The following is a 72,089-nucleotide window of genomic DNA, read 5'->3' as shown; positions in this document are numbered from 1 at the left end:
AGCGCTTCGGACTTGTAACTGGAGGGTTGCCGGTTTGAACCCCCACCAGTAGGAATGGCTGAAGTGCCCCTGAGCAAGGCACCTAACCTCTCACTGCTCCCTGAGCGCCGCTGTTGTTGCAGGCAGCTCACTGCGCCTGGATTAGTGTGTGCTTCACCTCACTGTATGTTCACTGTGTGCTGAGTATGTTTCACTAATTCACGGATTGGGATAAATGCAGAGACCAAATTTCCCTCACGGGATCAAAAGACCATTGCATTTGAATTGGTTTATATAACCTTTCATATTATAGTTGGTTGGAAATGCTAAAAACAAATTCAAGAAGGAGAAAATCCCACCGAGCCTTCCTGAAATTGGATACCAACGAGCAAAGCATGGGAAAAGGCAAAATTCATCACAGGCAAGTCACCTTTTCCTCACAAAGCAAAATGCATCTGTATCTCAAGCAGAAGCTTTCAGAATTACACTTCACTGTGATCCTTATTGAGGTTTACTTTGATTCCAGGACAAAACTCAATCTAATGTGAGGGAAACCACACTTTTTTTTTCTATTCACACAGATACTGTACCTGCTACCCAGGATGCAAACACTGTAGTTTAGGTATGGTGTGTGTGTGCGTGCATGTGCATATTTCACTGATGATCTTTTCACACTGACAGGTTGTAGATGTTCTCGGTGATGAAACCGTATCCAAATCCAATGCAAGTTTTCAGATGATGATTAAACACCATATATTACTTATTACATTTCTTTAACCAATTTGACCTTTACTTTAAATTGAATGTAACATTTACAGGGCAATGAGACAAAAATGAAGGGGTGTTGAAAAGTAAACCCTGATCTAAATACGAGTGAAAACAGAATGAGGAGAACAATCAGTGACAGAGTGGCATTTATTCAATGCCACTCCACACAGGAAATCCTTACCGAATACCCAGCTTTACACCACATTTGAACTGTGAGTTAACATTTGGCATTTAGTTCACTGCAAATTAAGCTTATTTTTCAGATGTTCTTCTGCCAAGCAAACATCTAATTTGTTCTCATCTTTTTAAAGGTTTTTTATCTGAAATTCAGCACCTGCATAACACCTAAGTACCAGGCCTGTGAGGAGACAACCTACAAATACAATTAAGAAGTTTGATTTACACTTCCTGTCATTACTGCTATGAAACTGTATGGAATTACAAGTATGTTATCACTGCTATAAGACTTATCCAGTGTATTGTTCAAATTCAGGACTCTGTGCAGCAGAGTAGCCATATGTGTTTGGGGACAATCCTGACAAGCTCATACTTTGTGGATAAGGTAAGAGTACCAGTCATTTGACACTGTTAGAAACTTCTCCTGCCAATGGGCTTGAATATCACCAATCACCATTCTAAATACTGTTATTCTGCACTTTCAGATATCCAAGACACCCACACCTACCCTATGCATGAGAGGCAACCCCTTCGAGGAAGACACCACCATTACACTTTGCATGGACAGACAAGACGTGGTAACACCAGAAGATGTGTCAATGGGCATTGGAGCATTGCTAGCAGTTTATTTATTTATTTTCTGCAGTGCATGGCAGGCTGTAATTAGAATGTCCAACATTCTCCTGAAAAATATTTAATGTAAACATGTGTAAATATTGATGAGTGTCATGTATTATTATGTATGAATGTATCTATCTATTAATGTATGTATATATTTTTTCTATTCCTTCCTTTACTTTTTGTATTGTTCTATTTTCTGTAACTTGCTGTGTAATAAATTCTTGAAACAATGTCATTATGGCCTATTTATGATAGCATTATACAAGTTAGCAAGTAAATAGCCTAAGTAAATTAATAAATAACCTAAGTAAATAAATAAATAATAAAGGTTAAAGTAAATAAATAAGTAAATAAATAAATAACCTAAGTAAATAAATAAATCCATAAAGGTTCTCCAGAACCTCAAAAGGTTCCTCAAGTAACCTTGAGGAAGGGTTCTTTGAAGAACCTTTTCTTGAAGGTTCCTCAGAGTACCTGTAGAGGTTCCCCCACAGTGGCAAACTGAAGAACCTCCAAAGGTTCTTCGAGGATCTCATAATTTTTACTGTGTATACTGAGAAGGTGAACCCCACATTCTGATTGGATTGGTGTATATAGGAAATAGGTGGACCTTTGACCCCTTTGTGAGGATAAAGGATGGAGCACAGCTGCTCCAGCCTCAGATTTTGCGCAGATCTCAAATTGGGTTAAATATTCTGCAGAATATACATTCACTCTCAGTGTTGCATTGGCTTAGACTTAGTCAGGCTGTGTCACTTTGTAGTATTGTGACTTTTCGCCTCAGCGTGTTTCCTTGGATCGAGGTTTTCCAGAGTGCTAATTTGGTCTTGAATGGAATAGGTAGGTGTGAGTTTTCATTTTTATTTTCAGTGCTCCACGACACTTAGTTGTAAATATATGCATATTTAAGGGTAATGCAAGGGTTTTGTATTTAATTAGGTGTGCCTGACCGATTTGAGGGCCGCTTTGGCCAAATATGCCAGGGACGTTTTTTTGTCCCAGTCCGTCCCTGGACCCTGATAGTGACCCTGAAGGTGATGGAAACTCCTTAAAACAACACCATGATATTTATAATGGAAATCAATAGTGACAGATGAGTTCAAAAACTTGATGACTAATACAAAGTCTTTCATTTGAATATGGATGATGTGATATTTTCTCCAACTGTCCAAGCTGACCCAGGATCTTTTCAGAATCTTTCCAGGAACATTAGATAAATGCTGCAGATTGGCCATCTGTTTCACTGCACATTCCTGTTTTTCTTTCGAGCCTTTCCTATGACACATAAAAGCAGTGACTCAAGATCTTTCTAGGGATTATAGATAATGATAGTAGCAATGATATTTGATACCTTTGGGGTTATTTAGTTAGTTCAATTTAAAAAATGGGACTTAAATCAATGGATTCCTGGTGAGCTCATCTATACTGAGAACTAAACTACTGTTTATCGTCAATGCCATCCAGGGGCTAACAGCTATAAATTTACCTTCAGCCACTGTAGTATAAGGGTCACTGAAAAGCACAGCCTAGATTCGAACCACTCAGAACCCCCATTCTATTTCTGTGATATGCAGTTCACTGGAACACCTCCTGTGGCGGTTAAATAGGGTAATGTGGGTGGTCAATACTTTGCCCAGAGAGGACTGCAAGTCTGTGTTGGCTATTGAATCCTTCTCATCTAATAAAAAGCCACACACACATGGTGGCTTAGGGCAACAATCCATTTTGTAATGCTGAAATGGAACCAGACACACTGGGAAATTCCGATAACCTCTAGGGAGGCATAGGGTCTTCGGAATCAATAGAAAAAAATGAATGCGTGCCCAAATAGGGCTTTCCGAATCCCTTTAAGACGGAATATTGCTCAGCGAAACGAGTGTTCTGAAATGACCCTCACCGTTTACTGGAACCTCTGCTTAGCTATGCATGTGCACAGTCAGAATATATACATCTATAGGGAAACTATCATAGACCTTGTTTTTCCAAACAAAACTTTATTTATTCCTAGATTGTTGGTAACACTGCAAATTATAGTGTTCCATCATTGTCCATTTAAGGGAATTTAAAAGTGCTTATATCCCTTAAGTAATTAAACCCATCCACTAATGAAAGATCAAGCACCCTCTGCTACCTCAGTCCTCTTAAGGCTATGAGAGTCACGTCATCATTTATGTGCAGGGCAATTCCATTAAAGCTGGATGATAATTACAAGGTGCAATTATTCCCAACCAGAAATAAAGAACTCCGGGATATTGTGATGCCACCAGCATCAGATGTTTCTGGCCCTTAGTGAGGCTGGTGATTGCGATCACATTACCCAGTGCAACTGAGTCAGGTAGAATGGCACAGCTGGAACATGATCATGTACCACCCTTGCTCTCGGAGAGCTATAAGGTGCCAAATAACACCACAGATGGAAAGAGACTTATCATGCCCATAGAGAAAAAGACCCACCATTTTAGATACTGGTTTTTTTTAGATTCATTGCTGACCTTGACCATGAGCTTTCAGAGTGCAGTAAATGTGTTATCTTTAGTTTCATACAGAAGTAAAGACATTGTGGAGTATTTTCTCAAATCAAAAGAGTCATGGGATTAAAGGTGCTATCTGTGCTATCCATTTCTAATCCCATACACTTTTTGTTCAATTCAGCAAATTGTTTCTTACAAAAAGTCTAACCCTGTTTGTTTAATCCTGGCTCTGTAAACAGGAAACAATCGGCTTGGACTGAGCCATAAACAATCCTGACCAATCAACACAGGGCTTCAGGAACAGAGAGGGAGTGTCACTTGAATGGCTATTGAGCTCATATATCTATAACTGTTATATTATTAATGGGTTCTTGAATAAACACAAGTTACTTGAATGATCATCTTTATCTAATTATGACCGTCGCGCAGCGAAGCGGCGTTTAGTTTAGTCAGATTTTTTCTTTTTTTTTTTCTTTTTCGCATGTCCAAATTTCCGTCAATTCCCGGGACACTGAAAGACCGGGGTAGACGAAACTTGGTGGGCATGTAACCCCATATGGATAGCATGGAACCATCGTTTTTCGTTTTGATCTGTAGCCTCCCCGCTGGACTGCACCCCCCGAAAGGAGGGTAGGGCAGACACAGTTTTCTGTGAATATCTCGAGAACCGTAGGGTTTAGGAGGACCATTTTTTTGGTATGTTGATCTCAAAGGGCCATGTCAACCCATTCCATAACCACTCATTTCATGTATAGCGCCACCTAGTTAAACACAAAAAAGTAAAAATGAGGTGTTGTAATCGCAGGTATCTGTGACCTAACATAGTCAAAACTGCACAAAATTGGACGTGTAGGATCATTATGACACCCTCTGAATGCACGCCAAGTTTCGTGGAATTCCGTTCATGGGGGGCCACACAATAAATTAATTTATGTTACTATACACCAACTGGCCTGTAGGTGGCCGGAGACAGTTTTCTGTAAATATCTCGAGAACCGTAGGGCCTAGGAGGTCCACCTTTTTTATGTATGTTGGTCTTAAGGGGGCATGTCCATTACCACTTATTTCATGTATAGCGCCACGTAGTTAAAAATTAAAAAGCAAAACATTTCATCACAATATCTCTGGCACATTATGACACCCTCCGAATGCATGCAAAGTTTTGTGTACTTTCGTTCATGGGGGGCCTTACGATAAAATAATTTATGTGTACATTTAAGGAATGTCCAATAAGGATTCCCGGGACACTGAAAGACAATACTTAGTGGGCATGTAACCCCACATGGATAGCATGGAACCGTCGTTTTTTGTTTTGATCTGTAGCCCCCCCGCTGGACTGGACCCCCCGAAAGGAGGGTAGGGCAGACACAGTTCTCTGTGAATATCTTGAGAAATGTAGGGCCTAGGATGACCAATTTTTTCCGTATGTTTGCCTCCAGGGGTCATGTTAACCCATTTCATGTGCACACATGTGCACAAACAGATAAACACGCACACACATACATTCACAGTAATCATACGTATGACACATACTCACACAGTAGACATATGTACGCATGCATGCACAGACACATACGCAGGCACACACACAAGCACGCACACACACACACACACACACACGCACATAACATAAACATGTACATGCACACATGCACACAATTCAAGAATTTCTCAGAATTATGAACAGGCAAGATGGAGGTGGGGTTGTATAAAATGAATTTTACATGTGAAATCTATGAACTAATCATGTTTTGGTACTTGTTGTCTAGCAGATACCAGTGAGAATTGAGTGTGGATAATGCAATTTAGTGAGACAGTTAGAATCATATAGGCCTTTCAGCGTGATTTATTTTTGTGGAAAAAATGTGCTGGACTGGGCGGCGGTCATATTTTGTACCGCTCTGCGGTACATCTAGTTACAATAACCTTTCACAAAACTATATCATGGGCTGCATCTTTAAGTACTAGGAATGAGGCAGACAGGTCCACATTCCAGTCATGGTCACTTACTATGCCAGTGGTGTTTCAAGATTTACAGCACATTTGGGTGATCAGTTCAAAAACTATTGGGATAGACATGACTGAACCACCAAAGTTAATGTGTATTAAATGCCTGTGATGACGGTCTCTGCAGGCCTTTCACTCTCATTTCAGCTTAAAGAGTGAGCCAAATTGCAGAGCTGAATTGCAATGAAGTAATGCTAATGGAAAAAATGAATCTCATTTCACCATCCGCGGACGTTTATAGGCTTCCTTAAAGTTAGCTCTTCAGCTAGAGGGTCAAACCTCACAGACCAGAGGTGTGTGTAAGTAAGAGTGTGGTTGATATGCATCTTACATCTATGGTAGAACCCCTGGGATGAGCATATGCATCTCAAAGTTGCTCTGACTATTACATTGAATGGGAACAATGTAAACATATTTTTTTCAAAGCAATCAAGAAGTCTCAGAGCTCACAGTATGTGCAGATCAGGCCATAAAATTATGATTATGTAAAATCTGACATAATCAAAATTATGTTCCACTAGTGAATACATGAGTTATCTGCTCAGTTATCAACTATTTACACCCATAGGAATTGATCATGACTATCAATTATGACATGTCAGGTATCTTTTAATTATGTTCTGTTAAAGCTAAATCCTCAGGTGTCAAACATCATGTTCATCAAGTTCAACAGTGCTGGGAATATTAACCGTTGTAGGAACTTGTAACGATCGCTTAATATAAAGGAACCACATTAGCTGATGTGTCATGGCCATCAGAACAGGTATGTGAGTCACCATGGGGCTCAAATGGCTTCGACTTGACAGCACAGTTGATCTGAATTCACTGTCACTGGTGCGGTTTCTTTTGTTGTGAAGACAATGACAAAACGACACATACAGTATGTGACGCCCCGCAGAGACAGCGGCATGTTTCACAGGGATGAATGGAGTCGTGGCCAGGGGGGGCTCCCTCCGGTTTGGACTCGGGAGGGGGGGCGGGGATCTGGATGGAGTCCATCTCTTCCCCCAAGAAAGCCAGGTGAATAGGAATTCACCGAGGGGAAAATGACGGGAAATTATCAACTGTGCACCTGCTAAAGTTAGTGTCTCATTCTTGTGTTTGAATATACCAGGTGTGTTATCATCACTGAGCCATTACTCGTTAATGGCATAATTGTGCAAGTGGGCAGAGAGAGAGAGAGAGAGAGGTGCAGGAGAGACAGACAATCATAAAAAGAGAGAGAGTGAGAGAGGAATGAAAGGCACTTACAGAGGTGGTGACTAATGTTGGAGAAAGTGACTAATGGCAGCAACTAAAAGGCAACATTTCTCACTAATACATCTTACAGAAGTGCAACAAAAGACAAGCATTATAAGGAATAATAAGTGTTGCCTGACTGTGGCCATTTTGCCTCTCTGTTGGTTCCACAGCCAGAGGGCACATAATTAAAGAAGGGTCATTAACCAACAATCAGTGTTTATTTTTAGTTGAGCAAGTCATACAACAAAAGGCGATTATTATTATTGCCAAAGTGGGAATCAGGTACCCTGGAAATCCAGAGTTCTCGCAAGAACACAATGGAATTGTCTCTGCGAGACACTCTGGCAAAGAGCAATGATGCACATTACTTTTACCCCAACATTCCGGGGAACCAGCTAAACTGATGAAGACAGCGCTGCAACAACAGTACACATTGGTCATAGTGTTATCCGATTGTGTCGAAGTCCGAAATCATTCAGAGTAAACATGGTCTAGTGTTATCCAATTGTGTGCAGTGAGATTTTTAAATGCATGCTTGTTGCCGCCCCTCGAGTTGGGCCATTACATTGTTTTTTGCCAGACCCTTAATCTTTCTAGATTATCAGGGTCTGGATTTTCCAGGCTAGGAATCGGGTGCTAAATAATAAAATTGACTTCTACTACTGCGTTGAAGAATAGCCATCTTGTCTGGGATAGTTTCTGCTAACTGAACAAATGTAAACTTCCTGTTAATCAGATATACTCTGTGTCTTTTCATTATTCTATTTTATCTACTTTACTTTTTAAATTATTTTTGAAGTACCCTTTATGCTTTTATTTACTCTTATTTACTATTATTTGTTTTTGTTTATGTAAAACACATTGATTTACAGCACATTGAAATGTGCTACAGTGTATAAATAAACTTGCCTTGCCTTGTCTCTGGATTTCATAATATTATACAATAGTTCTAATTTTAACTAGAGCTACCTCTACTTCAAAAAATCAAAACATTCAGAGTTGTCCGCCTACAAAGACCAAGTCACAAATATGCTTGGAGATATTTGTTTTTACTATGTAAAAAAGTTGCCTCCATAGCATCATCTGTCACCATGGTTTTCAGATTTTCTGTCTCATCTGCCTATCTACCACTGACAAACTCAATGAAATTGAACTTTTTGACCAATATAGTAGTCATCGTAAGAGAATATTTCAGTTTATGTTTACCTTAATAATTGAGACTTTCTGCTTTCACTGTGAGCGAGATTATATACACATATACATATATATAGTACAGTGAGAGGATACCTACATCTAAATATATTTCCATGTTGGGTTTGAGTTTAATTTACTCAAAGTACTTAGTTACTTAGTTATAAATAACTGAGACTTTGATAATGACTTCACATCAGAATAGATACGTTTCTGAAGCCCCACCTCTTGGAAATCCTGATATCTACTTAAATCGCATCCATTAAATAATGAATAGAAAATAGGACTGTCACAAATCTCCAAACAAATATTTTTAAAAACATTTTGTGTAACTCCAGATTCATTCAATTTCATTTGCATGGAGGAACATTTTTATCCATATTCTCATGCTCCAGTAAAACAATATAACTGCTTCTGCTTTTCATCTACTGTATGTAGCAAACCTTGTTGTGAGAAAGGACTACTGTTTATGCTGGAATTTGGTACAAAATGTAAATGTAATGTTCTATGTGACCAAAACTAATTAATTTTATCTTAATTCCCCCCTGGACGGATGAAAAAAAGTTAAATTAAATCATAGTCTCCGAGGCTGCTATGCTATAGAGTCTTTTAATTAGAAGCTTTCTATCAACTTATGTATCTATTGACCCACCTAGCTCCACCTCCCCCCACTCACAGGCCGTACGTTAATGACTCCATTGCAGCTTCAGCCCCTTCTTTAGCTTGACTCAATTTCTAACCGATTATATTGATGATTAAAGCTTCACTAAGAAGGAGAGGAAGAAAAAGGGGAAAAAAGAGACAGTCAGTGGCACGGATGTGAGACGAGGCATCACCAGACTTCTCTTTGGCTGTCAAGTGAACCACGCTCCAGGCCACCCTTGGACGAGAGCAATCTGTGTGTAATGCACATCTCTTTGTGTCAGCCAGAGCCGATCGAGAAGGAAGGGAAACGATGGACGAGACAAAGCAATCAGATGGAGCAAGCAGGTTTGCTGCCATTAGAGCATTGGGTAATATTAGATGAAACCCTTTGGGGAGCGTCTGGCCTATGTGAAAGAGGGGTGTATGAACATGGGGTTCATTTTTAGAAGTGAAGGCCTGGGAACTAAAAAAGAACACTGATGTGAACTTCAAAATGACTGCCTTGGAGGAGAAGCCAGTCTGCAGTGAAGACGTCCACAGACGGCCACTGTTCTCACTGATTATTGCCTGTGAGTTTTCTCCTTTGTAAGCTTTGGATGATAAACCTGTTGAACTGGAGTAAGTGAATGGCAAACTATTCACAATCCATAAACCTTTACAAAGTATATAAATCGTATGTGTTTTGAATTATGTAGTGTACTGAAATATTGACTGTGAAGCCCACATCTCTTGTTTAGGACTGACAGATAGCATACTCTCACAACATGTGACACTCATTAAATACAGACACCACACCAGCTGTCTGTAAATGGTGAGTGGGGTGGGGTCCAAGTGGGGTGTATCGCTGCACCGAGTGGGTAATGCCATTATAGAGACAATATAGAACATTGCCATTTTATGTAATCAAAGGCACTGGTACCTCACAGAGAGAACAGAGAGAGAGAAAGAAAGAGAGAGAGAGAGTGAAAGAGAGAGAGTGAGAGAGAGAAAGCAAGAGAACACTGTGTAGATGTAGGTACCATATGGCATATCTCTTCCTTGATGTGAAGAGAATACCTTCCCATGCAGCCACCAGAGAAAATTAAATGGTTGTCATTATGGTTAGTACATGAAAAATAATGTTTGATTGTGATTTTCTGAGCGAGAGGAGAGTAGAGGTGAGAGTAAGACTATGTGCCTTACATGCTGTGAGGGGGAGTAAATTGCCAGTAGGCTGCAGACAGTCTCTTTTTAGATATTCTCTTTGTCAGTAAAGACAGCCATTTCAGCAATGCACTGAATGTACATTAAACTGATTTCCTGGGCTTTGCATTTCAAGACAAGTTGCTCTCATCCCATTATTGACAAACAAATGTTTGTTGTTGCAGAAGAACACATGGCACATCACACCATTACCTATTCCCTCTGGTATGAGATGAACATTTAGTGTACTATTTAAATCTGTCTCATTACCTTATCAGAACATAGCATACTATGTTTGGACAACAGTGTGCTTTTACATAGAACTGTTAAAATGGAAGTTAATCAGAGGTCACTTCAAATAGGAGACCTATTCTAATTATATTAAAATAAAAAATATTCAGAAATCAGCACAAACAGCTAAATTCAATTATGACTCATTCCTGCAACCTTTAAAAAAAACTAAAAAAAAAACAAAAAACTTTTAAATGAACAAACTGCTTGTTGACAGCGAGCTAATGCAGCTTTGTTAGAGGAATTCGCCACAGAATACATACACTAGTACATGTGCATTATATAGGACAGGACAGCTCAGATTTGCTACTGGAAAAATTCTGTCAGATTGGCGGCTGCTCACGTATGAGAAATGGGGCTGAGTGGTGGTGACACATCAAAAGGTTGCATGTACTTTCCCCCTGTGCTTTTAAATAAACCTTTGTTTCTGCAGATGACAAGGTCAGCGCTTTCAGCTGCCTGTAAAGTGGGATTCGGGTGATGACAGGCTGTGGTGACACATTGTCTAAACACATGGACTTGCCACGTCTCTTATCGTTTCTGAAGAATAACCTTGTCAGTCAGTGTATATGGAGGTTTCGTTTTTCTTTTTTCCCCCCTGATATACTCGCTAAATACCAACAAACAAGACACATTCCTGAAAAGATGTGTCTCTATTCACCAGCTCCCTAAGGAATACTTGAGAGGTATGTGTGTGAACCCACACACATATATTCACACATGCAAAAACAGACTACAGTACAAATGAATGAGGAAAGCCCTGTTCAGTGGAGAGACACTAGCATAAAACATCAAATGTAGCTCCATGGTCTTTTGTGAAATGCTATTTCAATGGAGTAGTAGGCTAATGTGGGTTTTACTTTTTTGGTTGTGTCAGCATAATCCTAAAATATAGTTTCTGGAACTTCAGCAGTAATGTGTTAATGGAGCATGTGCCCTGCGTTAATAAACAAAGAGCTCTACTTTCTGGCAAAAATGTAGATTTTCCATGTGTCAAATCACAGAAAACACACGGTTACACTTTACTTGACAGTATTGACATAAGAGTGACATGACACTGTCATGAATGTGTCATAAACAAGTCATAAACGTTTATGACATAACGCTTCTGTTATTAAGTGACATTTGTTTTTTGTCAAAACAAGTTAGGATTAGGGTTAGGTTTAGGGTTAGAGTTGTTTCTTAGTGTTTTATGCCCCCAACATTGTCTTCAAGGCAGTGCTGCCTGGAAGGCACTAGGGTTAGGCATGGGTTAAGGTTAGGTTAGGTGCCTTTAAGTCAGCGGTGGCAGGTTAGGTGCCTTTAAGTCAGCGGTGGCAGCGCTGCCTGGAAGACAACGTTGGGGGCATAAAACACTATTGAGCGTTAGAGTTAGGGTTAGAGTTAGGGTTAGGATTAGGGTTAGGGATAAGTTTTGGGTTAGGGTTCATGTGTCATGACAGTGTCATGTGTTCATGACAGTGTCATGTCACTCTTATGTTGATACTGTCAAGTAAAGTGTTACCAAACACACTATTCAGTTCAGACACAAACAATACTTCACCATTCATTTCCAATGAAAAGTGGATAACTGACAATTACACCAGGTACCAGGTACACCAGTTTAAAGGAACGCGCCACAGTTTTATGAAATTGGGTTATTCACCATCTCCCCTAGAGTTAGATAAGTGAGCAAAAGCATTTTTGTCTCCGTGCATGCATTGTCTTAGTCTGCCAGCACCATCGCTAGCTTAGTTTAGCATATTGAATGGAATCTCTCGTCACCGGATAGCATAAAAATGAGCCAACAAAAAAAAAAAATCCCTAATTACTTCTTGTGGCCTGCATATTCACAATGAGTACAAATGGCAATGTAGATTAAGACGAGGCGATTTCTTAGGCAGGTATTGGCTTGGGACTATTTTGGGCCTAAGCACCGCTACTTGGGTGCAGAGATTGTTTGTTCTGTGGCGAGTGAGACAAGGTACTCATGGGTTGCGTGATATCTCTGCACCCAAGTAGCCGTGCTTTGCCCCAATATAGTCCCAAGTCAATATCTGCCTAGGGGAGACAGTGAATAACCCAATTTCATAAAACTGTGCCATGTTCCTTTAAAGGGGAACTATGCAGTTTGTTTAGCTTAATTTACCTTAACTTCACAGCTTCTGAGTCATTGGAATGTTTATATGAGTTTTTCTGGGGCGGATGGTGGCCTTCTCACTTCCCCCTAGCCCCTGTGAGCAGAAAAAACATCCTTGCAACTTTGGGCCGGCGGGCTGACGGACTCAGAGACAGAAAGTCTTGCAGCCTCTCGATGTAACAAATTGTTTTACTGCACTACACACATACAGCAGACACCAGGCACCGGCTAGAACAAGGTAGCGATGGAGTTTCTCAGACATTCGTCATGGCCGAGCCATCGAAAAGAAGGGAGTAAACAGTTGTCGGACGAACAGGGAAAGAGAAAATGGCAGACTGACTGATTGAGGAGTGTCGTAAAGTATATACTCTGAAGCTGTAGGGAGAGCTCTGCAGAGAAACCTGTGAGTAAAAATCAAGCAAAAAAATTGCCAAAACTGCATAGTTTCTCTTTTAAGTTGAATACCGTTGCTGTTATGGTTCAGGTAAAAATAAACATAAAACTTTTTAGAACTTACTTTTAGTGTATAGGTTGTATCAGTCACCCAAGGTATTATCTTTTTAAAGGAGAATTCAGGCGATTTTCCACATAGATCTCTGTTTCTCAAGGTCACCAAGTAGGCTACTGTCGGTATGAAATAAACAACAAAAGAAATTCTTATGTTCATGCCCCCAGAGTGTAGCACTGTAGCTGCCTTGCAGCACTAGCTGTTGGCTGCAGCAACTCGAGCTAGGTAGCACCAATTTGATTTTACTTGGTGACCTCGAAAAACAGAAATCTTTGGAGGTCTATCTTCTCCTTTACAGTCCTACAAAGCCCTCCTCACTACTGCTTTTGATGGTGTGGAAATGTGTATTCCTGGTATCTTAGACCATCCAAATGTAGTGCTGTGTGTTTCAAGTTACTGGATTATTTTGTTTTGTGATTGGAAATGTGGTCTTTCTCTGCTGGCCTTTTGCCTTTGCTCTATTTGGATATTGAGGTGGTACATCTTCAGCTTGTGAGTGCCCTGTCTGAAATGGTGTGTGTCACCATTTGCCTTCTGGTGAAGAGTATTTATTTGATTAGTAACTGTTTTGTCTTTCAATATTTATATCTTGAGCTCTTGAAAATTAAATGAATAAATTGTGAATTCTTTATTGGTCTCGTTTTAGAGGCCGGCTATTATAAGCTGCTTAAGTTATTGAATCAATAGAATGTTTCCATCGTATCAGCATTGATATGTGTGCCATCTTCAGCAAAATTCCAGTTTCATATGGTATAGACTTTGTCAGTGACAACCCGTGACCACTTCTAGCTGTAGGCCACAAATGTACAGCAAGTTATGAAATGTGCAAAATAAGGGGAGATTTGTTTGACCTGGGGCCATGCATGAAATCACAGCCGATTGCTCGATGGTGTTTTAAGCCCCCACCGTCGACTTCAAGGCAGCGCTGCGACCTTTGACTTCAAGGCACCTAACCCTAACCTTAACCCTAACCCTTGCCTGACCCTTGTGCCTTCCATGCAGCGCTGCCTGGAAGATGACGTTGGGGGCTTAAAACACCATAAAATCTGCTGCTCCACTGCACCACCCATGAGGGGCATAAACACAGATGTTATAAATACAGCATGGCTATTGAGAAATCAAACAGAAGAATCCTGTGCATGTAATCACAGTCTGAAAGCACTTACCCAACCGATTGTGGACGAGAAGGACTGCTAAGACAACTCATTTACGGCAAAAATAAAGCGACTGCAATATTTGTTGCAAGTGGGTACACCACATGAAAAGTGATACAAGCAAATGTGATCCCCCTTCTGAGCATTTAAGGGGTAAACAGACCAGGAGAGGATGTATGTTACAGATGGATGCGTTCGATAAGTGCCGCGCATGCCTCGGTTTTTCAGGGTATGATTTTGACGATTGTAAAAGCTTGAACGCGATAAGAGGACGACAATTATTTTCTCTCCCATAATTGGCTTGTCAAGGGCAGCTTTCACACCCATTAAAGGCTCACACACTTCTCCTTTTTTACAGTGATGTTCAAGAGCAGCTTTGTTGACCATCCTTTAATTGCTGGGGATCTGAGAAAGCCAGGCACTGGCTTGTTGACACAGGCACATTTTTAACAGGCCTTAGTGAACTGGCCTTCGACAAACAGTGCAGTTGCTTCATATTAAGATTACCTGTCACCACTCTATTGACACTGCACATGGTTTTCAATGCTCCTCTCTGGCTTAAACTGGCTTGTTACAGAGACGTGTGTGCCCCTGAGGAGACACTGTCTGGGAAAATCTTCAAATATATTAATTCCACAGAATTTATGGCTAACTTCTAAATGAGCAAACTGCACAGATGCACTGCTGTCAGTCAATCAAGCACAAATGAGCTCCATCTCTTCTACTTTATTCTGTGTTATTTGCTCTCTGTGTGCATTAAAGGATTTGCTATTTGTGCATGTGTGTGTGGACTGAAGATGTTGTGCATGAAGATTTGATGTGGGGTGAGGGACGTATTATTCTGAGTGACTGGTTTACACAGTGCCAGGCAAGCCCATTAATTCAGACAGCATATCAAAATAATGACCCATCTAAAGCAGTTACATTATCTAAGGTAAGAGGTTAAAATAAGCAACACAAAGCAAGTCACCTGACAAGAACTTAAAAGGCATTCTGTGTGCTGCCACATAACTGTCTAATGGGCAGACCAGGGGGACAGAATGTTTCAGGAAGGTTAGGTGTGTGTGAAAATCAACAGAGAGGAGGAAGGATCTATGAAACCATTAAAAAAGCTCTTGAATATCCCTTTGTGAAAGCTTTCCTCAGATATCAAGTGGCTATTGACTTTTCCTCATACAATATGTCTTTCTTAGCCTTATCTCCTGTTCCTTCATCTGTCACCTACCTTTCTGTTCCTCCTTACTGAATGCCTTGGAAACTGAGCCACCATCAGTCTTAAATGGATCTGATCATTGGTAAGTAGAGTGAATTCTAGAGGGAGACACAAAATTGAATGCAACTATCAGGGTTTTTTTTTACGTGTAACACGGAAAACCTGTTGAATTTTGTGGAACTTTAAAAAGGAGCACTGTTTACATACTGTGCATAATAGTATTTCAGCTACTTAGATTGTAACCTGATACAAGTTGTCTAGAATCATCAAAATAATTGCTGGCACTGGCATTTATTTGTAGTTTTTCTTCAGTTCATTTTGGTAAAGGTCATTGGGACATGCCATTGATTTTTGACTGTCAGCTATCACCAGAGTCCAAAATAAAGGAGCGACAGGGCCAGAGGTCATTGCTGACTCTAAATTAAACTCAGTAACCAATCTTGGGCGGTACTTATTATTCCAATAATTGCCTAACTGGAAACCTCCACATCTGCTGAGAGGATGACATGATGGAGAGAGCATGCTGAGCTTTTAATTGGTTATAGCCAATAAGCCAGATGTTTAATGTAGCCATTACATCAATTCATGAGCAGTCTAGCTTTATGTCAAGGCTGTCATCATCTTGGATTATGATGTGTCTGCACTGGTGTTGAATTGAGATAATTATTCAGTTAATGTATCTGAATTATATTCTCACTCCATAGAATATCAACTCTCCCATTGTTCACTACCTACACAGTGTGAGGATATCAACTCATGCCATGCAAAAGGACCATGAGCATGATCAAAAATACACCATAACACCATATTCAGAAGCTACTTCTACATAACCTTGTTGCAAATGCAATTAGTAAATTCAATGAACTGACAGCATCCATTCATATTGCCAGGTCCAAAGAGCAGTAGTTGACAGATGACCTAAGCTGTGGACGTCCGTCACACTTTTGTGTGGTTGTTGTTTGCGCGCTGATAGTCATTTCGTTTTAGAAGTGTTCTAATCACCGTTACAATGTGGAACACTTGCGTCCGCTCTGACGTGTGGCGTGGCGACTGCACAAGGCTCATAGGCGCAACTTCAACTCACGGGAGAGACGCGGTGAAATGGAATAGCGGAGGCTAGAACGCGGTTTCAGACCCCTCCGCCAACTGGACCGAGACAGCTGACTGTTCGGACAACGATAAAAGAGCAGGCACGTGAATAAACATAAGTAAATTACTTCGATTAAATTCGATATTAACTGGAGAGGACAATCGCCTAACTTCAGAGAGGAGGATCATTGCTATTCAGCCCTAAACCAGCGCTGCATCCACTTCTCTCTCAATGCCTGTACATATGTGGTTAGAACGAAAACAACGCAAGGATAGCTTGACGGATGCTGCTTAGTTTATTGAACATTTCAAAAGTATGAGCGGTCAACGAGCATAATCATTTTTTTAATTCCTACTTTTAGTGTTAAATGATCGTGTTTTATTCCGTGTTGCGTAGGAACATATTTGAATGAGTGCAGAATTCAATCATTTTGTTTGAAAGTGGAATTCCGGGCAAAGACGGGAGTATGAGGATGGATTTCTAACTATTGTTAAGCATACTAACGGAGTCATCGGCGTTGGACATGAACCTGTGGTGTGAAAATTGTGTCGACACTAGAACCACGTTGGACTTTTAACCGGGCAGTGCAGGAAATTACTCTACTGATTCAGCAGTGAACGACATCAGGGATTCCTTTCCCTAGCTCGGAGTACGCATGGGAATTATCATGTTTTTACTTCATACTTTCACTGTCCTCTTTGTACTGGGTGAGTAGCCTCCACATGCGACTGAGCAAATTCAACACGATTTGTAAAAATAGCTAGATTTAATGTAGCCTATCCAAACTGTGTTTGACATAATTTACTTAAGACCATAGTGTAATTATTGATACCTCAGCGAGGGGCATGCTTGGCTAAAGTATATTTGAAATTGGAATGTAGATATAAAATGTGTTATATTACCTCCTCTAAGAGTTTTTGTCGAATTCAGAAAGCTACCTGCTACCTGCAAGTCACACTTGCCGTCAAAGAGACACGACGCAACGGAAGAAATGTTCGGAGAAAAGAAATCTGTCAAGACAATTTCGAACCAACCACATTTTGTACACGAGGTTTAAAATAATTATTTGAGTAACTACTGTGCATGCCATTCGTTTAAGCTCTCTGTGGTTCAGAATAAAATACAAAGGCATGCTGTAGTATTAGTGATATCCTCACTTGGATACATTGTCTGAGTTACCTTGCAACCTAACTTTGTATTAAAACGGTTGGATAAGAACATTCTCATAATCTCCGATGAGCATACATAGTCTGTAGAAAATGCGACAGACAGAGGGAGTGACACAACATTGTGTATGCACGATACCAGTTGTACATTTTCGTGAGACACAAATGAAAAAACATTTTAACAATCGAGCTACCTTATAACAGGATGGTGAGTCGATAACTGTGACCAAAGTGTTCAGTTCTTGTCCCTGAAGATAGGTGTCGCTCTGGTTAAAACAGTGGTAGGCTATAATACCATCAGATTTACAGAAAATGGCACCAAAAGATTAATTTGACTTAGCCTAATGGACAAATAAAATATGCTTTTGTTGTCAGTTTGTGAATTAGAGACAATTTGAGATAAAAGATAGATTGAAAGCTACAACAAGATACTCAAACACTATCATGGTCTTTACCCAGATGAACTTGTACATTCCGTGGCAAGCTCCTCTGCCTTGTCGGGGCTGGGGACACACGACTGGCGGACCCCGGTGGACTGTGTGCGGGCCAGCGAGATGTGCAACCAGAACTCTCAGTGCAGCTCGCGCTACCGCATCATGCGCCAGTGCCTGGTGGGAAAGGACCGGACCACCATGTTGGCCAACCGCGAGTGCCAGGCTGCTCTGGAGGTGCTGCAGGACAATCCCCTGTACGACTGCCGCTGCAAGCGTGGCATGAAGAAAGAGCTGCAGTGCCTACAGAACTATTGGAGCATCCACATGGGCCTGACCGAAGGTAAGAGGAAAAAGGGGCCATGAGGACTCAGAAGGGCACAGAAGGGGTGGATGTGTTTGTCCTCCATGTCAGAGGAGCATCTTGCTGGCTTGTTGTGTGATCAGTGCTTGAAGGTTGATGGGGTCATATGTATCATACATCGGGGTGGTGTGTGTGTGTGTGTGTGTGAGGGGGGCAACAGATGGAGGGTTTTTCATAGCAGCCATGTAGATGTGAGCTAAGAATTAAGGGGTGGACGTGATTGTCCATGTTGGAGGAGCATCTTCTGTTTGTGCTGTGGTCAGTGATTGTCCATGTTGGAGGAGCATCTTCTGTTTGTGCTGTGGTCAGTGCTTGAAGGTTGATGGGATCATATGCAGCATAAATAGGGGTAAAAACAACAGATGGAGGGCTCTTCACAGCCGTGTAGATGTGAGCTAAAAAATCTTTTTATATGAGGAGGAAGGGGGTTAAGGGTTTAACCCATATTAAGGCAAACGGTTTGAAGAACATTCTGCCCCGGATAAGGGGCATTATTGTGCAGTGGTGTGGTAAAACTCCCTACTGTTGCCTTTCATGGCTCAGTCTTGAGGGCTTGCAAAATGGAAGCAGTCTAACAAATTGAGTGCATCATCACATGGCTTCACTTTCTGCTGAGATCAGTTGCCTTCTCGGCTGGACTCTGGCCCTTTAGCGAAGGTGTGTGTGTGTGTGTGTGTGTGTGTGTGTGGTGTGTGGTGCGTGTGTGTTTGGGGGAGGGCAACTTGTTTGCTCTGCACGAGATTGCAGTGTGTCAGAGGCCTGAGTGTGAGTGCGTATTGCATCTGCTTCATGGAGGCAGTTCATCATGGAGGGCTTTCACTTCTGGGACAGCATAACTGCTAGTGCTTTGCCTTCAGGGAGAGTAGGACAGAGAACCATTACAGGATTTAGGCACTGCAAGGCAGGCTGAATTTCTTCCCCATACGCTTTAGCTTTTGACTAGGAAATCTAACAAAAAGGCCTTTTGATGCAAGCATTCACAGAAAGAGAGAGCAGGAGACAGAAAAAGGGAGAGTTTGTCAGGCCTGGCATTTCAATGAGGCCTCTTGACTTCTTAGGTCTGCCTGAGGCCTGTTAAGGTGAAAATTACATTTTGATGATAAGCTGGGTACCCTTTGATGATAAGCTGTGTACTAAAAGAGCAAGCAATGCAGACAGTTCACGGCATAACACGCAAGGGCATTATACAACTTATTATGAGAAGCAACATTGAAAACTCTGTTCATTAAAACAATGACAAACTGGTGACACTTTTATAAAAATATTTCAGATCATATTAGTGAGATAGCGATGCATACTTCAAACAAATACATTAATGAACTGCAATGGTTTCTAATATGTGTGGTTCAAAGCACTTTAGAATTTTCCTCTGCTGCAGCTCTTGGTTGGAGTCATGTTTGTGGTCTACTTTGAGCCAAGCCATCAGACCATCAAATGAAGTTTTTTTTGGCTTTCTCTGTTTCTCCATTCTGCAAATAAACATTTGTTGTGTCAACAATGCCCCCCCAAAACACCCAAATTACTATAACTGTGGGATGCACTTAAGTGCTTCAAAGCAACAACACAGCCAATATTAGAAATCAATCAAACCAGCAAAAAACACACCGTTGCAAGGCTACACTGTTCAACTGAAGAGCAACTAATGGCCATTGAGTGCCTTCCATCTCACAAAAATAGGAGGGTGAAAAAAGCCAAACAACATGAAAGATTTGGTGCACACAGTATACCAAAAGAGCAGTTCTCAGGACCACCCGGGGTGGGGGGTGTAGGGACTGAAAAATTACTAGTCAGTGGAGTCAGCCAGTGGCTGGAGTGAGTGTGGTTCAGGGGCTAGCCACGCTGTGCCAAGAGAGAAGCTCCAGGCAAGAGCTGTCCCTCTCCATGGTGCTGAAACGGCACAATGCCCCCTCCCCAACATAGCCTCCCCCGATTCTCCTCCCCTCCCCTCCGCTCCGCATCTTACTGCCTCAATGCCTTGTCAGTGTAGACTACACCTCATCTGATCCTTAACACATAGACAACCATAGTCGAAGAAGAATGTAGACAAAGCAGGACTGAAATAATAGCACATAGAGTCTGTCTCCGTATAGTGCACCTAGATAGCCGTGTCTGAGTATTTGTTTTTTTTAATCCACATTCAGTGGAAAGAAGCTCTACTACCAGAGTCCCCTGTCGGCTATTGCATGTGTACACAGACTCAGGGGGGTACTGGGCACCTTTTGAGGCGAGCTGGAGAGGGTAAAATGGAAGAGGGGAGAAATGGCAACAGCCCCCTAGTTATCCTCTCTGAACATAAATGTATCTTTGGCACTAAATTGAACTAGAAAAGTAAAAGGCAAATGACCTCTCTGATCCGCAAAGAATAGTGTGCTGTTTGTGCACATGTTTCCTCCCTAACACAAAGACAAACAAAAGCACCCATTAACTGAGGAGGATTTTGATTGTGTTGACTTTGGAGAGTGCTCTGTGGTAACTGCACGACAGACAACCATGGACCTCATTAGCTTTCTGATGGCTTGTGTTAATGGAGTCATAATGGATGGAAACACTTGCAAAACATTTTATTTCCAGTAATAATTCCAACGCTGCTTTCCCCTAAAGACGTACGCCATCTTCGCTGATATGTGTGGTAGATCTGCCTGTAACAGGTGTACACAGAGGTTGCAGCAATTATCTCGCTCTATGGTTTACATGCATATGAATGACAATATTACATGTTAAGCCTCTAAATGTCATGTTCCTTTCCTAACTCCAGTAACAGTATGTATTGCCTTAATATTGCAATCACAGAACAGGCACATTGTTCTCATCTGTCTTACTATTATAAGTGAAAATGGATGTTAATCTATTGCTCAGTTCTTAAATCATTTAGTTTAAGTATCTGCAGCTCAGGCCTCTACATCCTCTTACATCATTAGAGCTGGGGAAAGCCCAGGGCTTCTCCTTAAGCACTAACCCTGCCACATCTAATTATAAAAGCATACCTAATCACAGTCAGTGTCCCATCAGTGTTCTGTGGAGCTGTACACAAAATGTGATGTATAAAATTAATGTTTGTGTCATCAGAATGACACTGATTTTCTCTTCATTCATTGAAAATTAGCTAAATATTATGTGTACAAGGATCAACAGTTTTAAAAAGTACGGCAGTTTTTTGTTTGTTAACTCTGTATATGAACATTGCAGGTGGATTGCAACATTTACCTTGGCTGAAAAATGTGTTCTTTTGTGTGTGAACACAAGCGAAACCAGGGCATTTTACCTAGAGAAGCCCAGTCGTCTTGTTTGGAGAAATTAGTTTTGCATTATACAGCGTGCAGTATCTCCTTCAATGGACACTGAGGCCAATTATGCAATTATTAACAAGCACTGCAGCCCCCACAGCCATGTCCATGGCTTTGTAAATCTTTATTTCTGAGCTGTCTATGTTAATTAGGAGATTACATTTTACTTTTTGCACTGCTGGAAGATGTGCAGAGGCAACTTGCAAGGCTCTGGGCACAGCTGCTCTGTGTTTTCCATTCTTCGGTGAAAGAATGTGATTTATGTTTTGCACAACAAGCCATTGGTCGATGCTCTTATTGTGATGTCTCATGGCTAGAACACGGCGTGAGCAGAGGAACATCTAATTTGGCGTGTTGAAGGGATAGTTCAATCCAAAACAAACCTATTTACTTTCCTTTTTTTCTACACAGTTGTTTGCTTCTTAATGGAAGGATATTGATAAGAAAGTAATGGTGGAAATGGCCAAAGCTTTGGATTTTTAAACAATCGAAATCAGTCTGGTATAGGGTTAGACATGCTCTAATTAGCAACTGTAAAAATACTATAAATTGGAATCCTTTGGAACAAGAGTGCACATCAAAGTACTTGTTTTGTTTTGCAAGGAAAAATGAAAAGCTTTGTTTTTCTTTATCTTTTTCTAAATTTGGTCATTTTTGCTGAGCCATAAATTATGTGGATATGGATGTGTATTTTTTTTTGGAATTGAGTAAACAACTGCATTTAAAACCTTTGTTTTCAAGAAATATTAGATTGCTGCACTACTCAAATGTTTTGGAAAGAGTTTAATGTAACAATTTAAGTTTCACTGCTGGTTATGGCCCTGGAAGTCATAAGTCAGTGAAGCCTCTCCAGACCCACTCTCAACCTGCGGTCTGGTGTCAATGAGGCTAAGTTATTAGAGTATGGTATGTAGCCTAAATGCTGTTGCTGTACTTGCTGATCCAGTGCAAATGCTGTGAAGAACTGGATGTTCTGGATCACCACACTGTCACAGTACCCTAATTAACAGAAAAACATATTTGTTGTTCTGTCATGATGTCTAGCTGACTAAACCAAACTGTTGTGTAATGGTGTAATTTGTAAGTTGTAACAGCAAACACCTCTGTCTCCATGCTGTTTTTCATCCTCTTGCAAGGGCTAAAAAAATCTGTCATTTAATTATGTACTGCCATTGTCTCTATCTAACCCCTCTGTGTTTATGCTCTAATGATGTCGCTATGGCATCCCCATTATAAGAATCTAATTTGTGATTAGCTCAGGACCATGGTCTCCTTTTTTTTTCTTTAAACCTGATCTAATGGGCAACAGAACAAAATATCTCTGTTATTCTGTAAAGCATGTCATATAATGAGCTACAGTACAGCAGTCTAAACTAGTTTGCGTTGGTATGTAGGATCTCAAATGTAAAATATAACACAATGAGGTTTCCAGGTTCCAGGTTTCTGGTTTCTGGGGATATGTATGATGTAAAACACCCCTGAACACTGTAACAAGTTGCTGCTGGCGGCTTGAGGTTTCACAGCATTAACAGAACAGGCTTTGCAGATTTAACATAACATTTCACTTTTACATCAAAATGTTTACCAAGGTCAGTATGACATATAATGTGAACAGCTCAATAAAAATCACTAAGAAATATAACAGTGTGCGGTGGCCACCTCTTTTTATATATAATGTGAACAGGTTGGACATGACAAAACATTCAAAAATCCAGTTTGTTCTCTTAGTAAATATGTCATCTATCTATCTCATCTGTCTGTCATCTTCTCTTAGTAAATATATCTTAATCTATCTATGAAATAAAATAAGCGCAGCAACAGCAGACAAAAATATATAAACATGCTCTTAAAATTGCCCTGCCAATTCAAAATTACTGCAAATGAGAAAATAAAATGTCAGTAATTTCAGTTACGTTTCAACATTACGGAGAAATTGACCCACTTGGTCATGTGACATGAATACACCGTGTATACTGGTCATGCCCTCATTCGCACAGCATAAACCACCTGTGCTGGCGTGGGACTACTGCTTCATATTGATCACTAGTTTCCAAGTTACCCATGGGTGGAGAGATAGCCTCCTAACTCAGAGAACAAAGGTTATAACGTAATCATACTGTACATTCTCTATATCATATCAAGATGTATCAGTCCACCCTTATTACATATTTCATATGAATGAGGAGCCTCTGTAAGACACACAGTGAACAGACTGTGCAGACTAAGCACAGAGGTATACCGGTAGGTAGATAGATGGACGACTACACCCTGCACCCTGTATACCCTCAGAGCTGTGGTGACTGCCCAAAGGAGGGCTGTCTTCAATACAGGAGGAAGGGCTGAAATAGGGAGCCTTATGCTTGTCATTGTCTCTTTCAAGGATCCCCCTTCAGGACTGGCAGTCTATGAGACCCACACTGCGTGGGGCCAATTTAGACAAATCCTTCAGCCCCCCTGGGGCTTCACTATGAAGTAAAAGTGAGAGATAGGCCCATAAGGATTCCTTTTTCACTATGGTCGGGGCCATGGTGGCCATTCAAGGATACAGCCAGGAACTGCCCGCACAGACACATGATGGTTGCACATCTGGGTACACAACAGCCAATTGCCCAGATGGTTTGTTGCCAAAGAAGCCCAATAGTGTGTGTGCATTGTATGAATGTGCACAGGGTTGGAAGAATTGTAAGATCCTGCTGAGTGTCATTAAGATCAACATTCACAACCCAGTCAGCTTTGGTTATTGCTATTCATACTGTTGGAATAGAAAGCATTCTGCTGCAAAAGTCGGAGATACAGCTTGGCGCTCTGAGGTCCAGTGCTGTGCTAAAGGCCTCTAACTTTAATGAGGACTGGAGAGTGGCATGAAAGATATTATGTTTGACTTTCTCCATGATGGTGCCTTTGTCGAGGAACATGCATTGCTCTGACTCGACTGTCTGCTGTGATTGCTGCACTGAGGGTGGGGATGTTGAGATATGTTTCCAGGGTCATGCTTGATCAACTCCACTGGGTAGCTCCTTAGGCTTCATGGACCTTGACTGGCAACCTGTGCCTCTGCATACCCTCAGGGTAGGATGGAGGCCACTGGAGCTCCAGACTCCAGGCGGCCACTTTTGGCCGGCCACTGGACCACACTTAGGCTAAGTTTGGGGATTTTGTGACTCACTTGCAGTCATCACCGTGGAAGAGGGAGGAGGCCAGGCGGATTTCCCTTTGCGCATGATCTCTATTTCCCAGGAGATTTGTGACCCAGGTACTGTAAGAGGAGAGCTCTGCCGTTTGTCTGCTGTTCATAAAGCTTCATCTGAACTACCAGTACAAAGGCAGTAAAAGCAGGCCATCCCTGATCCTGCAGAACCTGTCGGGGCAGTGGATCAATGCCGGGTAGCAGTGGAAGTGCGAACAGTTTGCATCACCTCCTCAGAAGATGCCATAGGAGCCATGACCATTCCTGAGGGTACAGGAGCAGGCTCCCGGTTCCTGCCTTACATGCTTGTACATGTTATTCTTTGGTGGAGAGTGGAGGGGTCATTTGTCAGCGAGGAATACAAATGTAAATCCATTGTGCATGGGGGAGGGGGGGGGGGGGCATTGTAGAATAGACCGTGTGAACTGAGGGGCTGCCTATCATGATTGGCAACATAACAGCACAAGACAGCAAAACAGCACATACAAGCATGCTAACTGTTTGCCATGATCACCTCCAGCATTTTGAGCATGATTGACAGTAACAACTGTAATGCCCCAAGCTGGTTAAATACGGAATAACTGGATGCTAAATTTCCTTCCTAGTAATCCTTCCCTGTCCGGGTTAACTTGACTAGCACACTAGCTTACAGTATGCATTGCTTGCAATATACCATTTAGAGCTTTCATAGGCTGAGCCTAGAAGCTCTTCTCAGGCGTGTTTGGCTTATGTTTCACATACAGTAGGCCTTGTTAATTTGCCTGAAAAAGAAACAACCACAGCCAGGGAGAAAGCCTCACAACAATAGAACCACGGCCAGGAAGAAAGCTTCCTCTCTCAATACTTATCTGCTATCTGTGGATAAATAATCTCAATAGGATAGAGAACTAATGTTCTACTGCAGAACTAATGTCAAATGCCTGTTATTTCTCACATTTTTCAGTGTCTAGTATGAAATAATGTGATTAAATACCACCTTAGTTGGCATGATGCATTATTATGTGTTAATTTTAACGAAATCAGTGACTTTGCAGACGTTTTAGAACAGCTCTCACACAACATTCAAAATTCCAAGTTAAAGCCTTTATAAGTGCCCTGCCATTTTCCAGTTTTAACAGTAGAGAAGTGAAATCATGCATTTTAAAAAATTATTCTAATCAAAAGTGGCTGTGCTTCTCCCTTCTTCTAAGCATTAATTAAAGAGCCTTTTAAGGTATGGGGATAGGAAAGGGCGGAATTCATTAGCTATTGTGCACCTGACAAATACAAGACCATTCCCTCTGCTGCTAACTCATTTGATATTTCAAGCTCAATACATCATGCCTGAGCCCTACAGCAGATTAATTTGGTTCTACAGAGGCAATGCATCAGACAATTGTTCTATGCTTACTAATTGCATCCTTTTTTTATTTGGAAAAAAATGCAGCACATGGAGAGTTAAAGCCCTTATGTTTATCTCAAAAAGAAAAAATACAGATAAGTCATCTCCAGACAGTGTAGTGTGTCTGAAAACATTTGAGAAGCTCTCAACTTGAATTGCACTGTAATTAGCCACAGTCCTACCGTAGTCAGTCATTTTGATTAAAAACCCTCTAGTAAAATTTCCACTACACTGATTCTTCACATGTTCTTCACCATTAAAGTTTTTGTGACCCTTGCTCCTGTGAAATGAATGCTGTGTGCCACAAAATGAAAACCAGACTCATTTCTCTGCTTTATCAAGATAAATATTTTTTCCATTTTCAAAGGAATGAACATGACTTAGACAGAGTATTTTTTTCACCTCGTGTCTACATTGTTGCATAATTGATTTTCTTGGTGAAAAGCAATTTCATAAGCAAATTCGTAAATGTATGTGTTCCACTGGGCCACCCATTGCTTTGTGATTGCTGATGGCCGCCTTCTCTCGGGTACGTGGGAGGAGAGAGAAAATGGTACACGGACACATTCTACCTTTGCTTGGGTGGTCCATCCAGCTTTTTAATGGTGATAAAAGCACCTTGGATTATACGGCTGACCAGTCATAGAGCGATACAAAAGCTTCTTACTTTGAATTTGTGTGGGGGATGGGTAAGGGAGAGTATATATAATATATATAATATAACTATAACAAGTTGCATTTATATTGCGCTTTTCTAGACACTCAAAGTGCTTCACAGTGAAGGGGGAACCTCACTAACCACCACCAATGTGATGCACGGCACAGGTGATGCACGGCAGCCATTATGCACCAGAACGCTCACCACACACCAGTTTGATCTGGAGAGTGAGCCAAATACACTGGGTTATGATTAGGGGAACAGGTTGGGAATTTAGCCAGGACACCTTGGAACCCCCTACTCTTTGCAATAAGTGCCATGGGATCTTTTATGACCACAGTGAGTCAGGACCTCGGTTCAACATCTCATCCAAAGGAGGGCATCTCCTGCAGTACAGTGTCACTGCCACTTACTGGCCAGCCACCAACACCACTTCCAGCTGCAACTTAGTTTTCCAAGGAGGTCTCCCATCAAAGTACTAACCAGGCCCACACCTGCTAAGTGTCAGTGATTCAAAGTACTAACCAGGCCCACACCTGCTTAGTGTCAGTGATTCAAAGTACTAACCAGGCCCACACCTGCTTAGTGTCAGTGATTCAGCAGAGACAGGGTATCCGTTGGTATGGTTGCTTGCACAAAAAGTAAAATAAAGTAGACGTATTCACCAACACAGTATTTCACCCACCTGATATGTTAAAACTATGCATTAAGTCAAAGAAAGGTAATAACGGCATTTAAGTAACAAATGTGCATTTTGTACAACATGTTACTGAAGTTTAGCCTGGCTAGCGCCACCACTTCTCAATGAGACGTGGTCTGGGAACCAAACGTTCATTTTCTCGTATTTGAAAAAAATGCCCAGATCCGTTTATTGGGTGCCACGGATGTCTATCAAATGTGTCTGTGCATAGCTTATCATCGTCTTGCTTTCCCCCTTGTTCTGTGATTGGTCGCCTATCTCAGGCAAAAATTTGCTCCATGGTCTCCAGGCTGCCTTAGCAGCGTGAATCAAATCGCGCGCAAGGCAGCATGGGAACACCCAGGCTAACTGAAGTTTGCTTTTTCTATTCAATTCAATTTATTCAATTATTGTATCTCTATTCAATTAATTTCAATAATGGGTATGGTATAATGGAGGACTATTTTGGAATGTGACTATTTCATAACATTTGTGTCTATTTATTCATTTAATTTATTCATTTGTATTTCTTATTTTGTGCTTGGAGTTAAATCCTTTGCTTTTTGCTTCATGCTCATAAATGGTAGATTTGTACTTTTGCTTTGTAGTAATAGCAAGGCTAAAAAATACAGCAGATCATCATTTTGGAAGGGAGAAAGTCTACATAAACAGATAAATGGAAATGTGTGAAGGAGAGAAAGGATAATGAGAGAAGTTTCCTTGCCAGCCAAAGCTTCTGACTAAAACGGTTTCCAAGTTTTGGTCCAGCCATGGATTCAGCAAAGAAAAATATACACAAACAATGCTTGGAATCGGTTGGCCATAGAAGACTCTTGATCTAAAAGCTGTGTACCCTCAGGCTCTGTGCTTTGTGAAAGATGAGCAATCACTAGCAAATATATATATATATATATATATATATATATATATAAGTGTGTGTGTGTGAGAGAGAGAGATAGAGAAAGGCAGGGTAGGAAGGAGGGAGTACAAACTCATTGAGAGGTTAATTAGAAATCATTCCAACAATATTGTCAGAGGTAATTAAAAAGGCACACAAAGACTGCGCTGGAATGCAGTAGCACACTTAGCTGAGCCGCTGGGACTGCTGAGGGAGGGTTGACTGTCGCGGTTGTGCACGAAGCCATGCCTCAAATTCAAAACAGGCCCTTTTCTTCCCGTCTCCATCTGTCTCTCCGTCACATCGAGATGCAAACCGCAGACAAACGAGGAGACACAAAGAGCATCCCTGTTCCGGAGGGGTCCATTACAGACTTTCTGTCCACAAGACGAGGATTGTCAGAAGGGATGCACAAGACAAACTGATCTTGTTTCGAAAAGGAATGAAGCTTTCAGCTAAACTTTAGGTCCAAATTTAATTCAAAAGGTCACAGGCTAAAATAATGTGTATTTTGAAAAATGTGGCAAGGTGTATTATATTTGCCAGCGATATTTAGAATATCAGCAGAAGACATAGCTTTATTAGTACATCTCCCTCTACGTCCTTATAAGGGCTGGTGGCCTTTAATTCATCTCCACCCACATGTTCTCAGCACATGCCCCCATTGCTGTATGACAGATATTATCAAAGGATGACTGCGTTCACCTCTCAGTTGGGAAATATGAGTTAAAGTCATGAATCTAATTTATGTAGAGCACTGTGTTTCCATCTCCCCACATCATCTGCTTGTAATGGGGACAGATTCGCCTATCTCTGATGGATCAGCTTCTTTTTTTTGGTGGTGGGGCGGCACAGAAGTGTCTCCTGAGATTTTCCTCTCAGGGGACGTTGAGATATTTTCCTCTGAGCAGAGTAGAGACAGAGATGTACGGCGTAGGGGGATTATGCCAACACCCGCTTAACTCATTGAGGAACGGTGAGGGGAGGAAATCATAAGCATAAAGGCGGCCACGCTGTGGAATTGATAGCACCAAGCGGCGGTGACACACAACGATAAACCGCTGATCCGGGATCATCCCATGAAAAAGAGGCCGCAGCTGGAGGCTGGTTTAGGCTGCTCACAGAGCTGCTGAGGAGACCGAAAGGTGGTGAGCCCAGCAGGGCAGGGAGCCGGAGAATGTGGGGAGCCTTAATAATAATGGCAGACGCGACATAGGGGAGCTGCGGCGGCAGCAGCAGCAGTAGCAGAAGTGCACAGCCCCATCTGTGGCAGAGGAATGTCCCCAGATCCCCCCCTACCACGACCGGATCAGCACACAGCCACCCGGCACATCCTCATTCACACTCACTGGCTTTATGACTAATTTGTCAGTGATTATCACCCCCGCAGGACATGTTTACATAACTTGATGAAACTCCCCAAGTCTGGCCAGTGAAAGTGCTGGTGTGCTTACAGTCACAATTAGCACGGTGCACGGCACTGACAGTGTTTTCGAATGGACGGCCAGATTTTTCTTGGCTTTAAGGGTCGTATCTGTCAAAGCGGTGTCTTGTCAATGTCTTCCAATTTACGAGGAGGGGATTTACAGCGTTGGCTATACCAGCGGTGACTGTCGGACAATCCGTTCTAAAGCTGTGTGTCTGTGTGTGTGTGCCCTTTTGTGCAGAGGGCAGAAAACTGTTAGGGATGCTGAACTAAAAGTCCCTGCAGCAATGCAGTACAGAATGCAAAATGAGAGCTCAGAAGGGAACCGATGTGCGACTGAGATTATATCAAGTTGCCAAGGCAGCTGCCTTTCATAACACAACATAAACATTACCTTGGGAGTACAAAATGGGAGTACAGAAAACATATTTCTTCAGTAAGATACCGTGTTCTGAATGACAAAAAGAAATCCTACTGTACATTGCTGATTCAATGCTTTTTCATTTGCAGATGAGGAGATTTACGAGACATCCCCTTATGAGCCACTGCACCCCTCAGATGAATTCAGGCTGGCCTCCATCATTTCAGGTAAGATAATTGGCACCTGTTTAATCATGTCTGGGCTTCAAAATAAAAGCACAGAGGTGTGTAGCAACCAGTGTGGGCCTTGTGAGGGCTAGGCTCTGTCCTCTGCTGTGGGTGTTTATTTGTCACTCACATTAGAAGGAGTAGGCTAGAGAATTCCATATTGGATGCATATTGGTTTGATTGGGACAGTGCAAAGCTGGAGACTGTAAGATGTGTAATGCTCTGGGGTTTGTGAAAGAAGATTTCATTTCCATTGCGGGATGGACCTCTTAAGATAACGATGTTTTGGAATCAGTTGAACCTTGAGGACATAAGTGTCTTTGTTGTACATGGATATCTATCAGAAGTCAAACAACAGAAGAGAGGAATAGGCAGCAATAGCTGACTGCCAATAAGCGATAATGTTGCCTCTATTGATAAAGTAATCATCTGCCCAGGGGCAGTTCACACTGTGAGTGACAGACTGTGGATCAGTCATCCCAGTGACAGTCATGAATTATGGATGACTATACTTTTAAACACTGAGGTGCGAGCTGCAAATTAATATTTAAAACTGAGAAGAAACACACCCCTGTTTCCCCTCGTGCCCCTCCCCTTGGGAGGCTATCGCCGCTAAACAGATTGCAATTTGTGTCGCAATGTGAGCATGCAGACTGATACTTATAGGGATCAGGGTTATCACAATATCAGAAGATAGAAGCATCCCACCGTGGTTGGCTGAGGCTTCAGGTGAAAGGAGGTGACTAAGAATACAAATATGAAAAAATGCTTTGCTCTCTTCCTGATTGGGAAGAACAAAAGCTATCCTTTGTCTTGTCACCAAAAGCTATTTTCTTTCCAATTTCCGTATGCGACAGTTCACATTTCTCATTATTTAAACTACACTACAGGTAATCTGTGGTCTTATGGAAGACAGACAAGGTTGGAATCGGGATCTCTAAGGCCCCTCCCTCACCCAAGAAAAAGAAAAAAAGGGATAGATGATGACACATTTTCTTCCTGACTGGTTGCTGCTGATGCTTTGCCATTTTATTATCCTTTGGTGTGTCTAATATGTGTATATTTGACATATATTACATACATGTCAAATTTATTTCACAACAGCAAAAAAGGGAAGCTTTGCTTTTAGAGGCCACTTTATTATTTTGCAGTGTAGTGTATTTCATGGGTCACTGCAGTAAATGAAAACACTTCAGCCACAAGTAATGATTTGGCTTAACTTATTTGACCACATCTATGCACAATTTTTCTCCCATCATCACTAACATATCAGAAAGGCACTGCCCAGTGCACACATTAATGAGTGGTCAAAAAAAAAAACAGTCTCCCTCAAACACCCTTCCTTTTTCAAATGTCAATTACCCCCCAAAGCATACAGCATTTGCAGAACTGTGAAATAGAAAGTGAACCCTTTAAATGGTTTTTGTGCTTACACTCAAGAGATTGTTAGCATGGAACAACAAACTCTATCGAGACTGAACAATCCTGTTTCAAAGTATTTTAGTGGGAGTTATGCATTCTGTATTCCAAAGCTGCTTTGTACGGTGTCCAAGTCACTTTAGTTTGTTTTCAGAAAACAGACTGAATATATTCAATTTGCAATGTTTACTTCAAAGTGCAACCTTGAAAAAATCTTCTTATACAGTATCTGTCTGAGGCTTAAGTCATACTTGAATTTCAGAGAACAAAATGTAGTGTTTCTTCAGACTTTTAACCATCTCAAGATTGCAGCTGAGTACACGGGTCAAGAGATACCTTAACATTTTAAGCCATATCAAATTCACAAAGCATTCAGCTGCGGAGAGCAGGATAGCATATCTCTGAATTATTTCACACCAACAAAGTAGAGTCGGAACGCGATCATCCTCCATTACCGGTCATTTTCAACGGAAAGACCTCTGGTTCGGCACTGTTTGAAGTTGGCCACTCGAGCTTGTTCAGTCCCTCCAACCAATAAATTGCCAATGAAGTTGAATCAATGCGTGATAGCCCGATGCAGAGGAGTCCTGCCGGAGAGAATGGGCGAGTTAAGAGGATAATAGAGCGGGACTTTTAAAGAATAGCCGCACCAGAGAGAGGAGTGAAACATTAAAGGATGTTTTAGACAAGAGTGTTTCAAATCCATTACGCTGGGGATGGGGAAAAAAAGCTTCACTGATAGTGGATCTTAAAAGATTGTTTACTGTCAGTGATAGCAGATGAATTCAAAAAAAGGAATTATGTTGAAAGCTTAGATATATTTGGAAAGAGCTGGATGCATGATAATTGATGTTATGAAGAGTTATTTTAGGTGGTGGCTTTCAGGACATATCTCTTTCACTCTTTCCTGTTTGAAAAGTGCAACTTTATCCATTGTATTTTTATCTTTCTTATATCTGAAAGGACACAGGGGATGCATATGACTGTCAGCATATGTGAATATGTTCCTTGATCTTCCATGAAGCGAGTGACTCAAAGAATCATGTTTCTTCCTGTTTAAGCAATACACAAGGATACCAAATACATATCAAATACGCCCTATCATATATTGGCAAGGCTGAGCCTTGTTGTGACACCTGCAAATAATCTGTTTTCTGTTTGTCCCTTTAAACACATAGACAGACACATGTAGAAAAGGCAGGGGCAGGAGGTGTCCTTCAGACTGTGTGACTGCCGGCATGCAGAGAATTAGTTAGACAAAGTGAGAGTAGTTGCCGAAAAAGGTAGCTATTTTACTGCCATATTAGTATCAAAGGTCTAAAGTTCATAGAGATGCCACACCATTATGGTTATACAGCCATAGTTTGTACCAGTAACCACCACATACTGAGCCATAGAAGATTATTCTTATTCTTATTTATGTTGACAGTACAGTTGTAATTTATAGAAATATAGTCTCTCATGTGGTCATCAGTTTTGGTGACAGATACAGTTTTTGGGAGTTAAATCTGATAAAAACTGACTTCAGTTTCTCCTCTGTGATGATAAAGAGCACAGACTAGTTTCAATTTTGTTACAACAGCATTAAATAGTAGAGGATTCAGCAAGGAGCAACACTGTTCCATCACTTCAATGGGCTGTTTGGTAGTACAACAATCTGACAGGTACACGTTCCACTAACATGACCTTACCAAAGCTGGTGGTGCCATGAGATCTGTTTTGAAAGCCCATTGCTTGATTCCCTCCGCTTAAATAAAACATGTGTGAAAACGCCGCAGGGAAGGGCTTTGAGCTCCCGATACTGTAAAACCTTGTCTGTCAGGAAAATAACAAGGTAGTCCTGGCACACAGCTAATTGGCCATTGCGTACGTGTACACACAGAATATTTATCAGTCTTGCTGGTCTGGGTTGGACTCAGGGCATCGCAGGATCCCCCCACCCCCACCCACCACCCCGAACAGTTTTAACCTCAGTTTTGCTGTGTGTTTTTTGAGTGAGGCTCCGCGATGAGATAAAGAGCAGAGGGGAAACTCTGGAAAATGTGCTGTCAGGGTGCGAGGGTTAAGACTTCTTAACAAGCATACGCATATTAGATTAAATCAGAACCTTGACATGCACACTCATTACCGATAACAGTCCCACAGCTCAAGTCTCATCCTGATTTAATCCATGGCTCTCCTTTTCACTGGAATTAAGGATGGCTGGGAGGAGAAGAGGGGGAAAAGAGAAACGGGCCTATGTTAGATTAGGGCAGATTTCACTCGGTCTGAAAGGAAGTCTGGCTAATGAACTATAATCGCCTGCAGTAATCTCACTTGATGTGTTTGCACCCTATTAAGTCGACAGCAGTCACAAGAGCAGGCAGGTCAACTCGTGTTGCATCAACTACACTGAATGTGAGAAATGTGCCTCCAGGTTATTTTATTTTTCACTTTAAAAAACGGTCTGTGAAACGCAGGAACGAACCCTCGCAAACAATGTTTACCAAAATCCGCATCCCTCAGTGGAATGAATTTTAAAGGACACGCACAACAAGTGGTACATGATGTAGAAACAGCTTTTACTCTCTTCACAATAAATGGGGAAAAAAGCAGTTTGAAGCAAACATGCGGATAACAACAAAGTATTGCGTCCTTGGCTTCCAGAAGGAGGGCTATTAGAACACAAACCCTCTGAAATCAAACAGCACGGAAAGGTCAGGATATGGAATGAAGGAAGAGACGAGTGGAGATGGAGGAGTCAGGAAAATTACTGGTGTTGCCAGTGAAATCCTTTTGGTGTTGACACAAAAGTGGTTCGTTTCAATAGTCACTAAGACATTTTTAAGCACTTTGATCCATATAAAACGCAGTGATCTTGATAAAAAATTCTGCACAGCAATTAGCATTTCAGAGTCATAGGAAATGTGGTCATAGAAACAAAAGATATCTTTGAAGCTGTGTTGCTTTTATCAAAGGCGGCCATTAATGTTGTTATCAATTTCAATTCCAAAGGAATTTTGTTCTTTATTAACTCAATATTATGTTGAGCCAAACCATATTAGACAAAATGCTAAAATATATTTGACATCACAAGCCTTATGCAGACCTATTCACTAGATTTCAAAGTCTGCCGTGTGGTCTTACATCATCTGTGTGTTGTAATTCTAACCAAACTCTTGTGATTTGTATTACTCTTAAGCCTCCATAGCCCCTCCATTCATACATGTGTTTTTCTCCCTTTTGCTGCCATAGACTCAGCCTCCACCAAGGGTAACCTTTGTTTGGACACGGGCACCCCCTGCAACCCCTGCCTGGACGCGGCCAAGGCCTGCAACCTGAATGACACCTGCAAGCGTCAGCGCTCCATGTACATCCAGTCCTGCCACAACAAAGGCTCGCCACTCCAGCAGCCACAGGAGCCCTGCAACCGCAAGCGCTGCCACAAGGCCCTGCGCCAGTTCTTTGAGCGCGTGCAGTCCGAGTTCAGCTACCCGCTGCTCTTCTGCGCCTGCAGTGACACGGCGTGCGCCGAGCGCCGCCGGCAAACCATCGTCCCGTCCTGTTCGTTTGATGAGAAGACCCGGTCTAACTGTTTGGAGCTACGCCGGACCTGCCGCTCAGACCCGCTCTGCAGGTAAAGCTTGCCTCGCCAAACTGCTACCTCCACAGGGACTCCACCCCCCCCCCCACCCCCTACCTCCCACCACCACCACCACTATCCCTGCAGAAAGTCTGGTCTGGAAAGCCATAACGACTGCAGTCATGGAGAAATATTTTAAGCAAAATTCTTTTTAAAATTAGCTCCAAGTGCAAAGGTTGGTGGGCACTTGAACAGAACATTTTGTGAATTGGGCACTGTTAATGTGCTGAAAAAGCGCTTTGGGTGATGGTCCTGGTGGAGGCTAATCAGTGGGATTTTGGGACCAGCTGAGTCACCCCTCTGGAGTTAACACTTCCTTCCTACCCATAAGGTCATGTGTCATTCATCTCCCCATGGCACTCTAATAATTACCCAGTCCTTCATGAAATAAAAAAAAAACAGTTCTGAATGTCAGCAGAATTATTCATGGGAGTTAAGCATTACACTAGCATACCAAATGTTTTCAAGTGAAGTCTTTAATTGATTTTCATGACTTGAGAGGTACTGCAGCTTAAGGAAAATGTCATTGTGATTCACAGAGGCACATTCTCTGCATGTTAAGGGAGGACAAAAAGTCACTGGAGTCATTCCCAAGACACAAAAAAAGAAGTCTGCAGATTGTTAAACAATAGACACAACACAATGTTATGCTGTCTTTGCAGATACAGGCTTCATATAAAGGCCATGCCAGTCAACTTCCTCACCTGCATTTCTCTATACCCTGAGACCAAACATAGCTAAATTCTTATAATTTTGCGCTGGAAAGTGTAAGCCAGTCCTCCAATTGTCCTCTGTTCACATATCCTGCCGTTCTATGGAATACCACAAGCTATATCGGGTAAGGGATGGGGTGGTGTGCTAACCCCTTGAGAATATGAACATAGATTGGCCTGAAAGGGTTGATGTTGGATGCGATCCAGAGTAAGGCCAATGGATTGGAGTAGGCAGGGCTTAATGGCATTTTAAGCATTTGGCCCCAAAACCAGAATCTTTAATGAGAGGTGTAATGTGAGAGACAAATGGTCTAACATGTATCTTTACTAGTCTTATGTATGCTTATCAACATTCTTCACAGCAAATGCCAACTATATTAGTTTCTTTCTTTCAATACCCTTACCTACTATGTCCTCAAACCAAATAGTCATCTAGATAAAAGAGATTGGGAACTCGATAGCCTACTACTCACTGTCAGAGTAAAAAAAAATAGATCTCATTGCAACATTGTTGCCATGTGTGATGAGACCTGAAGTTGCTTGTGTCTAATAGCAATTCCACCCTGCTTGAAATGCAGCTCTCTGTCTCTGTCCTTTTGCAGGTAGTGTAATGCACTGTGATTTAGCCTTAAGGTAAGAATGTCTTGTTTGTACACAAGCAACATTTTGTCACTCGCCCAACCATGCCTTCCAGGCCGGCTCCCCTAATTATAGGCAGGGCAGCGGCGGGTTAGGCCGAAAGGCCTCTTATAAGGTGTGATTGATGGTCAGCCACGAGAGTGTGCGCCCGTGTGCTTGGCCAACCCACGCTGCGTTGAATACTCCATCAGTCTGCCACAGACCCCCAGGTATCACCTTGCTCTTGCCCACTGCGGGGAACTGGAGGACATCCAACAGCAGTGCCAGGCGCAGCCGCCCTGCCAGGCATGGAAGTCCCTGCTAATGTGCGCTATTTAACCCTGACCTGACCGGAGTGACTCTCGATGGCTCACGTCACCGAGCACAGAACACCTGTCCACACCTGAAATAAAGGGGCATGTCAGTGCCAATGTCAATCTGTTGTTGTCATACACCATCACCTGTTCAGCCAAAGCTGCTACAACTTTAGCGCAGCACTCATAGCATTTGCACCTACCATATTTTGTATTGCTGCAAGAGAAGCGGAAACCCGAGATTTTCACTCTCTTTATGCACGGATAATGAGGTGTAACAATAACTGAGTCTTGAATCTGTTGTCTCACCATAGTGGCACTGAGGACAAAGTTAAGAGAAGTTTGCAGTTTACAAAAGTGTACTTCAAAGCAATAACATTAACAGTGGAATGCACGGCCAGCCTCTGTGGTAGTCCTCTTATTTGGGGGGGATTAGAGAATTAGTTTATTTACAGTATAGAGTTTGCAGACGCCAGGGATATGATGCCTGGTTGATCCTCAAAAGCTCTCTCCTCGTCTCTCTTGTTCGCCTCAGATTGGAGCGCAGACCCTGGATGCACAGGGACTGTCTTGTGTAGGAGATTGATAATTACACTGCGTGTACAATAAACACTGGGCAATTCGGTTAAAACAGACATTTCTCTTTTCCAGAAGTAGGTTAAAAGTCTTTTTCTTCTTATTCTTTGGTGATGACTTCTCTCATCTCATGCCTGAGTACACACACCATCGTGGGATTTGTGCGAGGCATTTTGACATAAATTGTTCTCAGCAACGTTTTGATCAAGTGAGCGCCGAGATGAAGTTGCGGCTTAGGCGGGCATGGGGAAGCCACGGGCACAGCCTGTCGTGGCTTTGATTTATTTCAGGTGACACGGATCTAGTCCCTTTAGACTCTGTGCGGCGGCTGTTGTGTGTACATAGCTTAAATGGGTGAGCTGCTTCTGCCGAGTGGGTAGGTCATGGACCCGTGACTTCTTTGGGGACCTTATCCCTCTACGGGGATTTTCCTCAGCCCCCTCTGCCCTTTTTTGAACACGCACATACACACACACACAAACACACCCACACACACACATACACACAGGCTCTATTTCTTTCTCTTTGCCTGTCTGTCTCTCTCTTACACACACACACACATACGTGCACATACACATGCACACACACGTTCACACACACACACACACACACACACATGCACGAACACGCTCACACACACATGCATAGACATACTAATCCATCCCTGTCTAATAAAGAACTGCCAACTCTCTGTGTAGAGACAGAAAGTAGTTCAGTCACGCTCCCTTTTCAGACATTGCCGCCCTTCTCCCAAGTGTAACAATAAATTCCACAAAGTAGGCAGCCCCGGGCAAGATATGAGTTAGAATCATGTCGTGTAGATTTGAATCATTTCCACTATTTAGGAAGCACCCGTCAGCATAGCGATACTGGACAGGTTAATGACTTGAAAATAGCGGCTCATTTTTGCTCGTTCTTAAGTCTTCCTTCCCTTGTTCAATCCCGGATGGAAATGAAGAAATCAGCTGTCATGCCCATGTGCAATCCGCAGAGCCCACCTTGACTTTCAAATAATGCGAGTGGGATGTGTTACATCGGCCAAGTGGGAGTAGAAAATGAAGGTCTGATGAAAGAGCCGCAGCTGAAACGAGCTGGGAAAGGAAGACGAATATGCTCGCCTTAAAATGGCCGCTTAAGATATCGGGCCTTCGTAGCGTCTCTCTCACCCTTTTAACCTAAATATGGGAGATGGATTGTTTAAGGATGCCCGTGCTGGGCCTCGGCCAGGACAGGAAGATGAAGCGCTTCTGACCATCTGCTCATAAACTATCAGGGATAAGCAGTCGATTAAGGTGCTCAGGGGCCTCTGTGCTGTTGCTGCACAGGACTGAAGCGATTTTGTATTTTTTTTCTTCTTCAAATGCTGATGAGTGTTCATGCTGTTTTATTCCAATGGTTGTTAAAGTCACGCGGAGAGGGAGTCAGCACAGCCTCTTCTGGAAGCACATTTGAAACCACAGCGACAATGAGTGTCTGTGAAATAGGCTATGGGCATGCAAGGCATGCAACCGACAATCATGTCTGACGTCTTTTGGTACGACTGTCAGTCCTCGTGTGAAAGCAAATTATGACTGTAAAAAGGATGCACCCCATTCAGCGGTGCACGCAGGCAGCGCATGCTTGCCTGTTTGCTGGATGATTTAAGGTTTGGATTTTAATCTCTGGTGATGCAAGAACAGTCTAAAGGCTCTGACTTCCACTGAGACAGTGAAGCTCCAGTGGATATCTTTCTCTCTCTCACACACACACACACACACACACACACACACACACACACACACACACACACACACGGGATGTTGCAGGTCTGGAAAAAACATACATAGAGCTCTGGAAAAAAAATAAGAGACCACTGCACATTTGTCTGGTGTCATCCTACAGTTGCTGAGTGACATTCAAAAGAGTTGATGGTCATATTCAAAATTAAGAGACCCCTGCAAATTTGAATATGACCGTCAACTCATTCGAATGGCACTCAACAACCGTAGGATCAGAAAACTGTGCAGTGTCTTTTTTTTTTGTTGCTTTTTCCAGACCTGTAGATAAAAGGCTTGTCAGTTCTGCAGTTTTAAAGGGAAGCAACTACAGAGAGAACCCCTGCACTGCTCTATTAATATACCAGTATACCAGTATAAATGGTGTGGTGACAAGACTGCCATTGGCCTGAAGCTAAATGTTGTCTCCAATCTACCACCTTTAAATGTTTTTGTCTTTTTCTGGTGTTTTTGAGTGTGTGTGTGTGTGTGTGTGCGTTTGTCTGTGTGGCCACACAGCACCCCTACAGGAAGATAGCTTGGATGCTAAATCAGTTTGGCATTAAATGGCCTGAATTAAGCTCGTCTCAGAGGAGAAAACTTGCCTCCACAAATCATGAGCCCTTACCCTTTCCAGCCATCTGTGAGGTTGTTCAAGCATTATTATTTTATTTCAAGCTTGCTGGCTGGTATCTCCAATTCCAAGCTGAGGTTGTCACACAGTCCGGGGCTACAGTAACAGGTGGAGCTGGGTGGTGGGGTAAGATATTCTGAATAGGGATGGGGTTGAAGGTGGGGGTGGGGGCAGTTAGTGGGGACATCGGGGTGGGGCTGCCGGGGACATGCGGTTGGGTATTAGCACGGATGATGGCGGTTTAACACTCAAGTTGCGTTGGCCTTGCTTATCAGGGGCACTCATTTACATAGCCTGGCCGCTGATGTTAATTTGAACACGGAGGAATGTAATTAACTATGTAAATCATGTGCTCTGATGGGGGATTTGTTAATTAGGAGGGCATTTACAAGGCACTTATTACAAACCAAAACAACAACAAATTTTTTTTAAAAAGGAGTTAATTTCCCAGTGACCCCCCCCCCCCCCACACACACACACACACACACACCTGCCCTTAGCCTTGCCTAGTGGGACCCGCACATAACCACATCCTCTGCCATGTTGGAATGTGGAGCTCCATTTTAAACAGATTACCTTCAATCCTTAGTCACCTGACTGCTATTCCATAATGCAACAGTGCTCTATTGGCATTGCTCCTGCTTCCCACCTTAATGTCAGCATGCTAATACGTGAGCCGTCCCCTGGGTCATTTCCAAGAAGGGATACGGGCATCACATTCATCATTTATATCTATCATGCTACTGCTGTGCATGACAGTTCTGGGGACAAGTACACTAATTTACTGTGAATGCAGTATACAACAGAAGTGAGTTAACGTTAAATTATTCAACATTGTATCACCTCATGGTAATGGCATCAGTTCTAAGTTGAGCAGTAAAATGTAGAATTATGTAAAATTATGTGAAATGAAAAGTTAACAATTTAGATTTACTATATTAAAGATACAGGCTGCTTAGAATGAGCTTTAATGGGATAAAACAAGTCAGCACATCATTCATGAGATTCAATTTTTCTTTTTACAATACTTCCACCTTTTCAATACTTCCTATGTCCAGTGTTGGACACATTTTTGGAGATTCTTCAAAGATTTTCCTTTCAGCTGCTCTTAGCCTGAGGGGTTTGTTGTTCTACCCATCTTTCAAAAATAACCCCAAAGGTTTTATTGGAATGAAGTCAGGCAATATAATTGGCAAGGTCATACTTTTCCCTTCTGGTGTGATTTTAGGAGTGTGCTTTGAATTGTTATCATGATGGAATATTCCTCTTCTGCTAAGCTTCTGGAGACTAAGAGCCATCTTGTCAGACAGTATTTGAGTACATCCACAGGCAGTCATGGCGACTTCTACGAGCACAACCTCCCCAACACCTTTTCACTCATACAGCCATATATAATAGCACTCCCACCTCCATGCTTCACTGTTAGGACTGTGCATTCACTGTGGTTCTCATTCGATTCATGCCATCTGAAACACTCAAATGTGTCTCTCAATCTCTTTTCTCATCTAACCAAAGAATGTGCTCCAAATATTCATCAGACTTCTTTTCATGTTCTTTAGCCAAGTTTAATCCGGCAGTTTTGGCCAAATCACACTTTTTTTCCCAATCTCTTCGAGGCCGCACCGACTGAGCTTTCATAGAAACTCTGATTTCTATTGTTACGGTCCTGTCCCAAATCGTAAGTACTTGCCTGTTTTTCAGAGCTAGATTGTGCAAGAAGTGCATGGCCATAGAATCATTCTGGAAGGATGTGCCTCTCTAGCTCTGATTAGTGGTACTATGGCTCGTTCTGTCTCTCCTGATTACCGCTGCAACTGTGCTTCCACTGATTTTTTACTTGGTCACTGATCTGCCTTGATGTTTCACAGTCAAATTTCCCCAATCAAATTTTTTCCCTTACGGGGCAACGATGCAAACATGAAGATAGATACAGCCCATAGGTCTAAAATGTATTAAGTTCTGGTGTTCACAGTTCAAACGTGTTTATAATTATGATCATTATATCATGGAAATCACAAATGTACCAAATTTCATTATTATATTTTCAATATGAAGAAATACTCTACTGGTTTAGAAATAATGCAATTATTGAGAGGTGATATAGTTTTGAATCATTTGGCATTAAAGTGGCATTACACATGAGTGTACTCACTACTGTTGTATGTTGACTGGGCATGTAACAATCAGCTACTGTTTGTGTCCTCACTCTCCATAAAATACTGATAGGTAAGTAAGTAAGTAAGGCTAACCCTAAGTAAGGGATAATGTATAGAACGCCGGTCATTATTGGGAAAATAAGTCCCGAGATGGCGAACCGGACCCTGACGCGCAGCAGAGGGGTCTTGTTCTGCCCTGAAGGGACTTATTTTCCCAATAATGGCCGGCGTTCTATACATTATCCCTTACTTACAAGTAAGCTGTGCGTCGGGGTCCGGTCGCCCTGGGTTAGCCTAAGCCTTGCTCAAGGGCACTTCAGCCGTGCCTACTGGTCGGGGTTCGAACCGGCAACCCTCCGGCTACAAGTCCGAAGCGCTAACCAGTAGGCCACGGCTTACCGTTCATCGTGGCATTTGCTGAAACAAATAGTTCGCAACACACGCTGAACTTGAATCAAACATTCTTTAGAACACAGCTGATCAACCGTCTGCTTTCACGTTTGAATGAAGTTCCAGTCCTTGCGTTGTAATATGAAATACCTGAATTAGAAGCACAAACTCCGTTGCCATTGACAGCGGTCATTATTTTTTTCAGAGGTCCTTTCCTAGGAAATAATGACCGCTAGAACTTTGGGAAATCCCATTCAAGTCAGTGGAGCGTTCTACTTGCCTTGTGAAGAGCCGTGTAATAAAATACTGATAAAGGTCAGTGTCTTTAAAAGTCTATATGTCGTAGGCCTATGCGTGCACTCTGACATTATTGCTGTGAGGGTCTGGTGTTGTGCGCTTATGCCATACTGATTTCTCGCTTCGTGACTTAGAGGAGGGCTGTGGCATGACTCACTCACACACTTACTGTACAGTGGGTTGACACACTCATCCGAGGAGAATGCCACTACATCGCATGGACACGAGGATGGAAATGGACGATTTCCTGTTGGTGAGGGGGAAGGAAAGAGAACTGACAGAGAGAGAGAGCAGGGCGGGGGGGTGAGCGTGGTGAGGGTGACCTTTAAGCAGTGTGTGAATGTGTGTGTGTGTGTGTGTGTGTGTGTGTGTGTGTGTGTGTGTGTGTGTGTGTGTGTGTGTGTGCGGGGTATAAGGGGGCATTTGCCGTGTGGCCCCATGGGACCTGTCTGTTCTGTGAGGTACAGTAAGTACCACAGAGAGTGCGTGTCTGGCCCGCCGCCCTGCTGCCCTGACCTGAGAGGTGGCCCCGTTAACACCTCACTGCACGGGGTCACAGGAGGTGCGGGGCTGGCTGGCAGGCAGGCGCCGAGCAGGAGCCTCCAGGATCCTGATCTCACCCACCTCCGAGTGGAGACCTCCGAGCAGCTTCAACACCCCTCCCCCGCACACGCACACACACACACACACACACATGCACACACACACACACACACACATGCTGATTCACTCACTAAATCAAATAAATAAGAGTCCAGCCAGTGAAAGGCAGGGCTGACGCAGAGTTCACATGGACAACATGTGGCGGGAGGGGGGAAGGGGTTGGTGGGAGTAAGGAGTTATTCCAACCTGCAACCTGGAATCAAAGCTGCTGTAACCCCCTGCTCTGCTCTGCCCCGCTACGTGCTGTGAGCCAGAAGCAGCCGTCTGTTTACTCTCTCATGCACTCATTTACACACACACACACACACACACACACAGAAAAGTGGTTCACCTTGGAATCAGAACTGCTGTAACCTGGATGTAGTGCATGCTGTGATTTAGAAGCAGGAATCTCTCTCTCACACACACACACACACACAAACACTTGCAGACATCCCTGCTGCAACTGGGGATTTCATATATATATATATATTGGAGGATGGAGTGTATGTGTGTGTGTTTGTGAATCTCCATTCCATATCCATTCTTATCCAAACAGACCAGGGGGGAGTGTAAGAGACAGAGAGTAAGGATGAATAAGACCATCAGAGTGAGGGAGACAAATGTACACCGCACTCATGCCAATGGCAGAACACATCATTTATGAAAGCATGGGATTAGTCTTTCTGATTTAAAGGTATTGATGTAAAGGGTATGTATACTGTGCAACTTAGTTAGTAGTAATATTCATTTAAACTGTAACTTCATGTTTTGTAATTTGAGGTCTTGTGTCTTTTTTGCATAGGTCTCGACTGGCTGACTTCCACATGAACTGCCAGACGATTCGCCACACAAAGACAACCTGTCCAAATGATAACTACTATGGTTGTCTCATCTCCTATGTAGGACTTATTGGTGAGTTACTGTAGAACTGTTCAAGGTTAGGTTGAGTTTGTTGGATATCGATTATAGGCTGAGCATATTATATCCACTTGCTGCAAGGTGGGAGTTATTACATCAACTTCAGCAGAATTTCTGTAGTCTCATTTAAAATGACCATAAATTATGCATACTCAAAGCTAAATGAAATATGAATTGAGTAAATTGAAGGTCTCTTTCTTGCCAAAAAAACTTGTACTGTATGTGGTGGAATTTAATATTTGCCCAAACACTATATATCCAAACCAAAATGCCACCTTCAGCAATGTCATGTATTGAAATGTAGAATAAAAACATTTCCAGTGCCAGTGTCCTGAATTTTCATTCAGTACTGTAGCAGGTGTGTCAATTGAAATGGTACTGTATCTTATCTTATCTCCTCCATGTATGCATGCGCCTTTGCGTTTGGATTTGTCTGACCAGGTCTGGACATCACACCGAACTACGTGGACGCTAGTCACAGCAACTTCACCATCTCGCTGTGGTGCACCTGTCGGGGCAGTGGGAACCAGGAGGAGGAGTGCGAGGCCTTCCTGCGGGACTTCAGAGAAAACACCTGCCTCAGTGAGCACCTGTCTGTCACCTGTACTCAGCAGCATACGCAGTGTCTCTGCCTAATGGAGAATCACTACAATTACTCTTTCATGTACACAGCAGGGCAACATGGAATGGCAGGGTTTCCTATATTGAGATATTATGAATACGGAATTTTTACGGAACTCCGAGCGCTCAGAGCACACTCTGAAACTTGTTTATCGTTTGTAAATTCGGAGTGTGGATGGAATTATTGTTCTTTTATTCAGAGTGTCACCAAAGATCCTTGATTACTAACAGTAAAGCGGAGTTAGTAATCAAGGATCTTTGGGGTTAGAACGCTCATCTTTTTCGAACTTCAGAGCGTTATTCTATTTTCAGAGTAATAATAATAATAATAATACATTTTATTTGTTACATAGCGCCTTTCAAAGCACCCAAGGTCGCTTTACAGAGTAAACACTGTAAAAAAAATAAAATAGTAATAATAAGCACACACTAGACATTTACACGTAAGAAAAAAGATGCCGGACGGAGCGGCGTAGTCGCCAGCGTACCCGAGACACCTAACGGTAGACATACAAGACAGACAACAAACAAAAATTCACAAGTAATAAAATAAATAAATAAGACATTAAAATAAAGAAAATTCTGTGTTGACTTAGTCCAACTCAGTCCAATGGCAATGATATGGCGTAACGTTACAGCCGTGTCTTCAGACCAACCCGGAGGATTTAACGTTAACATAGGCCTTCGGTAAGTGATGTTAGTAGGCCCTACTTGTAACAGTTTGACTGCAGTCTAGATCACTGGAAACATAACCTTCTGAAGTCGTGGGCAATCTTGCAGATCAGCAACTCGGTGGATTTATGACAGCGACAGTTTGATGCTCCGAGAGATTGCAGTTCTTCAACGTAGCTTCGAACATTAGCAGCTAGAAGCTAGTCTGCTCAATCCAGACTCAGTTAACGTCAGTTAACGGCACAATCCAGACTCCAGGCAAGGCAGATGGCAGCTCGCAGGTCTGCAGCAGCTCAGCGGCTGCGGTAGATCTTTCGCAGACTATAGGCCTAGGTCTAGCTGTCCCGAGAGAGTGCCAGATTGAATTTACGAACGCACCCAGTGTGTGAAGGTGAAGCTTTGGATTTATCCTTTGTCGGTCGTTGATTCTGTCATTCATAATTTTCAAACAGGAAATGCCATCCACGCTTTTGGTTATGGCTCAGAAGCAGGCCACATCCCCATGCTGGAGTCCCAGCCCTCTTTGCCGTCTTTGCCACCTGTGCGCACGAACCTTCAGCCAGCCATCACCATCAAACCCTTCATCCACTCCAATGATGTCAAACCCATGGACAATGCCTGTGTCTACTCCACCTGTGCAAACCTGAAGGTAGGCAATGCTGTTCATTTCTGTATCTGAAATAATGATATCAAAATCAAGACAACACTTTTGCTCTTTCTTCATCCATATTGTCAGAGATAAAAGCTGACCTTTATACTGTAATTTCCCCCTATTAACCAAGGTTTATACATAACATTATCAAAACTATGTTTACATATTATATGTACAGTATAAGCTGAGGTGTGTGTCTGTGTGAATTTGGTATGAGTGCATTAGGGCAGTTACATGTCAAAGAGAATTCAGTGTGATTCTGAGGAATGCTGTGATTCACCTATTGACGTACTGTATGTGTGTTGTACATGATGGAGAAACAGCAAACAGAAATAAACATGCCATACTGTACCTTAACGCAGAATATCAGTGCACAATATAAGTGACAATGGATCTAGTTGGTCATGGCGCCAAGAATAAAAGATTAACAGATAAAACATAAGATTTACTCCCACCCCAATGTGTCATTACAGTTACAGTAGTAGAAAATCCCACGTCATACATTTCCAGTGTGTTGTCCTCTGTAAAACCTGCTACTTGTGGAGGTAGCATCCCCATGTAAGGAACCTGCACACTGTCAACCTGCAGTTTAATAACTGAATAGCTACTGTAGGGAGTGGTAAAGATTGAACCAAGTCAAATTTATGTGGGGAAAATAATAGAATAATAAAAAATATTATTCATTTAAATAAATATTTCCTTTAGAGAATACATTGTATATTAAAAGTCTAGCTACAAAATGTAATTTTGTCAATTTAATTTTATGGTTGATTATTTGCCCAAGGTAATGAATTTAAACAGTCTAAGGAGCCCATTTGCAGGAAATAGGCTCCAAGAGAGTTTCCAACAACAATTGATTCTAAATAATCCTTGAGCTGTTCTATAATTGCAGTGAAAACAAGCATCTGCTGCCATGTATCTGAAATGATATCAAATTTAAGACAAAACAACACAACAGTTTTACTTTCTTCGCCCATATAGTCAGGCATACAAACTGATGTATATACACCATAATTTCCCACCTGTTAACCAAAGTTTATACATATAATTGGCTAAATTCAGCCGTGAGAATAACACACATGGGAATTAATTTATTTTCTTCATTCTTCTTTCTAGTTGACTTTGACATTTAATTTCATGTGAAACAGTTTCTGCAGAAACGTGTACATGGGACAACTGCAACGCTAGTGGTACTGCAGCAAGCAAGCTTAAAGGATACAAGGTTGTGTATGAGTGAGGCTTTGAGTGATTTCTCTTGTGAGAGCACCAATGGCTGATAACGTCTGTGACTGATTGGAGGCAAGTGTGGCTAAAGTCACTCAAAACTGATAAAAAGTGAGAGAAAATTCAGAGCAGTTCCCAAGAAAAAGGTATATTTTTTAGAAATGCTCACCATCAACCTCCACCATGCTTAAGAAATATGACCCTGACACTTGCCCTGGGTCAAAGACTAAGAAGGCTAAGTAGGGCTGGATAGGACTTTTATTAAAGGTACAACCAATGGCCTGCCGGAACAAAACAGTGCTTTAACATATTGGTGGTCTAATATTCAGTTTACTTTTTGCATTAAAGTAGCACTATGTTAGTTTTTTACCTTAATAGACCAGGTTGAACAACAACAAAAATGTGCCTAAATAAAAATTATCAGGCAGTTTTGAGAAGGCTATAGGTTGGCAAATAGACTATTCTAGGGGTATTTCCATTTTTGCTGTTTGCCAAGCTGTATCTCTTACGTGAAACTCAGTAGAGTGTAAAATCCAAGATGACCACCTTATACGCCAAAATGAGCAAATTTCTCAGCTCTGGCTCAGAGATAAACTGTTTTTTATTGTGATATAGCATTTATTGCCCCAAGGGGAAATTAGAACAAGTTATTCATTCTTACAATATTTCTGGTAAACACTGACCTGTTATTTTGTGTATCTGAGTACTGTAGGTCCATATAAGAACTTCAACATCATTCTGGTGGCAGCATAGGGCCTATCTATTACATTATGTTAAGAGTGTTTATTACTTTTCAACATTTACGTGTCCATGTAACAAGTTTAAGGACTGAAATTCCACTAACATTAGATTTGAACAGATAAAGGAAAGATTTGAACAGATAAACGACAAGATTCTCCAATAAGATCACAACAACACAGAGCTCTGCAAGGCCCTGGGGCAGTATGCAGACACCCACCCCTACCACTCTCTTCACCCCAAGCCTAACACTAACTCCAGCATAGGTCCAGGCTGCATTCTGACCACAGGGCATCCCTGTAGAGCTCTAGGCTCTGGGCAGCATGCATACACCCACCCTCTCCACTGTCCACACCCTAACCCTCAAATTGACTCCAGCATAGGCCCAGATCCCCGCCTGACCCTAGTGCTGCCCTGGGCCCCAGGCTTCCTGTAAACACCCACCCACACCTAAGACCTAACCTCAACCCTAGCCTTAACCCTAACCCCAACCCCAACCCCAACCCCAACCCTAGCCCTAACCCTAGGGCTTGGAGCGAGGCACAGCTGCCATCCCCAGGAACAGCCACCAGCCTGTCCCGGTCACAGGCAAGATGGACTGAAAGGATCTGGTCATATTTTGAGGCTGCCAATATTCGATCACTCATGTTAAGTCTAACCTTTGAGTTCACTTCTTGGCAGATCATGCAGGTATTCCAGTTGATGATCACAACAGAACTCCTTGTCAATGTTGGACTTTGAGTTAAGTAAGACGCATAGCACAAGCGGTGCCAGACCACGTGCTGTTCTGTGTTCTGGACAAGAAGCACTCTGTCATATGCTTCTCTGTGTTGAGGATCTTGAAGCTTTCTTCTACTTTGTGCATCCGCTTTTAGTGGCAAAAGGCCCTGTTCTGTCGCATTGTATAGCTTATATGTCTTGGATTCTTGGCATATAATGCAAGTGTCCAATGACATTGACCGGTCAGGCTTCAAACTACACACAACTTTCATAATGGTGATCTTAATTTCCTTTTCCATACTTGTTAATTGATGTCACACATGATATAAAGTTTTAAAATATGGAATTTCCTGACATTTTAGAGGTCAGTTCACTTCAGCAGCAGTTCCTGTTCAACTCCATCCATGCAATTGTCCTCCATTTCTCACAATATATGATATTATATATTTAAGGACTTTAGTCAGTGTTTGGAAGTGTCTTGCATGACTGTGTTGTGTTAGTATTACCAAAACCATCATGTTGCTTAGTCAAAACAATCCAATCATGTTGTCAAACTGTCACTCTATTTTGTACAGCAAAGCAGACATTAAAGTTTTATGAAAATCCCTCAACCCCCATGGGATATTGCATAAACACAGTATGACCCCATGTGACCTTGACCTCACAACCTTGAGTACCTAATTAGTCCATGTAGCCTTAGTAAAATAAATAAGTAAGTAAAAGTTATTTATAAAGCACATTAAGCACAGTTTACACTGACCCTGAAAGTGCTGTACAGAGTACATAAAACAGACAATACATACACAAGTATACATACATACACATACACATTAAAAGACTTTCCAAGCAGGCAGACACAAACCTATAACAATGACCAGAAAACAGCAAGGGTCAAGCACAGAGTTACAGACATGGCAAATTGGACATTAGAGGGCCTGGAAGGCCAGAGAGTACAGGCAAAGTCCTTTTAGGCAACTCCCTCCACTTGGTGTAGCCTGGAAAATCCAGACCCTGGAAAACTAGAAAGATTAATGAAAATGGCCCAACTCGAGGGGCGACACCAAGCATGCATTTGAAAATCTCACAGCACACAATTGGATAACACTAAGACCAATGTTTACTGACTGATTCCGGACTTCGACGCAATTGGATAACACTACGACCAATGTTTACTGACTGATTCGTTGCAGCGCTGTCGTCATCTGTTTAGCTCACCTCCTATATCAGATACACTGATGTGATTGGTTCCTTGCGATGCAAGGGGTAAAAGTAATGTGCATCATTACTCATTGCCAGAGTGTCTCGCAGAGACAATTCAAATTCAAATTCAAATTCTGAATGCATGAATCACAACACACCAACATTGTTCCAGCTGCGAGAACACAACACACGATTGGTACGATGTATTCACAACATACCACATAATTGGCACGATGACACATGTCAACTTTTGGCGGCAGAAGGGGCGGAATATGTGTAGACGACTGCCATGTTTGCCTTACAAACTAACCCCATACATTTCTATGGGATATTCTTCGAGTGCTGTGTCTCCTCATTAGAAAATCTGTGGTACAGATGTGTTTTCAGCCTAGATTTATAGGCAGTAATGGAGGGGCCCTTTCTTACTGTATATCAGGTGGTAGCTGGTTCCACAAGCGTACAGTAGAGCAGCGACTGCAAAGGCTCTGTCCCCTTTTTGCTCGAGCGTGGGGCAAACGCGTGATTGCATTAGAAACCGTGATAAGGTGTGTACATGGAACAGTATCCCGGTTTCTCTCGGATTAAACAAATGCTACAAAAAGCATTCACTTCAGCAGCAGTTCCTGTTCAATTCCATCCATGCAATTGCCCTCCATTTCTCACAATATATGATATTATATATTTATAATATTATATAGTTGAGGCCTTTAGTCAGTGTTTGGAAGTGTCTTGCATGACTGTGTTGTGTTAGTATTACCAAAACCATCATGTTGCTAGTCAAAACAATCCAATCATGTTGTCAAACTGTCACTCTATTTTGTACAGCAAAGCAGACATTAAACTCAGTTAATTAATAGAAAGGATAGCATGGGGAAAAGTCTGCAATAATATTTTGTTTTCTGTCAATCAAGAGAAGGGAGAAAATATGTTACAAGATATTGTGTGGGTTTCCCTGACCATCTTTTGGAGCCTTATTCAGTGTCCACAAACATAAGTCCAACCACATGTTTGTTTGAAGTGACTTTCATGAAGGTTTTACTCTCTGGGTGTCTATGTGCCTACCTACTGCAGTAACACTGCACCGCAAAAGACACCAGTCACTCAGTTGGCAGTGATTGTGGAATCAAGAGAGGTTACAAAGTAGGCAGTACAGTGAAAGCTCTGAATCGCAGGTAGTGTTGGCACAGCAATGGGTGTGATACACTGGTGAATAAGTGTAGCATTTGAGTTGGTTGTGTTTGGAAAAGGCAAGCAAGTTACTTCCTATTTTAGGTAGAGAACTATGAGAAGTGTTTTGTGAAAAAAAAAAAAAAATATGTATCACTCGTTGAGTGACCGGTTCCAGCAATGGTTTGACATTGAAAGCTTTTATGTGCAAGCAGTTAAAAAGCTGCCATTTAGGCATGTCTAAAGGCATGCAAGTGACACTAAGCAGACCGACCGGATTTCACACATAAGTGATGGGTAAGGGCAGAGACTTTCTAATGAGGAGACACAGCACTTAAAAAATCCTCCATAGAAATGCATGGGGCTAGTTTGTCACGCCAATATGGCTGTTGTCTACACATATCCCACCCCTTCCTCGGCAAAAGGTTGACATGTGAATACATTGAGCCAATCATATGGTGTGTTGTGAAGACATCGTGCCAATCATGTGTTGTGATCTCGCCGCTGGAGCAAGATTGGTGTCGTGAAGCCTTGCACACGCGCAGTTCGACCCAAAGACTGTGCCCGATGAGTGCCCATAAAACGTTGGTATATGGCCGCCGAGTGGAGGGACTTGTCTAAAAGGACTTTGGTAAGGGGTAGTGTAAGGTAAAAGCTACCAGTGAATAAGGATAAGAATAGGGAGGAGGTTGGATGCTGAGCTATGCTAGATTGGGTCACATAGCAAGAGAGGTAATGCCTCTTTAAATATCCTAGTATCCAAGTAATTTTTTGTTTATGTATCTGGACTATATGTGTGCTTGCTGTATCTATCTATCTATCTATCTATCTCTCAAGCCTTGTTGTAAAACATCCTTTAAAGTACTTTATGTGCATAATGAACTTTATATGCGATGATCTGATCACACATATTGAAATGTCCATGTTGTCATGTCCAGTGAGAGAGAGCTATTGTTGTACATTAATGTGATTAAGTTTTTCAGGTGACAGTGTAAATGGGAATTAAAGTCTCTTGAGCCATATGGACTCCTACATAAACCTTTCCTGTAAGGCATGAGAAGGTGTGGAAGCGGTCGATAAATGGCTAGTTTAGGCAGGATTGAGAGTGTGAATTTATGTGGCGCAGTGGCAGGCACATATACGAATATGCGTCTGTTCGCCTGAGTGATTCCAGCATGAAAAGTAATTTATTGGATAATCCATGTTTGTATGGGGGGACTGTATTGTGGGAACGCAGGCATTGTGCAGACGTTCCTGTCATATAATGCTCCCAGCTCTCAGTGAGCCAGGGACATGATTATTAGTCTCCAGATACTGAAGCAAATGACTGCACTCTCTCATCCGTGCTGAAGCAAATTACCAAAAACCCCACAGACAAGAATATCATGGAGTCACCAGGGAAATAACTGGTTTAATTTGTGTCTCTGGCAATTGTACTTAGAGGCACAAGTCTATCTTTGACAGCAGTTATTCGTCATAGGGTACCCAGTGTCCCCCTGATTGCTTCATGCACTTGCAAGCTGAGTGGTTTGAACTGTATAGCTCTTACTAAAGATGGTGGTGCTGTTCAACCAAGGTGAATATTCACTTCTGAATCATAATTCCCAACTATTGGCAGCAGGGTATTCATAATGATTTTCATTTCCTTGTGATGAAAATATAGGTTTTTCAAACATCACACCTGTTTTCGTTGTTATCTCTATTGACATATTATTTTAGAATTTATGCATGCAGTTCCCAAAGGAAATAGGTTTTTATATTCAGTTGTGGAGAATGAAGTTGCCAATACTTTTCAACATTTCCAAACTACACAATTTATTTCAGTTCATTTTTCCCCCTCCTGAACCACCATGAGCTCTATGAATAATTGATAGAAACAGCGCTGGGGAATGGCGCTTTCACAATTTAACACAGAAGACGATAAGAGTGAGGATTGTGTATTATTTCGTCTAATTTAAGAAAATAAAAACATTTTATTACACAGTACTTGTAGCAATTGAGTTGTTTTTCTTCACGTTAAACAAGAAAATTGGCAGTAAGGGTAGGTGAATACAGCAGCACCAAAATGTAGCTGGGTGACTATGTTTAAAGAACAGTCATTTTACAGTTCATCTGTCAGATCAGATTGTGATTTCCAGGCTGTGAAATCTTCTTTCCAGTAATGGATTAACAATGCAATGTATCAGAAAAGTCTACTGCTATTATATTATGTTTTACTTTTTCAGCATTAAAAAGTCATGCAATAATCTATCGACCGTATGTTTGAATTCATCTCTATGAGCACGAGGAATTGAAATTGTTCTAGTGCCACACAGATATGTCATTGACATACTGAGACAACTCAATAATGTATACCTTTATTTCCCACCTAACCTACAGTTTTTACTTCTGTTTTATGGCAACCTGTCAATTTCTCATGTGTAAAGTTGGATGCGTTTGCTTTGCAGGACAGTGGTAAAAAGTGCACCCCCTCAAATGCTTATGAATGTGCAAATGAGGTAAGTCTGCATACTGTTCTGCTTTGGTGGGTTCACAGGGTCCATAGCCTTACTGTATCAACTGGCATTGAGGAGAATACTGCTTGGTTACATGAATTGTCGATATCCTCTCAAAAGCTAGGCTTTTTTATGCAATGCCTTAACTCCAATGGCCTTGATACTGACACACTGCTGCTCTATCAAACCCTCTCACCATTGAAATATATTTTAGCGAAGATTCATACTTTTCTGAAGTATATTGTCACATAATGTCAGTGTATACTGTACCAAAGTCCTTTTAGGCAAGTCCCTCCACTCGGCGGCTATATTGCAACACTTTTTAGGCACTCATTGGGCATCCTCTTCGCAAGGCCGTAGCCATGATGTCAACATTGGGGGGGACCAAATCTGTGGTGCGGTGTGAATTTCAATAACAGAATATCAATTCACATTTCCTGCCATGCAAAAATATTATTAAAATCACAAACAAGTCATTAGTTAAGTCAGTCAATTAGGATATACCAAACTTTTGAGGGACATAGGCACGGATGGATTATGAACCTCTGGGCATAGATGCAAAAAAAACCATCCCCTGTTAAGATAGGGGCGCCCGGGGGCATACTTCCCCGGAAGACTTATAAAAATGACCCTTTATAATTATGACGACTTGTGAGTTTTGTGGAAATAGAAGAGAAGGGCGGAGAAGCAACTTCACACAGTCTTAGGCTTCAGGGCCCCCTGAGCTCTTGGGCCCAGTAGGTCCATTCAATAATCCATCCCTGGATATAGACCTGTGGTATGACTCCATTTGTCCAAAATGTATATTTTAAAAGAAAATACAAACTAGAGTATCTTTGATAATCTCTATATTACACTGAATGCTTACTCATAGGTTTGGACCTATAGCCCAATCATATTTTGTATTTTGATTTTATTATTCTGGCAGCTAATCACACAATTTTGAGGTAGTTTAAAAGGGATGGGATTCAAGATAGGCTAGCCTACTAAGTCAGGTCCCTCTTCTGTCTGACTCACCTCAAGTTACCCTATGCATTATAGGCTGGTTTCTGACAGAAATTACGTTTTGTGTTAACATGTAGAAACACAGCCTTTATTTGGTGAATGGAGGTGGAAATTCCTTTCTTTGGTTATTGTCCGCGATTCACATTAACTGTAGGCTATCACCGCCATTGTAAAAGTTTTTTCAACTTTTGTGCCGTCGCCACATTTGAGTGCTACGTTTTGCCTGCATGGATGCACGATTGAGCGCGCATCTAAATGTAACATGCAAGATGCAACAACCATTTCTAAGAGGCTTATAAACCGGTTAATTTCTGACATTACTACTAGCATATGAATGCATTATTTATGTTGTAAGACATGTGAAAGAAATGAATGACACAGGCACGTACAAATTCAAATAAAAGGACACTTTCGCTTTTTCTCTTTCGCTATCATTGCGAGAAAATAGGCTACAATATGGAATTGCTTCAAAGTTCCCTTTGAGTCTGATCAGCTTCAAAAATGAATGGGGTTTCCTTAGACAGTGCTACACCTTTCCAACAAGTTTTGTGAGAATTGTACCGGTATCTTTTGCGATATTGTTGACAGCCCGCACCGCAGCAGGGTGCAGGAAGCTTTTGATAGCGCACGCCTCAAACGATAAACTCAAAACCTCCAGGACAAACCACTCACAGTGTAGGCTACTCTCTCTGAAACCATCAACAGGTCACTAATTTGTGCGTTATTTACGTTTGATTGCATTTCAGATGGCGGAACTTGTTGGTTTCCTGTAATAGCCTATAGCGTTTTTTTCTTTATTTATTTTTCTATGTCCGAATATTGGGGGGGGACATTTTGGTCACGTCTGAATATTATACAAAGTCTATGGTGACTACGGCCCTTCTTCGGCAGAAATGCGCGTGCGCAAGGCTTCACGACACCAATCTTGCTCCAGCTGCGAGTTCACAACACATGATTGGCACGATGTCTTCACAACACACCATATGATTGGCTAAATGTATTCACATCACACCACATGATTGGCTCAATGTATTCACATGTCGACGTTTTGCCGAGGAAGGGGTGGGATATGTGTAGACAACGGCCATATTGGCGTTACAAACTAGCCCCATGCATTTCTATGGAGGATTTTTTGAGTGCTGTGTCTCCTCATTAGAAAGTCTCTGACTGTACTGTATGTCAGTGTTAGAGAATCCTCTGCTATAGGAGAGTGAAGAAATAACTGTAAAGTCTGCATCATATTCTATCCCCTATGGTCTTCACATTCAAATAACCATGAACCATCTGTGGGCTCATTTCTGAATTCTGGATATTTCTGAGGAGGTTGCCTGTGTGATTGTGAGTGTTGCTTGGCTTTCCCTCAGTAAAATGGCCACTGTGCTATCTCCCCCCGCAGAACTTGCTGGACCCCAGCATGCAGGGCTCAGTGGACTCCTTGGGCTCCCATCAGGCAGCTGACGAGAGCGCCAGGCAGTCGTCTGCCGACCCCCGCCACCTGGTCACTCCCGTGGCCCTCCTGACAGGTGTCATCCTCCGTCAGGCCCTGTAAACCTCCAGAGACACCTCTCCCTCCTCCCCTCCTCCTCCTCTCTCCTCACACACGCACTGCTCCATCACCAACAGACTTGAGAACTTTGACGCCGACCTCACTTCCCTGCACTCTCCCGCCGCATCAGCCTCAACAACCTCAACGACCACTCCTCAATAACGTCGACGCTAGGAGTGAACAATTTGCACAAACGAGCAAATAAACGGGGCATATCAAAAAGGACTGCCATGCAGGGTGCCATGGACTTCAGTCTTACAACTGCCTGGGAGTGTTCAGCTAAGAGCTCATTTTTTTCTTTCCCTGCAGACTCCCCCCAACCAAGGGAGGGGGTGGAGCATCTTGTGAGAAACAACAATCTCTGCCAGACTCCCCGCTGTTCCAGAGATCACTTCAAGGTAACCGATGGAGAGAGAACAGCAGTTGACTTTTTTTCATGTTCAACTCAATCGGGAAGCAAGAACCCATAAAAAAAAAAAAGGCGTGAGTAAAAGACACAGAGTGCCCAGTGTCAGGCTGAGAGACACTGCTGTTGTGTTAATTGTAACCTTGTAGAAAGACTCCTCAGTAAAATGCCCTCTGCATCTCACATCAGCATTCACAGCACTCCTCTCTCGCTCGCTCGCTCGCCAAAATTCCCTCCCTTCTTTGAGAAACAATCTAAATCTATCTACTGCCTTCGCCATCAAAAGAATGGGTCTCATGGTAGTTGTACAGTCTCTATACATGGACATGATGTAGGTACAGTATGTGAACTCTTTTTAAAACATCACATTCTATTGTTATGTCACAGATGGAAAAAAAGATGAAAAAAAATCAACTATTCAATTAAAACATGTATCACACCTTAACTGTTTCAAGGGTGCATGGATGCCACCTAGTCCCACCCTCGATGTGTATCATGTCTTTAACTATAGATTATGATTCTCCTTTGCTATATTTTTAAAGTTTTTTTGAATCCATTTGTTTTATGGAACATCTGAAGTATAAAGAACTTATCTGTGTGTGAGAGAGGTGACAAAGACATGTGCCGAGAACAGATGGAGGTGTGCCGTGTCAAAATGTGTCGTGTCGGAGGAGGACTGTCTTTGCCAGTGGAGCGCTCTACTTTAAGATGTTATTATGTGTAAATTACAGAAAAAGAACTGGAAATATATTCAGACAAAAAGCTTCATGGAGAGAACAGGGCTACATTTGCAGAGAGAGTACATTGTTCTATTGGTGTATTTTTCTAGTGTGCAATCTATTGTGTGGCCTTACTTTTCTGTCTTTGCTTTGTTCCTCTCTCTCTCTTAAGCAACGGGGTGTGGATTATGTGACTTATGGGGTGTAAGCAAGGGAGCGATGAGGACAGTGCGGCAAACACAACGCTGTTGTGTTTCTGTTTTGTACTGCTTGACAGACAGCTGAGAGCATTATGTGAAATATCTGTTCTGACCTAAATTAAATGAATAAATCAGTAATTTCCGTTTGGTTTTGTTTATTCCATTTTGCAATGGATAGCCATCACAGACAGCAGGTGGCAAAACAGTGCAGAGGGGTGAGTTTAGTTGCTTGGTAATTAATCATTTTCTTTCAGATTAACAGTTCTAACTACATGTGAACATGTGGTACACACGTGATGCTATTCAAATTAAGCAGCACCTTTGTCATACAGAGCAGAACAACATCAACACAGACATGATTGCATTCATCATAACCAAATTAATAACCATAACCATTTTCCATTCCATTTTTATTATGACTCCTTTCTGATTATTTGAATTCAGTTTGATTGATTATGATTTTGTGGTAGTTTTGTGATGTTTAATCAGGTACAGTAGTTATCAGAGTAGGACACTGCCATTGACTTTATATGCGAATGAGAACTGGTTTGGACAGTATTTCAAATTTCTGATCAGAAATTGGTCCTGGAAATTCCACTTGAATAGCATTGTATAGAAAGTCTGTAGAAGCCAGACAAAAGCAATCATGTAAGATGGCAGGACATGGGGGGGAAAGGAGAGTGGAAAATGACAAATCCAGACACTATCAGTGAGTGGGGATTAAAACTGTCTCTGCTTTTCAGGCTGTGAGGCTCAAAGAGTGGGAAAATTGCTCAAAGTGTGCTTTTAAACAGACAGGCCTTTTCAGCACTCAGGCTATTTCAATGGCACCTGAGGTGACTCAAAGAACCCAGGCAAATGCACTCAGAGGCCACACCGCTGGACAGGCAGAAACAGGGCTTGGTTGTCATAGCACTCAATCACTGGCCGCTTTCCTGTGGAATACAAACACTGACCCACCAGGTGACCACTGTGGCTGACAGTGGGTACCTCCAGACAGAACCAAGTATAAAGAGCCCATTTATGATTCATTATTGGCTTTGCCCAAGGGGATGGTTTTGAAAGACACAGCCAGAACCAGTTGTATTTGTGTACAATAGATGGCAACCTTTAAATGTTTGCGAAAAAACAAAAGCAAATTCATACTGAGCATCTTAGTCATAAGGTCTAATGCTTGCAGCTTCAAGCTGATGATGCAATGAGGCAATTAGCTAAGTAGATGTCTTTATTCTCCTGCTGTAATTGCAGCAAAAGATTATGACTCACTCCTGTGAAAAATCAAGAATTAAAAACACATTACATGTAACACTGCAACAGAACCTAAGCATTTTACTGTCATTATTACTTCTTCAGTGTCTGGCTTTGGTCACAATTGTCACTTTTTGGTTTTTGTTCTACAAATTTATTTTTCCCAATTCCGAGTGGTATAGAACCTTGACCAGCCCACAACCCTATTGCTAACTACAGCTCATATTCTGTGTGGTTTCATTCAATGGTCTTTCTTTTCTGTATGAGCATAGCAATGGATGGATGTGATCGACTGCAGAGGCAGGTGTCAAGCAGGATCCATGCATACAGTACACCCTAATTATTAGTAAGACTGAGCACTGAATTGTCTGACTGAGCACTGAATTGTCCACAAATAACCAAGTAAGTCCACATACAACAACATAATTCCATCATATAATCATATAATGCTTGAATTTCCCCTTGGGGATCAATAAAGTATCTATCTATCTATAATGTATTTTAACCTAAACCGGAATATATATCTTTGTACAAGACTGAATAAGAGTTTGATCAACCCAACATTGTTTCCGTAACAGGCAATGCGACTAGGTGGATACAATTTATACAGTAGACTTATTATGTATTTATGGGTAAACTGTTGTTATGCATTTTCCGCATCCAGTAGGCCAAGGTAAACGTCTGAATGAAGCTATGACAGAACTGCTGAGGCCTTCATTAGCATTTCCCTCTGGGCGTAATTGAGACTGTACAGACGACAGAACAGACGACAGCATTCAAGAATGCCGCAGTGTTGGATAGTTTCTCAAGGTTTTCTGTTTCAGCCTTAATACTGATTATTATGACTACTGACAGCTCTGTTTTTTTCTTCCTGACTGTATTATAATACAACAACACAGAATTCTATTATTATACTGGATATACATATATGTGTGTGTGTGTGTGTGTGTGTGTGTGACTACAAAACTCTGGTAACACTCTGCTAACCAATATTTTGAGAAACTGATTTTTGGTTTTCATGAGTTGTAAGCCACAATCATCCATATTAAAACAAAAAATGGCTTGAAATGTTTCACTTTATATCTAATGAATCTGGAATATTATGAAAGATTCACTTTTTGAAATAACAGTTCCACGATATTCTATTTTTTTGAGACCCACATGAGTATTTTGTGAATTCTCATCTGCTATAAAACTTCATAACAACAATGTCATTATTGCCATTATCAAGAGGACAAAGACACTTTATAATGCTTTGTGACAGTTCAAGTTGCAAAAAAGCAGGTAGCTCAATGGATAATAGATCATAAAACACATCAGAACAAGTGAATAATACTGATGATGAGGGTAACAAAAAGGCCAAAATGGTTGATATTGTGCACTGTCTACATGCTTTTCATCTTTGGAATGCATTTAGTGTGGCATTAAAGCCATGGGAATGGTAAGTCACCAAATCAATTTCATACAAGTTTATTTAGGCATAATTATTTTCATGGTTCAGCAAGTACATTGCCGGTCATACCCCTGATTTTGTAAATGCAACACAGTAAATTATCTGTTGAATGCATTTCGTGGTGGTGTGCAGTGTTATGGGGTATGGTGGTGGCACTGGCACAGCCGTTGATGGTGGCACAGAGTTCCACAGTTGGGTCTGTACATTTGATCATTACCAGGCCATCATATTCAAAAATCATATACCAAAGCATTTTTTGAGTTGGAATTTGGATACTGCATTGCCATAGACCTGCACCCACTTTTATTCTGCTCAAAATCTAAAGTTATACACTAAAGACTAGTGTACTTATACACTTAATACTCCTGTTTCCTCAAATTGAACATAACTAAATCACTTCCTCAGAATTCTGGCGATTTTTCACATAGATCTCTGGCAGCTCTAGCTGTTGGCTGCAGCAGCTCCAGCTACTGATTGTTTTCGTTTTGGTGTAATAGACATAACGTTCAGGATACAGCCTCATGGAAACGATGTTTAAATACTTTAATGTGGGTTTAAGCTACTTTGAGCCTCGTAAATGGTGTAAAACAGTGATTTATTTGCATGGCTAGGCCGATGCCCGATAACCTGACAATAGCCAGATGAATTTCGCTCCGCCTAGCTCCACTCATCCATCTGGAACCGATCCATTGAAGTGTTGCTTCAGAAGGCTGGGCCTAATCAAAAAATGCTTGCATATGATTGAATAAGCCACTTGTCCGTCATCTATTGACGTGCTACTTCAACCACTCACATCGAAGCCAACCCGTGACGCTGATAACAGTCTCACAGTCGCTTCTACGCTATGTCACATCTATGAAACTCCCGCCCTGCGTCCTGATTGGCTGAACCATAAAGTCGGTTGCAGAAATCACTCTCAATGGAAGAGGTCCCAGATGGATGTGAGTGAAGCTAGGCGGAGCTAAGCGGAACGACATTCATCTGGCTATTGTCAGGTTAGATGCCCAAGGCACCCCCATCGAAAAACTGTTGGTAGCATTGGCTAACTAGCGCCAGATTTCTGAGTGCAGGGGACAAGCCGAAATGAGCTATGAGACATACGTTCACACTCGGTATCATGTTTCAACAAACTTTAGGTCAAAATCACTCCGGAATTCTCCTTAAGGGGCTATCACATTGTACAAGGTATGCGCTGCGCTCGCCACTAGGCTGCTCTTGGTTGAGGTAACGTCACAAAGATTTTTGTTGTGCTTGACGCTGGGCTCAGCGCAGGCGCGCCTGCAGGTGTACGTCCGTACGCACTGTGCGTACCATCAGGCTCAACAGCTAGAGAAAATTTCCCTACCATACCTTCCCAACTATGCACAGTATCCCATTAGCTGCATGCCATCAGGCTATTTACCATTTTCTATTACGTAAAGTTAGTGAACACGTTATAAAAATTAACGTGCACACATTTTGTTTGAGCAGGATACGCACGCAGGCACGCAATAGGCTACTTGTTTTCTTTTACTCGGCTATCTATAGTTATCAGCACACAATGTTGAGCTAATTGACTAACTCAATACTCATCATGGATATCACAAGTTTTAAACAACGAAAACAGAAAGGATGGAGGCAGCAAAGCTAGGAGTTATTCCAGATGGACAAGAACAAGGTAGGCAATCGGTGTGCTTGTCAGAACGTTAGACTGCACTAAAGCCAGACGTCACGTTACGCTAGAACAAAACTAAAGGTATCTTTAGCCTGTAGCTATAGGGCTGTATCAAGTTGTCCAAATGAATAGGTCATTGTAGACGTTGTTGTTGTATTATTGCATGTGGATGTTGTTATGCTATGTAGGCTACTTTTTTGCTACCAATGCACGGACCAATATTGTTCACAAGTGTTTTTTTGTTTTTTTTTGCGGGGGGGGTTGATGATGGGTGTGCGTACCATAGCATTAATTCCTGCAGGCGCCCCTGGCTCAGCGCAAAATACCAACGACTCACAGCACGTCGCGGTCAAAGTTCAACCTGATTGAACTTTGACCGCGACACGTGCAAGGGCGGCAAATCGGCAAAATGCAGCTTGCGCTGCGCTTTGCTGAGCGCAGCAGCAGACCAGTTTTATATAGCAAGCCATTGACTATAATGCCTTTCATAGCGCATGCCGCGTGTAATGTGACCGGCCCTTTATACTTCCAGTGATCTCCAGACTAACAAGGCCTAACGTTAACGTTATCTCCAGACCGCCAGTGAACTTTGTTGGCGTTGCATCGGTTGTGGAGACACAGTTGTGCGCAGAGTCATCATTGCCCTTGGACATTTTCAGCCGGTTGGAAATTGGACTAATTTTATTTTTTATTTTATTTATTAATTTGTTTGTTGTCTGTCTTGTATGTCATGGTGTCACGGGTGCTGGCGACTATGCCGCTCCGTCCGGTCCCAAACATGTATCCCTCTGTGTCACCAACCACTGTTTCCTCATGGAAAAAAACTATTCTCCCACAGACCAAGAAATGAAGTAAGTGGACATTGTATATTGATGCATGATCAGGTTTGTACTGAAAATAATTCAGTATCTAACAGGACTGGTTATATGAACAATTGTGCTTTATGTGTATGTGTGTGTACAGTATGTTTTTGTGTGTGTGTGTGTGTGTGTGTGTGTTCGCTGTGAGTTTATTTGTTTGTTTGAAATTCTTTCCCCACTGTGGGCATTACCTTTGAGATGAGGAAAATCACAGCCCTGTGCCCACACCGCTTTGAGGCAATGCTTGGTCCCTGAAGTGGTTGTCAACCTGTCTGTGAACTGTGAACCTCTGGGATTGCAGGTCAGACCATTCCCCCGGGATGGAAGTGCTCTTTCAGACTCCACAACTTGCTTTTCTACTACCAAATGCAGCTTTAACAAACACACACAGCTGGGCTTTCCACAAAAGACCATCAAAGAATATGACTATTCTAAATTGCACTATTTATGAACTCAGACATTTAGAACACACATATAGAACACTAGCCAACTTGCCAGATATAAATTGAAATGTACATACTTCTTCCATTTAGTTTATCATTCCAAAACATAATGCAATAAAGACATGGAACAAGCTGTATAATATTTCAGCATAGGCTACAGCCTCCAAACCTGTCAATGAGCTTCATTAAATATATATAAATGTAGAGCCATGATATTTAGATATCTCACCAAGCATTACACAGCACCCATTGATGCAAATCATTTAAACGCAATCTTCCAACTCATCATTTCAAAGTAAAACTTTGTCCATCGAACAAAGAGACGGACTTATGAATAACTTGGCATGATGTGGTAGATGGGAAGCAAAGATGTGGGCAATATAGCTGATATTAAAAAGGGGGGGACATTGCAGGCAGGACAATTCAATTGGATGGAAATGACTCTGCTCAATGGACTGGCGAAGGGCCTTGACAGAAATATTGAGCTGAAGGAATCAGAAACAGATGAGGCACAGCAAGCCCACCCCACCCCACAGCCAGGAAAGTATGGTGCAGGGGCGAAGAAACAGAAAGACAGAGCATGGCACGTACAGGGTCGCAAGAATACATGCACATGGCATGTGAGCACACAGAGGCGCTCATGATCGGAGCAATAAGACAGCTCCCTAAAAGCTTTGAACCTCCTTCTGACAGATCCATAAAAGCTTTTCTGCTGGTGGGCCATAGGGTGACCAAAGGGCGCCTTTCCAAATGACAGCCATGATGATCATCACACATTTCGCGTTTTTTTTTCTCTCTCTCTCTCTCTCTCTCTCCCTCTCTCTCTCTTTCTCTCTCTTTCTTTCTTTTATCTCTTCTGTGTGTGTGGCGACGGGGAAGAGATGAACATGTCAACAAACATATCCGCTGATAGAAATGTCCACGCCTGGGAGCGGCGCCGGACTGAAGGAGTGGCAGTCACTTCGCAGCCATCATGACAAGGGGGCGAATGCCATGGTTGCACATGTCAGATGAGAGCACTGCAGCAAGACTGATTTGGTATGGGTAAATGATTTGATTTACTCACTGCTGGGCTCTCCCTGCCCAGGAATCAGACAAGAGAGGGAGAGTGTGACAAGTCCAGTGGAGGAAAAAAAACAACAAACCCTTTTGGCACATCAGGGAGCCTGATTGGAGTATGATAAGACTGTATGTTTTCCAATATGACGTAAATTCATCATGGATGCAACATAGCCGCGCTTTGATTTGCTTATTCAGGCCAAGCATTAAGCATCAGCACGGCACCAGTATTCCAGACTTCATCCTCTACTCGAGGAGGACAAGCAGTTTTTGGTGAATAATTAAAGAAAAACTTTTGGGAATTGTCATCCGCATCAATATTCACCATTTGTTGCATTTTAAGAAGTAGAACTGCAGTGTAGACACATCTTTCAGAATGAAATATACACATTTATTGGAACCGCCCTGGAAGGATAAATCATATTTGTTGGGTAGCGCTCTTAAATGTTGCTGAGCATTAGAAACAGTGATGTGATCAAAGCCCACAAGGGATATTTAAAAATGTATTTGGCAAGTCATTTAATTACAATAATTTAAGTGATTGCCACAAGCAATATTTCATGTTGTGTTAAGTCATAGACACTAAATCTTGGACCAACTTGTACAACAGAGAAGTCCCTAAAAGCTTGTAAATAAATTGTTCTTTAAGGACTGGATAAATACAAACATTAGCCTAAGTAGTGTGAACTTGTAGGACACACTGCATATACTGTATGCTTGAATGTATGAAGAGGGTACATTCAAAATGTGGAATGAGGCGGTGAGATAGGAAATGATGAATAAATCTTTATTTAAAAAATAAATAAATAAATAAATAAATCTTTATTTTCACTTCAATTGGCATTGAATGTCCAGGGCCAAATACCTCAGTCCAGATAAGAGGAGGACCATCTTTTGGTGGTGTGAGCTTTCACGTCTATGTTACAGGGGGATTTTAAATGAAGAAACACCCACTCACATGCCATGTTTCAAGATTGTAAAGGTACATAATGAACCGAAAAGGGTAAAAGTCCTCATCACCAAACAGGGTCACTGATTCACTCTAGCGCCGGGTGGTCTGCACCAGCCTTTCTGTAATGAAGTCCTTCAGCTGGGATGTGCCAGGGACATGACAGCTACTGTGATTCTGCAGGATGACTTTGTAAAGCCAATTAACGTGGGGGAATTCGATCAGAGTCTTAACTATCATTCATCACTCCCATCCTGCTCCGCTAACCCCTCCATTAATTAGGTTTTATTAATTTGTGCAGGGCAGGAATTGCTCAGCCCTTGGGGCTAAAGCATTTAAGGTAATCAGCCACCATGAATGTGAATGATGTTCAGCTGAAATGAATAATTGACCAAGTACATATAAGGACAAGATCATGGTGGGCTTGTCCGGCGCGGGTGACTGACACAGCAGAACTCTGGCTGCGGCCATGTGAAATGGCTTGAAAAAATGTGAAGCTGTTCTATGAATGGCTATAGCCTGTGTTGTCTAGAACTCAAAAATGTGCATGCTCAATAGCTATGTTCATGTTAATTCCACTTCATGTTCCCTGCAGTAACATCTGAGCTTTGTTTGATCATAAGACAAATGTGTAAATCTGGCAACCAAATGTTTAACTCTGTTTAACTTTCTACAGTGATAAAGTCTTTACATTGGTTAAACCAAATGCATGCTTCCCATCGTTTGATTTAAGAGCAGGTACTCTATTGGCGAAATCTAAACATAGAAACAAAGGGGTTAACTAGAAGAGGGCTTAAGTTACCGCAATAGTTTTGAGAACTTTTGGCGACCTTGCTAAATTGAGAAATTGTGCACAAAAAAATCTGGCCCCCATGGACTATTCCGTATCAGTCAATTGCATGTATCCCAGAGATACACAGAAAAAAAAATCTTGTTTCCTGTATCATCCAAAAATAGCCCCTCCGTGGTTACAACAATTTGTTGTGGACCAAACCTCTGTTAATAATTTGTTATATTAAGTACTTAATATAACAGAATTTTCAAAAAGCAATCTCAGTCATAGACATTTGTCTTATGAGAACCTTAATTCAGCCCACTGGCTTAAAGGAGGTTACCCTTCAATGTCACGCCCTTCAATGTCACGCCACACAGCCAGGAAAGCCACACATCACGTCTATGACATCACAGAAGGCCAGAAGGCAAAAGAGGAGGAGGACAGGATTCAGTGATGCACCAAAAAAAAGTAAAAAGTGCAGAGGTTCAGAAACATGGAATAAGGCATCCAAATTGAACATTGGTATGGGCTCAGAAGTGGGAAAAATCCTGTTAGCTAAATGAGCCATATGCAGACTCACTGTATCAAGTGTTTTGTATTTAAATGTAGACTGCATTTTAAGTGCACTGCAGCTTGAGGAGGATGAGAAGATACAGAACTCGTGCTTGTTTTGCATTCTGCTCCCTCTGTGACCCACAACAGTTTTGCTGGCATTATTTTCACTGTTTGTCAATCTGCTTTAGCAAGAGCAAGAACTGCACCCTTCCCAGCTCAGAGGAAAATGCGTGTCTTTATGGGGCCACACGGGAAATTAGTGTGCATTTGAATTTCATTTAGAATTCAGAAAGAAGCATGGACCTCTGCCATGGCCAAGAGAAAGCAGGGTGCACAGGAAGGGTTTGGAATGAGGACGCTGGGTGTGGGTGTGAGCATGGGTGAAAAAAGTGCTGAGTGAGGTTGAGGTGCAACTCCTGGAAAATAAGCAGTAAGGGGAACCAGGAACACTGTCTCTGGCTGGGAATAGGCTCAGGGGCAGGCCATGTGTTGCCGCGGGTACTGGACAAAGGGTGTTTTTTGTTGTTGTTTTTTTACCAGTGTTAAAAATTGCTTTACTTGAAATTGTGCATTCTCTTGAGGAATTACTGAGGCATTTCACCTCTGTGTCACTTTATTTTTTATACCTTATTGAAACAGGATGTCATGGATTACCGCTTGTTAGTTGTAGCCTGCTATTCTTTTTTTCATTAAACATTTTGGTGGTCTAAACTCCAACTGATTGCCAGGATTCTGTCCCTGGTCCTCCATTAAAAAGGAACCTGGGAATAAAATACTATCCACTTTATCATAAAAAGTGATAAAACATTATCCCCAATCCAGTACTCTTGGAGCTGGTTTTAAGGGGTGATGTCCATAAACACCAGAATGCCACAGAATCTGAAAATATTTCCAAATTCTACAGCTCCCAATAGTTTTCTGTGTTATTGCATAGGCTGGAAGTGATTTCCCTCCAGAGAAAGCAGCTGAAGAAGCTGGAGTGTGCATTGTGTCTATGAGGCAGAGATGTTAAGTTTGTTGGGCTCATAAGCATGGCCCTCAAACAATGGCCATACTTCACACACAGCTTCAGCTCCCCAGCTTCACACACAGTCTTGTTGGTTTTAAAAATGGCACTCACATCGTGTTTAATCAATAACTGTCAACCATCACTGCAAGCCCCACCAAGTATGTGTGAGTGTGTGTATGTGTGTGGGGGGGGGGGGCGGTTACTCTTGGCTAGTGATCTCAGCTCTCAGCCTGAAGCGTGGATAATGCTGAAACAAGAGTTGCTCGCACAAAATCTAAAAGCCTTGATCAGACAAATGTATGTATGTACTGTATGTAAAAGCTATTTCTCTCTCACTCACAATCGGCTTCTAATTTCAAGCTGTAAACAGTTTGAGCTCTGTTTTCTGGGGGGACATGTAGAATGACGGTGTTTGATCATGGGGGAAGGGCTGGAGGAATATCCAGAGGAATGTCCTGAAACATTCTGATTCCATTGGGAAGCCTTTTGCATTGTGTTTGCAATGAAAAGATCTGTTCCAGAGTGTTTTTCCCATAAATGTTTCAGTCAGCCGATAAGATTAAATTATTATTTTATCGCAGTGTTTTACCGCACGGGCCTGTAGAGACCTTTAGTCACTGTAGCTAAAAGCCTGTGGTCTGAATAGCTCCTCTCTCCTGAGCATATGACCCATTCTTCCATTATGGAGCACCTCAGTGCACAATTACAATATGCCGTCTGAAAAAGGAAATCGCGTTCAGATGTATGGACATTTCTGTAGATAAGACTGCTGTCATGACGATGTCTTAGATGTGAAAATGGAGCTTTTAGATTAAAGCTGGTGATGTAATGAGGGAAAAGTTTTTGAAATGATGACAAAGACAGTGGCACTCAAAGAAGAGAACTGTTAGAACTGTTTTATCAGTTAATTGTGTACACGAGCTGTTGATTGAAACCAGTGTGTGACAGTGTGCTCACTACTCGCTATCCAATACAATTCCTGAAAGTCTTCCAGCTGTTCAGTGTGTGAAGGCAGTGTGTATGATACACTGATATACACTGTATACAGTCCTGACTCTCCGAATGGAAAATAAACATCAGCTCGGACCGAGCAATAAACAATTGCAGCCATTCAGCAAGGGCCCTATCTTACACCTGGCGCTGAGACCCTTTTTACCGATGTCATTCGGACGCACCCTAAACATTCATTGTGCATCGCACTTCAGACTTTGCATTAAGATCGTTAAAATATTAGGGCCCAAATAGTCTATTGTCAGAATCATGGACTCTTCTTTTAACAGTCTGGTAGAAAGATAACCAGACAGGGAATAGACCCATTGACTGCACCGAGGACGGTGCATGTGTGGTGATTACCATTGGAACTCTCACTGGAGTCTTGTATAGCAGTACAGTGCTTTGATGTACAGTGCTTTGTTGGTTTTAGGTCCCATAATATACCATGGCAAATAAGGTACATTCCCACATGTCTGAGTGACACTTTCACTTGAGTCAAAAGGTAAAGATCTCATCACATTAGCTACAGATCAGAAAGAAATAGCATTTAGATTAAACATAATGTTCCTGTTCATGCTCACAGAGTGAATGCGGTATAATGGCATACATAGTCTTTGAAAGGGCAGTGTCAGGAGCGAATGGTAATAAAACAATTTTCCTTTCAATATTAACTTGATTTTTATCAAAGTGGCAAGCTATGTATATCTATGATTCTCTACACAAAACAGACTAATACTACTTGAGGTTTCAGTGAAGGTGCACACACTAAACTGAACCATCGAATGGAGAATGGATCTCATATTAGCTCGGGACACTCCAATCCCTAATCTGCATAGAAATGTTTCCCTTTTACATATTAAAGCTACCTTAGATTTGATTTCTGCTAAAAAAAAAAAAGTTAAATTACCCAATCAGTGCTCACCTTTTTGGATTTCACGGTGCCAGCAATGTGTGCCATTCACTCTAGTGCCACAATAAGCCCACGTTCCCTCTATTTATTGCAGTTTTCGGGGGAGTTTTTAGAGCTCAGGATCTTATTGTGCTATTGTTCATCACACAATTATCTCATGCTCAATGAGGCACCAAGAACCAGAGGAAAGCGTCGGGATGTGACCTGCAAGCAGATGGCGTGAATCATCCAAGCCAGCAGGCTCCACCACAGTCACGTCAGAGGTGTGCAAACATCATCTATGAAGGGGAACTGAATACAGACTCAGGATGTGTGGTATTGTGGCTGACAAAAAAATTAAATAAAAATCATATCCCTTCACAGCGTCAATATTCTTCCAGTATCATTGATGAACCAGATTCTGGCCTGACAGATTTGTTTATTTACATTTTCAACAACTGAAGGCTGTGATGTTGTTTGTATAGTTAATTTCCCTAGGTAGCTGTGCCTACAGATGGCCACATAGTAAGCGTCTGCGTCTTCTTGATTGTTTGAAAATCATTAACAGATTTTAAAAATGATTATAAACTGTTTTGGCAGACTGCACAGCATACACTGCAAATGGGAGAGAAAATAAAATACAGACGATTTGCCAAAAGCAATCATTTACATTTTCAGGACTCACATTCAAGTTATAGTTAATCTACATATCACATTGTTTGTGTGTGTGTGCAGGGGCGGAGTGGCAATCGGGGGCCGGCCGAGGTGCAGGCCGGCCCATAGAGCTTTTTCGTGCATGAGAAAAGCATTGAGAATTTTCCGCAAAAATCTCCGAGATCTACACTTCAGAGTTATAGAAAGTCAAACCAATATTTATACCACTCGCTCACTGTCTATATGTCATTCATGACCCTGCACACTCATCTCTCCCATGCTGATTTTTGTGTAGGCTAGCCTTTATTTTTTATCTTAATTCATTTTTGTCTTATTCAGGCGTTACAGAACTTTCATGGTCACAAATAAAAAAAATGACAATTTAATTTGTTCGTTTGTTCTTAAATTAACGCAGGCCTAGGCTAGAATGGAGCAAAGCCTCCTGGGAATGGGGAATGTGATTCTGGTTTATCCAATGAACCGATTGCAGGTCAAGTCTATTTACAGAAATGTAGGGGGATAAATGAGCAACCCCTCGTCTAATGGCATGATCATCCTACAAGCGATCAAGTTCGAGGAAAACTACAGGATTTTTGACAGTCGACGGATTTGCGTGGTTGCTTGCTGTTTTACACATGGATGGAAGGCAGAGAGAAAGGTTAGCGGAGCTAAAGCATTGACGTTATTGCTAGGCAGAAACTAGCACAGGGGGGCCGGTGCCGTCAGAATTTTCCCGGTGGATTTTAGTGCCCCACTCCGCCCCTGTGTGTGTGTGTGTGTGTGTGTGTGTGTGTGTTTGTGTTTGTGTTTGTGTTTGTGTGTGTGTGTGTGTGTGTGTGTGTGTGTGAGAGAGAGAAGAGTTTGACTTCAGCACTGAACCATGCATACCCACACATACACACTTAATTGTTCATTCAGATGAGCACAGTGTTGTAAATGTTATTTGTAGAACATCCCTGTCATTGCTGAACGCTTGAGAAAAAGAGATGTTACTCCTACATTATTCTTGTCTAGCATTGCTCTACAGGCCGAGTGTGCGGACCCCTATAGTCACCCGTGTGACACAGGCCATGGAGCCAGCAGGAGAGCAGCAGGCCTTCAGAGCTCATTAACAGCCGAGCAGCAGGCAGGCTTTTTCTCCAGTGGTCAGTGTAAGGTCACCCAGTAGGTCAGCCTTTCCTGCAGGACTTTCTAGTGGGCCACTGTCTCCCTGTTTGACAGACTTTTTTGAGGCATTGATGTATGACTCAAAAAAGCCTACCTCAGTTATTCAGGCTGAGGACTTCTTGGCATCTCAGCTTATATTGTTTAATATATTTTGAAGCTGACAGTATGGTTTTCCAGCCAACATTTTTGTTATGAATTTGGACATTCATATTACAAATCTTGAGTAGAAGCACTTTAGTT

The 72,089-nt window shown here is 41.9% G+C and overlaps 1 protein-coding gene across 1 annotated transcript; it reads left to right on the top strand.

The window, feature by feature from the left end:
• Window positions 1–17,313: 17,313 nt before the first annotated feature.
• gfra2b (GDNF family receptor alpha 2b) lies at window positions 17,314–56,819 on the top strand. Its single transcript, XM_076283423.1, has 9 exons — window positions 17,314–17,365; window positions 18,284–18,598; window positions 30,643–30,720; window positions 35,374–35,755; window positions 44,661–44,770; window positions 45,218–45,358; window positions 46,522–46,718; window positions 54,218–54,268; window positions 56,667–56,819. Exons 1-9 carry the CDS (start codon window positions 17,314–17,316, stop codon window positions 56,817–56,819), a joined length of 1,479 nt encoding a protein of 492 aa, XP_076139538.1.
• Window positions 56,820–72,089: the final 15,270 nt, after the last annotated feature.

The sequence above is a fragment of the Alosa pseudoharengus genome, unplaced genomic scaffold (genome assembly GCF_046254945.1).
Source record: "Alosa pseudoharengus isolate Yale_2024_CS ecotype anadromous, Long Island Sound unplaced genomic scaffold, YU_APseudo_1.1 YU_APseudo_1.1_scf_14, whole genome shotgun sequence".
In the NCBI taxonomy this organism is placed as follows: domain Eukaryota; kingdom Metazoa; phylum Chordata; class Actinopteri; order Clupeiformes; family Clupeidae; genus Alosa; species Alosa pseudoharengus.
Note: the sequence above shows the minus strand (reverse complement) of the source record. Positions and strands in the feature narration are given on the sequence as shown.

What these genes read in the sequence shown, in the direction of transcription:
- gfra2b (XM_076283423.1), top strand. Translation starts at nt 17,314, where the DNA reads ATGGGAATTATCATGTTTTTACTTCATACTTTCACTGTCCTCTTTGTA. An exon ending in CCACCTGTGCAAACCTGAAG is followed by an intron (nt 46,719 to 54,217) that starts GTAGGCAATGCT and finishes TTTGCTTTGCAG; the next exon opens with GACAGTGGTAAAAAGTGCAC. An exon ending in CTTATGAATGTGCAAATGAG is followed by an intron (nt 54,269 to 56,666) that starts GTAAGTCTGCAT and finishes CTCCCCCCGCAG; the next exon opens with AACTTGCTGGACCCCAGCAT.